This window comes from Primulina eburnea, chromosome 7 (assembly GCF_022965805.1).
Source record: "Primulina eburnea isolate SZY01 chromosome 7, ASM2296580v1, whole genome shotgun sequence".
Lineage (NCBI taxonomy): Eukaryota > Viridiplantae > Streptophyta > Magnoliopsida > Lamiales > Gesneriaceae > Primulina > Primulina eburnea.
Window position 1 is genome coordinate 6,465,418 of NC_133107.1, and position 56,201 is coordinate 6,521,618.

The 56,201-nt window shown below is 36.3% G+C and overlaps 6 protein-coding genes across 9 annotated transcripts; 3 read left to right on the plus strand and 3 right to left on the minus strand.

The window, feature by feature from the left end:
- Positions 1-9,515: 9,515 nt before the first annotated feature.
- On the plus strand, positions 9,516-13,273 carry LOC140836993 (uncharacterized). The gene is made up of 8 exons (XM_073202929.1): positions 9,516-9,573; positions 10,324-10,423; positions 10,521-10,574; positions 11,025-11,170; positions 11,413-11,623; positions 11,785-11,882; positions 12,514-12,793; positions 12,973-13,273. Exons 4-8 carry the CDS (start codon positions 11,025-11,027, stop codon positions 13,069-13,071), a joined length of 834 nt encoding a protein of 277 aa, XP_073059030.1. The 5' UTR covers positions 9,516-9,573; positions 10,324-10,423; positions 10,521-10,574; the 3' UTR covers positions 13,072-13,273.
- A 1,842-nt stretch (positions 13,274-15,115) lies between these two features.
- On the plus strand, positions 15,116-16,964 carry LOC140836992 (riboflavin synthase). Of its 2 annotated transcripts, XM_073202927.1 has the most exons (3): positions 15,116-15,361; positions 15,912-16,669; positions 16,835-16,964. In XM_073202927.1, exons 1-2 carry the CDS (start codon positions 15,269-15,271, stop codon positions 16,659-16,661), a joined length of 843 nt encoding a protein of 280 aa, XP_073059028.1. In that variant the 5' UTR covers positions 15,116-15,268; the 3' UTR covers positions 16,662-16,669; positions 16,835-16,964. The 2 variants fall into 2 exon arrangements, with proteins under 2 accessions (XP_073059028.1, XP_073059027.1); XM_073202926.1 differs by having other exon boundaries at positions 15,117-15,361; positions 15,912-16,964.
- A 2,179-nt stretch (positions 16,965-19,143) lies between these two features.
- On the plus strand, positions 19,144-22,033 carry LOC140836994 (photosynthetic NDH subunit of lumenal location 4, chloroplastic). The gene is made up of 5 exons (XM_073202930.1): positions 19,144-19,591; positions 19,964-20,056; positions 21,005-21,065; positions 21,154-21,222; positions 21,836-22,033. The coding sequence occupies exons 1-5, from the start codon at positions 19,298-19,300 to the stop codon at positions 21,919-21,921; spliced, it is 603 nt and encodes a 200-aa protein (XP_073059031.1). The 5' UTR covers positions 19,144-19,297; the 3' UTR covers positions 21,922-22,033.
- Positions 22,034-24,173: 2,140 nt separating this feature from the next.
- On the minus strand, positions 24,174-25,457 carry LOC140836072 (heavy metal-associated isoprenylated plant protein 23). The gene is made up of 2 exons (XM_073201483.1): positions 24,866-25,457; positions 24,174-24,572 (listed from the first exon to the last, which is right to left on the minus strand). The coding sequence occupies exons 1-2, from the start codon at positions 25,026-25,028 to the stop codon at positions 24,277-24,279; spliced, it is 459 nt and encodes a 152-aa protein (XP_073057584.1). The 5' UTR covers positions 25,029-25,457; the 3' UTR covers positions 24,174-24,276.
- An 882-nt stretch (positions 25,458-26,339) lies between these two features.
- On the minus strand, positions 26,340-33,822 carry LOC140836995 (aspartic proteinase-like protein 1). Of its 2 annotated transcripts, XM_073202931.1 has the most exons (10): positions 33,226-33,822; positions 31,327-31,465; positions 29,502-29,743; positions 29,187-29,414; positions 28,962-29,100; positions 28,786-28,856; positions 28,610-28,709; positions 28,058-28,118; positions 27,832-27,903; positions 26,340-26,788 (listed from the first exon to the last, which is right to left on the minus strand). In XM_073202931.1, the coding sequence occupies exons 1-10, from the start codon at positions 33,546-33,548 to the stop codon at positions 26,592-26,594; spliced, it is 1,572 nt and encodes a 523-aa protein (XP_073059032.1). In that variant the 5' UTR covers positions 33,549-33,822; the 3' UTR covers positions 26,340-26,591. The 2 variants fall into 2 exon arrangements, with proteins under 2 accessions (XP_073059032.1, XP_073059033.1); XM_073202932.1 differs by lacking the exon at positions 26,340-26,788 and having other exon boundaries at positions 27,889-27,903; positions 28,016-28,118.
- Positions 33,823-46,437: 12,615 nt separating this feature from the next.
- On the minus strand, positions 46,438-54,660 carry LOC140836996 (MICOS complex subunit MIC60, mitochondrial). 2 transcript variants are annotated; one of them, XM_073202934.1, is made up of 12 exons: positions 54,539-54,660; positions 54,373-54,436; positions 52,446-53,165; positions 52,226-52,330; positions 51,911-52,063; positions 51,649-51,726; positions 51,273-51,365; positions 51,071-51,190; positions 49,836-49,913; positions 49,213-49,392; positions 46,975-47,076; positions 46,438-46,871 (listed from the first exon to the last, which is right to left on the minus strand). In XM_073202934.1, the coding sequence occupies exons 1-12, from the start codon at positions 54,547-54,549 to the stop codon at positions 46,638-46,640; spliced, it is 1,938 nt and encodes a 645-aa protein (XP_073059035.1). In that variant the 5' UTR covers positions 54,550-54,660; the 3' UTR covers positions 46,438-46,637. The 2 variants fall into 2 exon arrangements, with proteins under 2 accessions (XP_073059035.1, XP_073059034.1); XM_073202933.1 differs by having other exon boundaries at positions 52,437-53,165.
- Between the last annotated feature and the right edge of the window lie 1,541 nt (positions 54,661-56,201).

Sequence of the window (56,201 nt, forward strand, 5' to 3'; positions counted from 1 at the left end):
CGGGAATTGAAGGAAGAAAAATTTTGTTTTCCATCCCTTCAAAGAGAAAGGGATGTCGGTTAAAAACCGATAATGCATCCGGGCCATAAAAGAGAAGACCCCATTATTGAATCGGCAAGAATAGAAATAATGAAAGATGGAGGAGTTAATGGGAATAAGCTTCATACGAAACAAAACGAAAGTAGCTGCTATAATACGAAAGGCATTAGGATGGAGATGATTAAGAGGAAGATTAAAAAATCGAGCAACTCTTTCAAAAAAGTGATGCACCGGAAAACGGAGACCACTCTTAAGTTGCTCAATGAAGAAAGCATGGTATCCAGGGGGAGGGGTGTCGGGGTGGTCATTTGGTCCGGAAATTCTAACGTCATAAGAAGAAGGAATAGCTCCCAAAGACCGGATTTCTCCTAAACTACCCGGACGGAGAGTGGAAGTCACCGTGGAAAACCAAAAGGGCCCTGTTATTTTATCTTTCCCCTTACTCGGGGAGCCCAAGGGTCGGGAGGAAGACGCTTTTGCAACCTTTTGGGGAAGGGGCCGAGAAGAGATAGCAGGAACACCCCTTGAAATTTGAACATATTGCTCGGAAGGGGTAGGGGAGTTGTCCTCCGATTGACCTCTCACATTCTTACCAGAAGTAGAGGAGGTAGAGTTGGACATGATGGAAAAAGGAATAAATAAGATGCGAGGAAAGAAGAACTTACTAGAAAAGAGTGAAAGTAGTGGTTGGTAGCCGGAGAGGTTGCCGGAAAGATCTACGTAACAGAGAGATCGAAAAAAGAAACGAACAGGGCTTCGTTGCAGAATGAATTTACAAGTGATTTTTGGAAAAATCATTGTACTACTATATATAGGAGAAAGATGGAATCTATGCCGTTGATCCGAAATAGATTGGACGGGCCAGATGAGCCTTGGAAATTGAGCGGCATAATTCGGCGGGAAAATTGAAAAGACAGATGCTAAAATCGAGGCGTCATGATAGCTGGGAATGTGTACAGACTCTGACAGCGCGCCAGCAGAAAGTTTTATCATTTGGGACTGCACACTAATTGACTGGAAAAGCGAATAAGAGAATTGGGATAATACAAGATCTCGGCCTTATTTATGTCCCGGGAGAAACAAAGTTGAAGAGTAAATATCCGCTACATTTAAAGACCGGGACTTTCCAATTTATCGTATGATTATTCTTCTACATCCATGCAGGGAAAAATGAAGAGGTAGTATGCACCAATAAAATATCTTTATTATGGTCGAAAATGAAGGCGGCGTACAGTAATGTTATCCATTATTGAAGATACAGAGTCTCGCCACTCGGTTATCCAGTTAGTTAATTCGTGAATTCGAAGATTCACGAAGGGCTCGGAGGTCATAATTTTTTCCAACTGGTGCCATTCCTTCCAAAGCATCATGTGTAGCAGAACTTGATCGGTAGCCAGGTCTGTAACTCGAGCCACTTCAAATTCCCGAATGTACTTCCTCGCTCTTGCTCTTTGTGCTCGAGTAGGAGCAAGACCGTTACGGTAAGTAGTATCCAGGTCGTAAACCTTATCTCGCACAACCATGACCTTCGCCCATATGCGCTGTTCAATTCTTTTCTTCAGCTCCTCCACATGAGGACGCATGTCCAGAGTCACCAGGACGTGTGCTGCTGCAGGCACTAGAAATACTCGAGCTCGACATTTTGAATTAATGACCTACTTCTCTTCTTACCTTCGTATTTATAGGCAAGTGGTGTGTAATGTGGGGCAAGACGGAAGGTCTTGAATCAGTCGAAACGTTCTCTCATCTGTATGGAAGGGCGATTAATCACGACCGTGGATCTGTACACGCGGACGATTGAGATAAACCTCGAAAATAAAACTGAGCCATTGAAAAGAGACACGGATATCCACATGTCATCCTTGTCACATTCTGGGGAAATGTAACGTCGAAAGCGATCTAGATGCCAAGTAGGCATCATAATAGCACCTCGAAATCCGAGAACATTAATTAGCACAAGACTCCAGACCGGGAGATACGAAGTCCCAGCATTCTATGTGATAACCCGGGAATAGGCGATCCCAGCACCCAGTTAAGGAGTCAGGACAACATGAAGGCCTGGCGTTTTATATTGTTCTAAGCCAATCTTTTCAACTTTCCGGCTAACGATTAATTTAGTTTATGTTAAAGACATTTACAGAAAATCAAAAGGACGTGAGAAGCAATAATTGAAAATTTTATTAAGGAAATGGCCGACGTCGTATTACAGATATTTCAGAGGCCACTCGGCCTTTCCATTCATCCATCCAATCGGTGACCTCTTGGATGGGAAGACTGGCAAAGGAGTCGGTATTCGAAATCTTATTTAGATGATGTCATTCCTTCGATAGCATGGCATGCAGCAGGTTCTGGTCAGTCAACAACTCTTCAATGCGAGTTACCCCCAGCTCTCGTCTGTATTTTCTCATTACCAGCCTCTGAGAACGGGTGAGAGCTGTACCGTTCAGGTACAGGAGGCCGATGAACTGAAGTTTATGCCAAGTACATATGACCTTGGCTAAGATGTACTCGTCAACAGTCCTTTTGAAGTTCTCCACATATGGACGTAACTCAGCTGGTGTCTCACTCTGTACGCCAACGGAGGAGATGGCACTACTACAAGTGCTAGAATCGCTTGAACTCGACATTGTCCTGTTAGTATCAATGCATATTGCCCACGTACTTATAGAAGAAAGGAGGGAGGAGGCATTTAATACGAAGGAATTCGAAAGGACTATAGCTAATCAAAAGAATGTTGTCATTTATTTGGAAAGAGAATTTATCAAATCCACTAAAATGCACGCACGCGGGTGATCAATAAATGCCTCAAAAGTCGGATCGGGAAGGTAAAAGGGCGTGTGCCGTTATCAAAGCGTCTCAGAATATGAAAGGTTCCCAACTAAGGTTCGATGACCCTTCATGCACAGTTATGACCGCTTTGATGCGAGAGACTAAAATCCCGGATGACTCATCACCTTCTCGAGAAATATGAACCCGGCGTGGTGTTCTAAACCCGGGATATTAGAATTAGTCATTAATTATTTCGATTATCGATCGGATATCTTATTCGATTTACTGGCAAGCACTCAACGGTAAAAATTAGAACATGACTCAAAGTAAAAAGCAGGGACGAAAAGGAAGGGTGATTTTATTTATTTAAGTGCATTTCTGCGGATTACATTGAAGTATTCTTCCTCATCAAAAAGTGTCCACATGGTCCTCCATTTTCTTAACTCTCTGGTGGACGTCTTGAGAAAGCTATCGGAGCCCGTGATGGTCGATAGGATCTTCCTCTCCTTGAACAGCATCAGTTGGTATACGTAGTCGCCTTCGAAAATGTTCACCTTCTCGGTCACATTCAGGCGATCACGGTACTTCTCCATCTTTACCACCAGTCTCGAAGCAGTAGCTTCCCCGGCTTCGTAAAGAAGTTGTAATTTCTGGAGTTTTTCCCAGTAGCAAATAATCTTCTGGAACGCTTCGTTTTCTATCTCAGCTTTTCTCTTCTCGGAATATTCTTGCAAAACTTCCTCCGTGACAAGAGCCTTCTGGATGCTCGAACTCGCCATATTGATTCTTCGAGTAGTAGGCTAACTGATGCAATTTTAGAGAAAAGGTGATGTTATATATATAGGGGTGGGGGGTTAATCACAGCCGTTGATCTTTTACCACGTGGACGGGTAAGGTAAGCATTGGAAGTTGTGCCCCACAGTGGAAAAGACGTGCACATATATCGAAATATTGCGATAAATCATCCTCGAGAACATGAAACGCTTTGGATAGGGTCATAGTATAGGGCATGTCTCAGCAATGTAGAGGTACCAGTACGGCACAGTCAGTATGATAAAATGACTTTCCTGACCGGGCACATGGGACTAATCGGGACATCGAGTAGACTCTAGCCCGACTATTTAAGGAGGGAGTGGTGATGCCCCGATATGTCCCGGGACGTTGCTAGGGCCCGGGATCTCTCGGGACATGTGGAATGCGCCCGGGTCAGGACAGAATATTGTTAAAGTTAAATGTGGAAGCAAACACTCATATCTCGGGTTGTGGATTTAGGACCTGGCGCCCGAGTTCTGGCACAATTACCCAAGAAGTTTTTCCCCTCTGACATCTCGATGCGAGGGAAGCATTTAATTGCGTTGGCATTAATAGAGTGCACGCGGCCGACCTATTTTCCTTTGGTTAACATTAATGGGTGACAAAACAGATTGGACATGATTAGTACGATTTGACATGTCAGAACAATAGGGTACAATCAGCCACCCTATTATATTTAATGCTCGCACACCCCCAAAAATGAAATCATCATTACCTCCTCCATTATAAATACCAGGTTTTGCATTTATTCATTGATTCAGATATTAATGAACATTTAATACTCTCATTTATTACACACCAATCACCACAACCATCACTTGGTTACATTGGTTTTCTTGCTTGAGTACTCTACTGACTTAAGAATCGGAGTGGCCACGCCGGACACCCCTCCGGCGCCCATTCACGTGGTTGTTTTCCTTGTTCTCAGGTCATTCGCAACATTCGAGGAGTCATAATCCAATTTCCACGCTCAGACTCATACTTCCTTCAACGTTTTCGATAGTCTACCCGGCAGAGTTCCCGACCCGACTCGACCGTTTGACCCAGGTGGCATCAATACTCAATTGTAGAGTAGCGTAGAGTGTTATAGATTTGAGAATGATCTGGAAAGGCTAGAGAACTTGTATATATATAGCTTAGAAACTCATTTGTAAGTAACTAATTCACGAACTCAACCAATATTTCTTTATTCAACTAAGTTTTTAATTTTTCTCTCTATAAATTTTCCAACTTACTTGTATTTGTTTATGTACTTAACCACCAAATATCATTCATTCATTCATTCTTAAGCTACTTTGGTAGTACTCGCAAGGGTGAAGTCGAGAGGCAAAGGAAACACGTGTACTTAGAAAGGCTAAGTTTATGACAATGTGCTCAAGATTTGAAGATATTTGAATTTCATAGATAATTTTTTTATTGAATTTTTTAACAATCTCGGAATTTCATTGGAATATTTACGCAATTATTCCTATTTTATTATTTATTCTTTTTAAAATTAATTAAAATAAGTAAATAACTTGTTTTAGCATATCTTCTGAAATAAATGAATTTGAGTATAAATTTTTAGCATATCTGTTTTGTTCTATATCTATACTTCTATATTATCTTACGATTTTATCATCTTATTTGTTTATGGCTCATGGGGTTGTTTATGTCATTTTCTATGTTAGCTTAGGAGAGTCATCAAGTACACTTGTTTATGACGCATGTTTATGATTTTCTATGTTAACTTAGGAGAGTCATAAGTACACTTGTTTATTGATTTAAACGAAGTATTCGATTACGTCAATACTATTATTTTCACTGTAAAACTATTTTTTTAGTTATATTAGAAAGAAATATTGTGTAATACATGCTTATTTGAGTATAAAGTATTATTTTTTACATCAAAAGTATTTTGTGTAACATATATTGATTCGAGTAAAAAAAACTTATGTCAAAATTATTATTTTCATTGTAAATATAAACTGAATCTATCCCATCTCACGATACAGACACGTGAAGCCATTAAACAACAAACTTACTAATATATACAGCCCAATAGTTGATTTCATAAAAAAAAGAGCAAAATTTGCTACGTATGAAAAGACTTACCATCTCATATCAATTTCATTATAATTTGAGATGACATGTCCAATACATCAGATACTATGTTGCATGTAGGCAGGGCCGATCCTAATAATATTTGGGCCTGAGTCTAACTTTTAAAAAGAGGCCTCCGAATCATAATGTGTGTTCATATTTTTTTTTAGTTCTATAGCAATTTTTCAAATTAAATCAATACGTCACAAACAAGATAAAAAACAAAAGGAATAAAAATATCAAACATGTCCAAAATGATCACTAAAAAACAACCCGCTTAACAGTTTTAGAGCTAAAAATACTAATCAAGTTTGTATAATCAAGTTGTTCAGTAATTTATTTCTCAATCGATAACATAGTCAATCCATTCAATCTTTCTCGTGACATGGTTGATCGGAGAAAAGTTTGGATGAGCTTTATCTTTGAGAAATTTCGTTCTGCACTTGCTACTGTGACCAGGAAAGTCAACAAGATTTTATAAGCAATATGAGCATTTGAAAGTCGGGTAAGCATTACATCCACCAAAATTTCAGTCAAAAAGCGTAGATTATAGATACCACATAAAGCCCCGAAGAAAGTAAAAAACTACAATAAAAATTAGAAGCCCGGACAAAGCAAATACAAGAAAATAGACTTACAGCTCCTCACGGGTCTTTCAATCAAACCTAGAGACGACACAACGACTTGAGTCGATTAAAGCTTGTCTGCAGATGAATATTGGGAGGATTGGGGATTAAATCGATAGCAGGCTAAGCAAGTTTTATTTAATAAATACTTGGTTTTGGGCTATCTAATAACTAGTATTATATCTAATAATTTTTTTAAAAATTTTTGGGCCCCGAAAAATAGATGGACCCGAGTCATTGGACTCATTTGCCTCTTAATAGGCACGGCCTTGCATGTAGGTGCCATTGTTGTTACACCCACCGGGGTATAGTCTATGCAATCCAATATCCAGACAAATTTAATTGCCTCGATATTGAATTTTATCTAAAAAAATTACAAATAAATCATGAGAAATAATTCATACTAGCGAATCGACTAGTATACCATTTTGTTTTATGTGGCAACGATATGGATTGTCTTCTTTTAATATTTATACAAATATTTTAGATTCTCAATTAACTGATAATCAATGTGCCCAAAAGCCCCACGCATCGACCATACATTTGTCAAAAAAATCTGAAATTTGTACAAGAAATCTGTTTGGTGTTTTCACATTTGTCTCACAAACTATAATTTTTCATACACCTATAAGAGTAGGTCTCTTGTGATACGGTCTCACAGATCTTTATCTGTGAGACGGGTCATCCTACCGATATTCACAATAAAAAGTAATATTCTTAGTATAAAAAGTATTACTTTTTCATAAATGACCCAAATAATAGATCTGTCTCACAAAATACAACCCATAAAATCGTCTCACACAAGATTTTATCCACCTATAAATAGGAGTCTCCATGTAAAAAGATAATACACCAAGAGAAGCAACAAAAAAAACACTCTTGCACTGTCCGATCTCAAAAGATTTTCCGACCCTTCTATATATCATGCCAAACAAATGTTACTCTGAAACACAATGGGTCGGAAAATCGATATGAAGAAGATACAAGACGTGACAAAATGTCAAGTAACGTTCTCCAAACGCCGCAGCAGCCTCATCAAAAAAGCTAACGAGATTGCAGTCTGTTGCGACGTGGATGTCGCGTTGGTTGCATTTTCTCCCTCCGGTCGCATTAGCAAGTTTTGCAACCAAAGGAGGTTGTCTTTTCTTGTTTAATAATAAAAATCACTGCAGATCGATGAAAGAAATCTACTAATAAAACATACACACTGATCTAAACATCTTTTAAAATTTCTCACAGGATTGAAGACGTTCTTCGTCGTTACATCGATCTACCGACAGAAAGGAGACTGACGTATTAACATTTCGATCATTTTAAAACTTGTCTGAGATTTTCTATTCATTTTGGTACTGAATGTTACATTTTGTTTTTACATATGATGATTGTCTGATCCTACCTATTTTGATGTGCATGGGTGGTGAGTTCAGTCACATAACTAATGTTCAGGTATTTTTTTCGTATAAATTAACTTTTAAGTAATTTTTTTCCATCAAAATTTAAGGCTTTTACTTCTTTTTCAATGGTATAATTGGATGGATTTAACTTACTTTTTACTTTGCACGAAGAAAAAAATGGAGAAGTTGCGCCAACTTGACCATATCAAGGGTGATTCCAGCAAGTTGCAGTATCTGGAAAAGCAGTAAAGCCTCTCACTCTCTCTTTTTTATGTTTGTGCAAGTATGGATCAAATCATTTTTAGTACATATTTTCAACTTTTATTTAATGTAAAGGGGGAAAAATCTAGAATTCAATCTAACATATGCAAAGAAATCAATAAAGTTTTTGGAATTTTTGTATCTTCACGTTCTTTTGTTTTCTAAGGCTTCGTCTGGTGCAAAAGAAGAGTTTCAACGTCATTGTATCTCTTGGTGGAGCCAGGAATATGACTCTACCTGAACTAAAATTTTAAACTCTAGAATCTTTTTATATTTTAAATTGATATACCCGAACTAATATCATATTAATCCAAAATTATACTAAATTTGCATATAATTTTTTTAAAAAAATTGGGTCAACCGTGGTGTCTATCCATGTGGCTCCGCCACTGATTGTATCGTCTAACGTTTTTGCTCAAAATTGTATAATAATTTGAGTTACGTCGTATAATAAAAAAAATTGTTTATTGTGGAATATATGTGACTAAATTTCTCAATTAATAAAGTATCACTTTTCATGATTTCGCAATATATATTTGTTTATGATTTCAATAAATTTCAGAACATTGATTTGGATTTCGTTATGGACGAGTGGATATCGTTCGTTAATAACGTTTTGTGAATTTAATATACCGTGATATTATTCTGTACGGAGTGATTGTAAATTTATGGCGAAACCAACAAATTCGGATACCTATTTTAAAACGTCATCCGATATAATTAAACTTTCTACTATTTCTGTTTTTTTATCAATTTTTACAATCTTTTTATTTTTTTTATATGAGGAAAATAATGGATTTAAAATTTTAATTAAATTGTCTTCTTTCAGATTTTCATTCTCTAAAACTGCAATTTTTTTCGTTAACGGTTCTCTCTCTTTTTTTTTTTTTTTGGCTGATAATGTTTGCGATGAACATGTCGACAATGTTCAATTTCTAGCACTATATGGGTTTTGGGTTGTTAATGTGACACTGAACGCATCAAGAACGTTCAACTTATGTCACCACATTATCGTTTCGACGAAATATGACTTAAAAAAAATTACACTGAATACAAAATTTTAACTATTTAGATGATCAAAACCCCGAATAGGCCAACGCACAACATGATCGATCAACCTTTTTTATGATTATGAGAATAATTCGAGTATGGCCGTATCTAACTGAATCAATTTTTTGCATGAATCTCAAATTCGTCTACTCCATTTGCCCATCTATCTCCACCTACACGACACACATATCAGGATTGAGGTACGTGTATATATATATTTATATATATCTTTCGTGTGCAAAAATTTGTGTAAGACGGTCTCACGAGTCGTATTTTGTGAGACAGATCTATTATTTGGGTAATCCGTGAAAGATTATTATTTTTTATTGTGAATATCGATAGGGTTGACTCGTCTCACAGATAAAGATTCGTGAGACCGTCTCGACCTATTCTTTTTCATGTTTTATATCCAAAGAAATTAAATAAATGCTTGATTTTAATTTTGCTAAACTAATGAATTATCGTTGGTCTCCACAGAATCTTGAATTGCAAATTACAAAGAGCGGTCTAGAGTTGCAGATTTTGGAAGCCGATCTTCGGTAAAAATTAGAGTTCTTTCCACGATACGTTAAGCTTTAATTTGTGCATACAAATTCAATTTTATAAATCCATTTTCACTCTAGTTAATTTTAGATTGCATTTGGATTAATGGATTGAAATCTATAAATTTCGATTATATTTTTATTGTTAACAATAAAATAATAATGAATAATTAAATGCATACATTACTTATTCGCACATCGTAACTTAAATTAAAATGAATTTCAAAAGCATCGGTAATCATGTGGTTATCTAATTTATATATTTACTCATTCTAATTCTACACATTATATATATAATATTTGGGTTCTTCTGATTATAAATATGTATTTACATAAATATATTGAATAAACTAAAAATATATAAATACTAAATAATAATAAAATTAAGTGATAATTATTAGAGTACAAAATTGTATTACTAAATTATTTGAATGAATAATGTCATATGTACATTCAATTTTTTTATTTACTTTACAATGAATTTATTTTAAAGATCATTATTATAAATGTCATTTATCATGTCTCTTGATATATTAAATTTTTAAGATGATTTTTAAAATTATCTTGTTCATATGATACAAAATGTAACAAAAAAATTTAAAAAATACATTAAATAATATTTACATTTTCAATATCCAGCTCATCTTATTTTAAAATCTTAGATACGCCCTTAGATATATGTTATTATTTATTGTTTTGACTAAATATAACTTTATTTTTGTCAATTAATTAATTAAATATATGCAGGGATTATGAATTGGGTTCAGAACAGGAGCCATCATTGCATCAATTGTGCTGGTCTGAGAGAAACCTTACCCGATCCTTAGAAAGAGTGACAGCTTGGAAAGTAAGCCACGAATTTTTAATTAAACAATATTCATGTTAATAATTTCATGTGTGTTTAGTCACTAATATTAATCCTAGCCACTTTAATTTCTTGTTAGAATGCATTATTGTCTTGTAAGGGATCTACATCTTACAGTCAACCCACTATTCAGGTAAGATTAAGATTTCACACATATATATAAGCAAAAACTTGTGTGAAACAGTCTCACGGGCCGTATTTTGTGAGACATATATCTTATTTGAGTTATCCATGAAAAATATTATTTTTTATGCTAATAGTATTACTTTTTATTGTGAATATTAGTGGGGTTACCTGTCTCACAGATAAAAATTCGTGAGATCGTTTCACAAGAGTCCTACTTTATATATATATATATATATATATATATATATATATATATAAAGAAATAAAATGAAAATTTTTGGCATGATTTCCTTTTAACACTAAAAAACCGAAGATCAGCAAAAACAATAAGTTTTTGGGCTTCTTACATACAAATTGCTCATTGTTTTAATGGGAAAAAATATATTCTATTTTACTTTTGTTAAAGATTATGCCAAGTTAATTAATTGACATACTTGGGGTATGTGTGATTAATTAGATGGGACAACAGGAGGAGATGGGGAGCCAATTTGGAGTCCCGTATTCATATAATTTGAGTGAAAATGAATCGGGTTCAACCAAAGAAAACCCTAATTCTGCCGGACAGATTCTGCTGCATCTTGATCCTTGGATAAGTCCGTATAGGTGAATATAACTAATTTCTCCCTCGATCCATTCTAATTTGTACATGAAGATTACATATATTTGAAGTTTTATATATGAAAATTAAATATAAAGATGTGCACGGTCGGTGGACAAGATATCAAAATTGTATATATATGTGTTATATTAATGATTTGTTAATTTCTCATTAGCTAGCTAGCTATCAGTAGCTAGTGATTTTCATGTTTGGCAGTAATCAATTTCTTCATGTTAATTTCCCACAGTGCAAGAGTTCGGGAGAGCATTTTTAAAGACCTATTACATGATCAACCAAACCCCACACCAAATCATATTTTCAATGATCAACAAGGGTCTTCGAATACTATTGTATCGACGCTTCCAATCCAGGATTCACTGTCCATCTTTGAATCCAATTCCGGGATTTTTTCGACCTCCTTCCATGCTCCAATCCCATTATCCGTGATTCCACATCAGGTGTGTACGTATGTGTGTGTGTGTGTGTGTGTGTGTATACCAAATAGATTATCCTTTGTTTAGAAACCTATATGTATATATATAATGCATATGTATGAATTTATTTATAGATTATAAAAAACATTTACATATATTAAAGATTGAATGAAATCATATTGCAGCAATCACTGGCGATGGATCAAACGCTACTCAACTTTCATAATCAAATAAACTATGTTAATTCAGATGCATTTGGGAACACACAGCAACCAGTTCCAAGGTAAATTGTTTATTATTTGGGTATCATTATTGTTAAGATGTCTCACATCGGTTGGATAGAGTTCCTAGGAGTTGTATATATAGACTTAGACAATCTTTCTCCCTTGAGCTAGTTTTGGGGTTGAGTTAGGTCCAAATCTCGATCTAAACATGGTATCAGAGCACATGTTCACCTTAATTGATGTATTGGACTGCGCATAGTTAGATCATCCATTAATGTGTAAAAGTTTCAGTTATTCATTCCTAAGTGTGAATGTATGAGATGTCTCACATCAGTTGAATATAGTTCTTTTCTAGGAGTTGCATATATGAACTTGGACAATCCTCCCTCTTTGAGCTAATATTTTCAATCACTAAATTGATTAATATATCTGAGATTCATGGAGATGGTGCAGATCAAGAAAATTTCATCTTTTAAACTTGATAGGGATTGCATAAAATATAATTTTGATACACTAAATACATAACCTCCTAGAGTCGAGATTTTTTGCATTGAGATGCCGCATGCGGGGGCGAAAATATAGCCCTAAAATTTAAAATTTTAGAGGGGACAAATCATATTCTGATAATATTTCCTAATGAAATAACCAATTCTTGTTTTTTTAACTTGAATTCAATCTTCTTCTCAATAGATTTACGTCTATCACGACTGTGCCCACCAACGGTAGCATTGTGGAAACCCCACAAATTCTATGTGATGGAATGGATCAAAATCGTGACTTGCAATATGAAAATCTCAAGTGGAGCGAATTGGCTAACATGCAAGGAGAAGACAACACAAGCCATTTCTCGAACAACAATATCAGTGTGAGTAGTGGTGGTGATGCAAACTACTCCAACAGTTTTAACTGTTATGGCATAGCCAAAGGCACTGATCAATCCATGGCCCCATTCCAAGTTCATCCAACTGAGGTAAAACAATGCTCATAATCTGATGATATATCCTTGTAGTGTTCTCTTTTGTTTCGTCGCAAGAACGTTCACAATAGCCAGCCATTTTAGATATTGATGTTCAATCCTATCAGTATTTGTTGCTCTTTCCCGAAGTGGCTACTTCCAATCCAAATAACGTTTCATATTCGTTCTTACAGGATAATTTAGGGGAGGGTTCATTGGGGACATCGAAAAACTTGAAGAGTGGACAATGGGAGTGGGAGGACTTCCTGCTGGACGACAACATTAACTTCTGAGATTTTACTAAGTAACGAGGCCGCAATTGATCGGATATTATTCTTACTTCTTCTAGCTTGATAAACTACAAATTAAATTAGTACTAATATCTAATAACATTTTATATAATTATTAAATCGAATCATCATAGTCGTCGAGAATATTGCTACAGACTCTTTCTTTTATCCATGAGACTTACATTTACAAAGGCCTTTATTATATATTCATGTTTTTTAAGGGAATTATTATTATATATATTGCATTTTATGTTAATGTCGTTTTAGTGTTGTACATAGTTTTCATTATAGTTATAAAGACCTAGTTATTATGACAATATGGTCCATAGCTCGGCCCCCAGCTCGTGTCGGTACTTCAAGATCTCGTGCTTACACCTCAATCATCTCCACACATCATGTTGGATCCAATAATATAGTTGTCTCTAATGGGCAGAAAAATCGAAACAGTTTAAAAGATTTACAACCTTGAGTAGTCTACAGAACTCCCACTCCACATTTTTTGTGGGGTTTTGAAGTTTATGGCTGAGGATGGGCACCTATTAATAAGGAGGCAACATGATGTTTTGGTTGCCTCTGCCAGGAAAACTGAAGGTAGAGATGCCTTTGACAACATGCATCTCACTCTTTAGAGGATGGGTGTTCCAGCCACGTACCGTTAAGTGTCTTGCAATGCCCTCATCTTTGAAATATATATTTATTGAACTGCTTTGAACAAAATTCGAGCCCATTATCAGTGCGAAGTTTCTTTACTTTATTTCCTATTTGGATTTCAACCAATACTTTTCAGTCCTTAAAAGCTTGAAAAACTTGATCCTTGCTCTTCAGTGGCATGATCCAAAAGTCTCTGGACTGATCATCAATCATTGACATGAAGCATCTTGAACCACCTCTGGATTGTACCCTAGAGGGTCCCCACAGATCTGAGTATTTTATTATCAGTCAATGAGAATTCAAATCTCTTGACAGAAACAATGACTTCCAGATTCTTTATTCGTGAGAACAAATTGCTGTCTCGGTAAAAAAAGAAAAATACAATATACAAGTTGATATTTCCTTGTATAATGGCCCTACAGCTAAAACTACAACTGTCAATAAGTACCACCTAAAAGCATCACCAACTCCTGCGAGTGTGACTCTCCTCCGAATGAATAAATCATCAATCTTTATGGTGCTCTTGCATCAGTTTCGTTGCATTGTATGCGTGATCACGATAGACAGATTTTGCGAGTATAGGGATCAACCTAGATTTATGATATGATTGTGAAGGGGTATGTTTTCTTGGCATCGTATTCCATTGATTGCGTATTTGCTAGGCCTTGCATCATCTGTGCGGGAGTATATTAGCTAGGCATTGCTTCTGAAGTCCCTCAGTGTCCCCGATTCTTAAGCATGAGCCTTTCGTATGAATGATTTTGGCCTGTTTATGTATTTTTCCATTTGAATATAGAAAATCATATTGAGCTCTTTTGGGATTCGTCCCTCCTCTGGGAGTCGAGGCCATGGATTGGTTAGCCGCTTGAATATAGAAAATCATATTGAGTTCTTTTGGGACTCATCCCTCCTCTGTCTCTGTCTCCCCATGTAAGAACGCAGGTTTCGAGTAGAAGGTGAGTTCATCCGATTCATAAATATCATGAAAATTAATATTTTTAATGTAAAAAATAATATTTTCATGAGTTATGTCATATCAGAGATATATCTCACAAAATTGATTTTTAATATCGTTTCATATAAGTTTTATGTTCGAATACAAAGAAGTTAAAATGGTTATTGTGTCCAATGATAATTATAATATTAAAAAAAAATTGAATTGAGAATCTGAAATTGTTATCTTTTCATGTATATAAAGTAAATCTCGAAGTATAGACATCATAAATTTATATTCGTGATTTACAATAAAAAAAAATAATTTCGAACATAAAAATAATAATTTTTTTTAATGAAATCAGATGATCATAGATTTTTCAAAAATTGACTCGACATGTTCTCTCAGTTTGTCTGAGATAAAGGCAATGGACTGGTCATTAGTTCATTAGTTGTATATTTGACCCACGCACACTTCCTGATTCATTTTCAGCTCACTAACTTCCCTAAATTCTGCCGCCGTCATAAATCTTCGCTCAAATTATTCCTCATTTTTATTTTTCACTTTTGATTTTCGCTTTTATCGATCAATTTCAGCAGGGAAGCAAACGAAGTTATGATGAAATCAGGCATTTACGCAGCCTCTGTCGTTGCTGCTTCTTCAACCGCCATCTCCACTTCTTCCTGCAAAATTCACTTTCCTCGTGAGGTAGCTGGTTTTTTAGTTGTATTTTCGCACGAATTTTCAGGATGCACATATTTATTTCGAAAGAAAACATGGGTTCTGTCCGGTGATCCCGCAGTTCATTTACATTGGACGAATAAATTGGTTTCCGAAGTGTTTTTTTTAATTAGTATCTAATGGGTTTCGTCGATCTTGGTTAATGTCTTGTTAATTGCCAAGTAGTTTCGAGCTATACTGAGATTTGGATTTAAATGGGCTTGATAACTTTTATTAATTCTTAGGATCGTTTTCCAAAAAAATGAGAAGTAACTAGAATTCAGCAACGCTGGGCGGACGCCCAGATTTGATGAGGGTGGAGAATCGTGATTCATGGAGACTCTGGTTGCTGCTCACAGAAGTGTTATTTCTTAAATGGGAGTAGAAAACGTAAAACTTTATCGAATTTATTGTGGGACTCGTCGGCAGAAAACAAATTGTGATGATATTGACAAATTATTAAGTATTATGTAACTGTTTTTATCAAAAATGTATAAATTTCTGTGTATGCTTATGACTAATCTTTTCTCCTCTGCAGCTCCAACGCAAGCTCTCCTTTCATTCTTCTCTGAGGCTTTCCCCTCCCCCACTTTCATCTATATTTATGAAACCCTTAAAACCCCAGCAGCCCAATTTTCGCTCCAACCAGATTCAATCCCTTTTCACAGGAATAGTTGAAGAAATTGGAAAAGTTGGGCAACTGGGTTTTGACCACAACAACAGCTTTACGATGAAGATCCTGGCAAAAACCATTCTTGAGGATGTCCACTTGGGAGACAGCATCTCAGTCAATGGCACTTGCTTGACTGTTACAGAATTCGACACCGTGTCATCTGAATTCTCGGTCGGATTGTCCCCGGAAACATTAAGAAAGACTTCTTTGGGTGAATTGGAAAGTGGGTCTTTGGTAAATCTTGAGAGGGCTCTGAGTCCTAGTAGCAGAATGGGGGGTCATTTTGTGCAGGGACACGTAGATGGTACCGGGGAAATCGTGGAAAAGGTGGCGGAAGGGGACTCTTTGTGGGTGAAAGTGAAGGTTACAAATGAGTTGTTGAAGTACATTGTGCCTAAGGGATTCATTGCTGTAGATGGGACTAGCTTGACTGTGGTTGATGTGTTCGATGATGAAGGTTGCTTCAATTTCATGCTTGTGGCATACACTCAACAGAAAGTTGTGATCCCTTTGAAGGAAGTTGGTCAGAAGGTGAATTTGGAGGTGGATATATTGGGGAAATATGTTGAGAGGCTACTCAGTAGCGGGTTTGTTGATTCTATTAAATCTTCATAAGTTACAAGGTAAACGCATTTTGGGCCATCCATGTTTCATTTGTTGATGAGATGATGTGATATCCGTGGGTTTTGATAATATTTGTTTTTCATTTATCATTAATCTTGTTGGCATGTTTGTGGGGTTATGACGCTTTGAAAATATTCGATGTATATTATTGAACTTTGATTTAGATTCGAGAACATATGGTGTTCACTTGAGATTGAAGTTTCAAAAGTCATCTGGATACAAGTGCTGGGAAAATCGTGGAAATTGTAGTGGAATGGGACTCTTCTGGTTGAAACTAAAGGTTACAACTTACAACTGATTTGTTGAAATACATTGTGCTTATTGATTAATAGTGTATGCTATATCTATGCATATACCGTGCTTAGCTCAAGGGCAGATGAAAACACTGAAACTATACTGCTTTTCTCGAGCGCACTAACAGGGATAAAATGTTGCAACTGCAATCCCCTTCCCTCTTGGACAGTCTGTAGGACAAGGAGTTTTAACCATTTTTATGCACACTTGCCAAAGTTTGCTAGCCTAACAGCTACAAATCTATGCCTCAAATTTTGGTATGATCACAATCAGTAAAGGAGAGTTTTAGAATTTTGGAAAGCTGATGTGTTAAAATCATGTTTGTAAATGTTTGGAAGGAAGCCTTTGATGTTATTCCATTTTATAAAAGAAATAAATAAAACATTTAAAATGAAGCCCTTGAAGGGGTAGTGTGGTAGAATTTAAATTATGAAGAAAAAAACGTTGGTATATAGCCAACCATATATGGAACAAACTATTGAACAACCATATTAGTATATAAGTATATTAGGTGAAAATAATGACTCTCATCTTGTAATTATGCTTGAATTCACTGTCCCTATATTTAAGACGTGTTTAAAAAGAGTTTTGAGCCTTTAAAGAGCACCAAAGTGAGGGCTTCAATTGCCATGTTCATCAAAGGGGGTCAGCCTTGGCTTATATTGGGATATGTAGGCTGAGTCTGGTTGCGACTTGTACTAACTACGCGCCTTGTTGGCTTTCGATAATGATGATCAAAACCATACATAAGATGTGGATTTGAAGTTTCATAGAAAATCGAATGGTTAGTGGGTAGCAACATCGAATTTTCTTAAATGAACTGTGGCCTGAATCTTGATAGGTAGCCATATGTAATTTAGGTTTGGTGTGTTTTATTTTTATTATAAACAAAGGGTGTTCTAAAGTATGAGTTCTTGCAATGCAGAGGTAGCACTAATTTATTACCAATGATGTCGGTTCTTTTAATAACTTATTGTAATGTTTGCATAGTTAAAAAAACAATTATGGATTTTTTTAAATAAAATTTTGTAAGTTTTATAAAAAGAAAAGTTCATAGTCATTTTTTTAAACATTAGCGCATTGTTTGTGGTTTCCATTTTTACCTCTTTCTTGTTGGTATCTCCTCGATTTTATGAGAATTCGCAGTCAACGAATCCTCGACTTTTTGGACAAGTTTGCAAATTCTCAAAGAACACTTACAAAAATATAGAGAGAAGGAAAAAAAAACATTTAATAGTATTACAAAGGATATTAATTTATTAGTATATGTTAAAGCATTAATTATTATTAAATTTTATACTTCAATTTCATGATATATGTAATTATTTTTCCTTGATATTTAATATATTTATAATTATTTGAATTAATATTTTACTTTACCAAAAAAATTGAATGCTCAAAATTGTATACATTTTAAAGTTCTAATAAACGTTAATCATTACAATGGCCCACTGTTACTATTTAATTAAAATTATAAATCGACCGAATAAAGATTAGCAGCGAATGTGAGGAAAAAATCGAAATGATCGTATTCGTAGTAGATAATGAATAAATAAGCCTTATTCTCAACCTCAATAAATTGAGAATTTATGATGGTGTGTCATAGAGATCATCAATAATGTAATTAATAATATAAAGACAAAAATTTGTGTGAGACGGTCTCACGGGTCGTATTTTGTGAGACAGATCTCTTATTTGGGTCATCTATGAAAAATATTACTTTTTATGCTAAGAGTATTACTTTTTATTGTGAATATCGGTAGGATTGATCCATATCACCGATAAAGATTCATGAGACTGTCTCACAAGTTTCTATGTATTTCTATCTTAGTGATGAGTTTTTAACGATTGTAAAATATTTAATTAGTTGTAGGTCTTCATTGAGACGTGTTCACTTTATTTATATTTATTGTGAAACAAATGTTTTTAATATAAAAAATAATATATTTTCGATCATAAAATATGTCTCACATAATTAATCATGAGATGATATCATGAATTTTGTGTGAATATGATATTAATCAATTTGATTTATACATGTAATAAAAATAATATTTTTTCGAGACGATAAATTATTACATAGAGTTGACTAACAAGATATCTCATAGGAATTTATGTTAATATTCCTATTTAAGCTTTGTGAACACAATAAACATGTGCGATATTCCCCTTATCCCTCTACTTATTTGAGTCGCTATAAGAAACGATCGTATGCAAGAACGTAGAGCTTTCGAAAAAGATACATTATCCATTGAATTCCATACAGCCCACAAGTTCCAGATAACAAGGAAAGTTCTCCCGATTTCCAGTTCCTGCTCCACAGTAGTGTAGGCATGGCGGTAGCCGCCTCCCAGTTAACAATCTTGGCTCCAAAACTTCGGCCCTTCCGAGCTTTAAAATCCACCGCTTCAGCCTCTACCGTAACTAACTTGAAGAAGCAAGTAATGGGATTCGCCGCCGGGCTGTTGGCTGCTACCACCCCTTTGGAGGCTGATGCCACCAGGATTCAGTACTTCGCCACTGTTTCTGAGCCTTCTTGTGAGCTCAATTTCGTGCGTTCCGGGCTCGGTTACTGCGATGTGGCTGTTGGGTCCGGAGAGGAGGTTCCTTTTGCGGAGCTTATCAATGTGAGTTAATTTTCATCATCTCGTTCTCTGCATTGTACATACTGACACAGAGGAAAGTCCTAATGAGTTCCATGATTGGATTATAATGAACAATTAAGCAGAGCATTTTAGTTAATGGTGATTGTTTGATGATTAATTTTTACATGCCTCTTTCGAGTGTCGTTTTCAACATATCTTCCCCAGATAAAAAAAAAAACCAGTCAGAGACTGGAACTGGATTAACAAGTAAGGCAAAACTGGATGTGGTGGACAGAAGAATGGAAAAATGCTTATTATGTTATATGTACCTTACCTGGTTAGAATGTTACTTGAAAAATTTGCCATTAAGTTGCTAACTTGTTTTTATCTTCTTTTTTTTTTTGGCTTATGCAGATACACTACACTGCAAGATTTGCAGATGATATAGTATTTGACAGTTCTTATAAACGTGGCAGACCCCTTACTATGCGTCTTGGCATGGGCAAGGTGATTTTTGCTTTCTCACTATTGTTTTATTTGCAATTCATGTACCGACTTGTATGAATCGTTATGCGAAGAACAATATGGAGTAGGTGAGAAGAGCAGATCAGATGTAGAAATGTTATTCAAGAGATTTGATCCACTGTTATCTTCATACATTTTAAATTCTTTGAGTGATTCACGAGTACAAGAGAGGAAGATGATCTAGAGCACAAGTCCGAGGTCATGAAACTTCAAAACGATATAGAAGTTATATTTTGGGTCGAGTTATATCGACAACCCTACGGACTATGTCATGTTTCCAAGTCTCGACAGTTGTTTTGGTGCATAACAAGTGTTGAACTGAGCTTGGGTCTAACTTTTTCTGATCTATTAAATGTGCTCATCATTACTGATATGATACCCCTTAATGAAATAATTTCACTATGTCAAATCCAATTTCAAATCAGGATAGAGGATGGTATGAGTCCGTACAGTAGAAAGTAATTAGAGGCTAGGTTAACTCTTGTGACCAAGTTTTACAGAACTTTAGAGGTGATTCAAGTTTGCGTATAGGGGTGAAATATTGGATGATACAATAGGCTAGTTAATTCATATCTCAAAGTTTGAATGAAAAAAAATATATTATTTGCTGATTAAGATTAGATGTGTCATTCACAAAATGAGCAATGTTGGATGCTTAAGGATGTGATAACCACCAATAGTTCTTGTATCCTTGGAAATGTGCAGAGCTATTATCTTTCTCAAAATGGATGTTGATCCTCAACAGAGATTTGTCAGTTTTTATCAGATTCATAATGGTACAGTTGCAGCTCAAAGAGAGAAAAAATAATGATGGAGACCATGATTGACTAGCTCCAATTGAGATTGTAATATGCCTGCATAATGCAAAGTACTACTGCATATTGATCTGATCCATGTCTTCATCAGTGTGTCGTTGTTTTCTCCGTCCAGGTCATTAAAGGATTGGATCAGGGCATCTTGGGAGGTGGAGGTGTGCCGCCAATGCATGTTGGTAAGATGCAGATAGATTATAAGCCAATCTACCAACTTCTTCAACAGGGTGTTCTATTGGATTTTCCTTTTTTGAAATTTTCACTCAGGTGGAAAGCGGAAACTTTACATCCCTCCTCATCTAGCATATGGACCTGAACCAGCGGGCTGCTTTTCAGGTGCGAATAAATAGTTGTTTGTCTACTGGAAGCATTATTTGTGATACTGAAATGCATTTGAAGTTGGACATTAGGATAACTACTTGTTCCAAATGTTTGGATGAATAGTAATTAGCTCTCCTTGACCATAAGTCATAACTGTTTCCTTTTCAAATCACCTTAAAGACATGACTGAAGGACTTCTCTGAAATAACGTTGGCATGTGAATATTTCAAAATCCTCTCGGCACCATTTAGTGAGAAGGATAAGACTTAGCGTCTTTGTTTCATCCCTCGTTCGACTCAAATTTTTACAATAATATGGAGTTCATAATAATTTTATTATCTATATTTTCAGTTTATTTATCCCCACATCATAGATCCTTATAATCTCATCCCATGATTCAAAACGGTGGTGCCTTTTAGGGAAACATGTTTTCGTTAGATCGATATCAGAATCCTACTATCAGTTTCAATGGTCCTGGACATATTAATTGGACATGAGCATCTTGCTACACTTTGAGGTTTACATATGCTCTTTCATGCATGGTAACTCAGACATAAAAAGGCACGGGTCCGCTTGTTTTTCGTTGCGGTTATCTATAATTTCTTGAGGTGTTTTGTTCATGATGCAGGGGACTGCAACATACCTGGAAATGCTACACTTGTATACGACGTCAATTTTGTCGAAGTTTACAAGGGAAACCGGAAAATGAGCTGAAAATTTAATGTACATTCTAGTAAAAATCAAACAATTATAATCCATTTTTCTGGAAGTCATTTTGTAGCAAAAAAAATACATTTAAGTGAAGTGTATATTTTTTTTCTTTTTACTACGCTATCAGATTTTTACTTTCAAGTTTAACACAAAAAAAAAAAAAAAAAAATTCAACATGTTAAAAAATTCTTTCAAATCACATTATCCATTCACATGTATTTGACAAAAAGTGAAGCCATGCATCATAAATAATGTCAATTTACGTCAATTTCTATTTTATGAGCATAATACTCAGTAAACAATTTAAACTAATAAAAGATTATTTTACTAAATTTACTAATTAAAGAAATAATACCGATTGGGTTTTAATTACTTGCTAAACTATCATTAGCTGTAGCAACTAAAACTAAAGTTTAGTTATGCTTATATTTTAGTCGCTTAGATAATTTATAATCATATATTTGAACTAACGTGAGAAATTTAAAAAGGGACTCAAATTATTAATTTTGAGCAACTCCAAAATTAAATATAAGTAATGAAAAATTCATAATTAATTATATTTATAATGGTATACGTTGCTTTTAGTTTATTACTTTATTATCTTTACCAACAATTTTGAATAATTAAAATTGTATAAAATTAAAGTTAAAGAAGTAAATATATTCTAATAAACGTTATATTATAATCGCCAACTACTACTATTTAATATTATAAATCCATCAAACAAGGATAAAGATTAGTAAATGTTCAAGAGAAAATTTGGAAGTTATGATAGTATAATATCACACTATTAACATGGCTCTTTCATGTATCATTCCTTGTTTGATTGGGGCATCAGGAGGATTCTAAATTCATATATCATCAATTATATTTTGGAGATGGTTGTATTTGGATTGATGAATTTCAAACATATATAAATTTATTTTGCAATTTCAGATGAGTAAGACCATAAACTTCAAATCCACTCTTGTAAGTTTATATATGTTTTATGTTAATTAGGATGATCAAGTTCACCTAATAATAGAGACATTCAAAATTCATTCTATTTTAATGTAACTAATGTGAAAATAAGTAAAGTTTGAATTTAAGATTTCATGAATTGTTTCATTGTTAACAATAAAACTATGATAAGTGTGAGACGGTCTCACGGGTCGTATTTTGTGAGAAGGGTCTCTTATTTGGATCATCCATGAAAAAGTATTACTTTTTATGCTAAGGCTGCGTTTGGTTTGGAGGATAAAATAAACTAATGATTAGTAACTAAATGATAAAGAAAATGATTGTTGTAGGAATGTATTATAAGGTGTTATGTTTGGTATGATTTTTAAGTGTGGGATAATTTTGATTTTTTTGATGAAAGGACAAAATTGCCCATTCTTTTTTTTTTCTTCCACTCCGGCGACGGCGGCGGCGGGCTGGCGGCGGCGACGGCGGCAGTTCGGCGGCGGCGACGCCGGCGGTGGGTGGTCTGGCGGCGACGGCCGGCGACGCCGCCGGTGGGTGGTCTGGCGGCCGTCGACGTCGGCAGTGGGTGGCGGTGGCGACGGCCGACGACGCCGGCGGTGGGTGGTCTTCCGGCGACGGCCGGCGGTGGTCTGGCGGCGGCGGGGCGGTGGCCGGTGGCGGCGGTCATGGCGGGAAGTGGTGGTGAGTTTGGATATAGGAGAAGGGTAAAATTGGAAAATAGGAAGGATTAAGATTTGGATAAATAATCCTAGGGGGTAAGGATGTATTATTTTAACCCACCTAATATAACCTAATCATTCATAGGAGGTATTGACTTGGTTAAATAATCACGCGAGCCAAACGACTGACTAGGTAGGATAAAATAATCAATCCCTCCTAATCACCCGAACCAAACACTACCTAAGAGTATTATTTTTTATTGTGAATATCGGTGGGTTGACTCGTCTCGAAGATAAAGATTCGTGAGACCGTTTCACAAGAGACCTACTCTAAAACTATAATCGAAATCCGTGAATTTCAGTTTTCTTATGAGGTTTATGATTTGCAGACTTTTGAACTCCCTTGTGGGAGTCTACACGTTCTTTAATTTGTTTTACGTTATGTACTTTATTTTGATGTTGAGCAAAAGGGGTATGCTTTACTTGCATTTGCTTTTTTAGCTTTTTCGAGCACTGAGGATTCAACTTCAATACATTGGCATAACCATTAACTTCACAATTATAATTTGTTAGTTTGTGGCTCGAAGTTTTAAACTGAGATATCTCTTTCTAAAATCTCAACTAGAAATCATATAATGGTTAACTGAATTATTCTACATACTGTGCATGAAACACTTGATAACCATTGAATCATAAGAACAAAGGCAACCTATACATAGTTTCAAAATCCTGATTACATGATAGAGCAGGCATTTGGATTGTCGTCACTAAAAATAGCGATGTAAGGATCCTCAAGTACCGCGGTGGCAGTACTTGTGGTGGTGTCTTGTTTCCTGACAAATCCAGGGGGTGCCTTCTTGTCATAAGCCTGGAGAGAATAGGGCTGAGCCACGAGATTGTAAGGCACATATGGCCATATTTCAGCCTTCTTTCCTGTTGATTTTGCCTTCTTCAACACTTTGTTTTGCTCTACATACCCTGTTACTGTCACCTTTTGTTGTTTCCTGTCAATCTCCACCGATTTCACTCCTACATGCGCAAACGTAATTAAGTGTAAATGGGACACGAGATGGGTTTATGGAGAGTAATTCAGGCTACAATTGTCAGTTGGAACAAAATCAGTTGAGGTGTATATGCAAAGATGTATAAAACATATTAAGGCAACATAAATTTCTGACAGATTATGTATGTAAAAACTGTTTTCAGTTGAGGTGTCCACAATCTGAACATTGGGATGATGAATAGTAATTCAAATAAACGTGAAATTTGAAGGTCCTTTTGATGGCGGAGGGAATATATGTGATATGGAAAAAGTGTATTACCACTTAAGGAAACCAAAGCTTTGTGGACTTTAAGCTCACAGCCATCACAGTCCATTCTGATTTTGAGATCAACTGTTTGGAACTGTTTCTTCTTACTTTTCTTGTGTTTGCTTCCATTGCTCATCAGGTCACAGACGTACTCCAGAGCCTCTGCAACACCCATTTCCTCCTCCTTTTTTCCTTTGCAAAATGGCTTCGACAAGTTTTTCAAACTTAGAAGCTTCTTTTGAAGATGGGAGAAGGGTTATGTAATAATAATTTTGTAAGAAAGTCCCTCAAAAGGATGGTTTCCTTTCCTGTATATAAACGAAGAAATATATATATTTTGAGCTTTCCGGACGTTTCGAGCGAATCGACTCGATTGGTTTAAGGTGATAGACCATGGTTCGAACCCGATGACAACCCCCCATCCCTTGTGGTAAAAAGAAAAGGGTCTTTTACTCACAGTTAGTTGGAAATGTGGATTTTGAATCTTATGCATGTTGACAGATGCGTGTTTTTTTATAACTTAATGTGGGAGAAATGACAGAAAGTTGAAGAAAAAGTAAATAAAGTGAGATTTTAAAGCGTCACACCTGGTAACTTTCGAACCAAAACACCTTTAATAATATTTTTAAAAACAAATTCAAAATCGATCTAAATACACCAATAATATTATTTTTTTCTTAATCTAGAAATAAAAATCAATATCCAGAATCTAATGGAAAGAAAATGGATGTCCACTGCATAAGTAATTAATTATCTTCATCACCAATAATAGAGGGAGTTTAGCTATAATAGAGGGAGTTTAGTTATATACCATTCATCGCAGATCATAACAAATACACCATCAAGCAAACAAACAAGAATATCAAAACAAAAACACGACTTAGTGAACAAACAACAATTTCCGAGTAACGATATACCAACAGCAAACCAGTCTTGCATCCAGTTTATTTAAAATATCAAAAGCTGTTTTAGTAAACTAACTTTCCCACATGCTCTTGAAAGTGAGTTTTTGTACAGTTTCTTCTTTATTAAACAAGTTCCACTGTGCCACATCAAGGTTTCATGGGTACCTAACAAATACATCTACTTCTAGCTACAATCTGATGTTCCAAAATTTTACCTTGCTTTTTTTCGGTTACAAAATTATTACCAAGTTCTGACTTCTGATATAAACAATTCATGAAAAGACAAAATCAGGAGGCGGATTATGTTAATGAAATTAGTACACTACCAAATAATAGATTTAGGAAAAGCGACCAACTTACTGAACAACGAGAGGTCAAAACACGTCAGCATTTGAAGAAATGTTGAATATCAAATGCAAGACCATTAAAAATTCTAGAAATTTAAACTATAAACAATAATGTTGATAATACATCCAATCCAACACCTAGCACCAAATAGGCCTGGAAGAAAAAGGTGGTCAATGATAAGGGTGCATAAAACATCACCATATTGAAAAGGCCAAAAAATAGGAAAGTAGATCGATAGTAAGGAGGACTAAAAGAAATATAGCGAGCAGAATTTACATGTGAAACCAACAAAAAGGGTTTTATCATTTATGGTTACTTCTATGCTGCATTGGTGATGTGGTGGGATTAGTTCCACATATATTAACATAGAATCAGGAGTGTCACGATCCAATGCAATTTACTGCACTTTGTAAAATCGCCGAGTGTAGTGGAGAGAGAACCAGCATGTACAAGGCTTTACCAGGCTCGAGTAAGGGAGAACATGCTTATGAGACATGCATCATTAGCAGTAACATCATGAACAACTTTGCCATATGTGAGCACGAGGCTGAGGATTTAGGTGTCCTTCCAGCAAATGCCGGAGCAACAGCTTGGCCCTTTGGCACGCTCTGCTGCTCCGTTGTTGGTAAGGTATTAGGAGAGTTGCCAACTGGCCCTCCATCACCATTTTTATGATCCAGACCTGGAATACATTTAGATTGATCGTTCACAGGAGAGATCAATGCTGTTGATTTGAAGGGGGAAATATTATGGATAGTCGTAAAACAATCTTGATCGGAGACAAAATTGAGTACACTCCATTGAATCATAAAGCCATTTCTAAATCTTTGCATGACACAAAATATAAGCGCTTAAGCACGGAGACATAGTAAAGTGATTATACTACATCAGTTCAGTTGTTTCACTTTTCAGTTTCCTTCAGCAAATAAAAAATAGAATCTAAATGTAATAGAGGGCATGCGGAGACTTCACGTAGTATAGGAAGATCAGCATAGATACTTCTTAGAGGATGTCCATGCCATATTGTCCATCAAAAAATGAAAAAACAATATTATATACAAACTTCTAAATTGACAACAATTTTGATGAATATTGAAATTATTTCATGAAAACATGTATATTTAATCACGGCAAGAGTTGCGCTTGTGATGTGTTTTCATGAAATAATTCCAATATCTTCTTTAAAAATGCTAATTCATATTTCTATAATTGACGAGTCAAGGAGTACACAGAATAAAGGAGAAATGATGCATGTTTTAAGAGGACTCTCAAACTTAAACCTTAAGATGCATCTTACTAGCATAAAATGAGATAAAGCAAAGCTTGATTAAGATTTTGGGTGAATCTCAGTGGTCGATTTGATTGTTTAGGTTATGATAGTTCTTAATGTAAAGTTGCCTTGGTGGTCCCACTTACATGGTACATCATCTCGGTTTGATAGCTAGAGCACCAACTCTTAAAGCTGTTATTTTCTTTCAAATTCTTTCAAATCTATTAAAGTTGACAACTGGATCATCAACTCTTACAGCAAAGATTTCTTTCACATTCTTTCAACTCTATATTACAATAAATAAGGTCAGATATGCACATACAAACAGCTTCATGCACTACACAGATAAAAAGTATCAGTAAAATGCACCAAAGACCCCATTAAACTGCATAATGTCATGCATATAAGGAACAAAATTCAAACCAAAATGGGATATAAAGAACTAAAATACTCACACTTTGAATGTGACCAACCCAACATGTCCTTTTCCCTATCAAATACAATCTGATATCCTGTCATGAAGTTCTCTGCAAGAGCAAAGATGAAAATCACTTGAGAAAGATAATGAAGCCAAAGCACTGATCAATTATCAGTGTACAAATATATTCCCATATTCTTGGAAGAGAGCAGAAATTTCACTGTTGACTACAATATGTCATTGGAATGCGAGTCTGTGCTTACGCCCAAATATTCCCAAATTTCCATCTGTGGGCTGTACCGCTAAACAAAACCCAACTGCACCCTGCAGAGCGTAGAAAATAGTCAGATTTGCATCCATCATAAGTATCATCATTGAGGTATACACAAGCAAAAACATCCATCAGAGCAAACAGACACACTATTGGCTCAGTCCAATTTGTAGGCATCATCAGTCACCACATTGAGTGAAGAATTAGTAACCACACTTTCCATAATTGTCCTTTGTTATCCAAGTTTATCTTATTGTTGTGTCCTGCCTTGTACAATTAGGTTCGTAACCATAAATTTAGTGTGTTGTTCGACATCAATAAAAGAAATTTTAACAAAAATCTCTCTCTTATTTGCAGTTCAAGAACTTATTCATAACTCTGAACTATGAGATAAACAATCCAGATACAAATTATAGCTTCCCCAATTTTTAAGCCAGACAAGCTCATATAATCCAAAAATTATTTTGAGACTGTCCAAGTTTACCACAACTATGTATCAAAAAGAATTCTGCTATGCAAAACAATTAACATTACAAGCAACAACCTGGGTACCATAGATCACAAAAACAGGACTGCTGACCACAAAACTGCTGTTTGACGAGAACTTCAGAACCAGGGACGGAATCTTGGGCACCCCATGAGAACTGTTAAAAATGAAATACTCAAATTAGTTAAAAATAAGGAGATGATAGAGAGGCTCCTGTGCAAGCACATACGTACCTGGATTTATAGCAGTATTGCCATGGATATCCTTCAAAGCTAGACCTTGAAGCATTTATTTGCCTGTCGAACTATGATCACAACAAATAACAATATTCCAGATCAAACTGATCTACGTTCACAAAATGTAGTATAGTGTAAAGAACCTTGAAAATAAGCAACAGAAGAAAATATACCTCGTCAACAACTCTTTTATAGACTTGCATGGGAAAAAATGAGAATGAGGTTCCACTATCAACAAGCATTTCAAAGCCTGTATGCTCCAGACATGAATTCCCAATGCAACAAGCATCCACTCCAACAACATACGTTAAGCTGAACCATGAAATAACCGGACATAAGTCCAATGTATAGGTAACACATAAGAAATCTTGAAACTATGATTATATTACAATGTTTACTTTTTTCCATCCAAAGATAGAAAAGGAGTAGTTTGTTGGCCAGCAATTCCCCTGTCCCCAAAGAATAGCCTCCCAGAATCATCTTCATTAAAACATAGAGAAAAGGAGTCTGAAACATATCCAGCTTTTGCGAGAAAACTTGGAACAGAAATTTCTCCAAGTCCCAAACCCAAAAGACCATCAGGAGCAACTCCATTCAGGTAACCACCAGTTTGTTTACTACCACATCTAAAATAAAAATAATAACATAAGCACCAAGAACATAGAACACTTCCATGAGGATATTTCTCAACAGCAGCCACAGAGAAAACGCACCCAATAATGACTGTTGCTTTTACAGATTTGCTGGATGCATTGTTATGGTCTGGCACAAGATGTAATACATCTTCCACCAGAAATCCGGAGGTTGAGGTATCATCTGAATAGTAGTTGATAGTATAAGGACATTGCTGCTTGAGATTTGGACAATTCGGTCCCAGTTCACATAACTGATGACTGCAAGAGAGGGGCTTGCTTGTGCTAGAATCAGATGGATTGTACTCATTAAGATCCTTATCCTGCACAATAGATGCCCCAAAAACCAGGGAGCACCTGCCAATCAATCATTTGGTAATAAGTAATAAACATGCTACTAATTCAACAGCAACGAGCTATTTAAGAAATGCCTGCAGTGTTAAGCTTTTATCCATTCCAAGAGGTAATGTAAACTTCCTATAGGTTCATTGACAACTTGGGACCAAATAAAACGGGTCCGTTCCACCAAACAGAAAGTCTGGTAAGTCTTTCTACGAGAAAAAGCTGTCGATAGGAATCAATATTCCAGAGTTCACAGAATCATCATCAGATTGAACTTCAGTATGTAAAACCAAAGAGAAAGGAAAATCTTGGTGAACACAGCTGACAAGCTTTAATATTTGCACCCAGCTGCCAAAATAATTAGCGTGATAAACAGAAAAAAGGTAAATCTCAGTGAAGAGGATTCCCAAGTTTTATATTTCCACCCAGCTGCCAAAATGATTCAGTTGATGAACACAAAAAAAAATAAGAATTCAAATTCTACCCTTATACTCTTCTGATATACAAATTAATGAAGTCTAACATAAAAGGACAATTCTTAAAATTGTACCACCATTTCCTAGGGCATAAAAACTAAATCCAACTGGTTTTTCTGTGTGAGACATGAGTTCTTTTTAGAATTTCAAATCATAAGAACCCATTTAAAAAAAATATAAGAAATGGGCCTCAATAGTATGCAAAACAGTCAGTGTCATAAATGTGATTATATCGCACCTGTTTAGCCATATATCTTGTTCCATATGGCTGTTAACTGTTTCAAACAAATAAAGGGGAAACTCCTCCATACCAAATGTTGATTGGACCAAATCTAATTTTGAAAAAAACTCGCTCACCAACCCTACCTCAGAAATATAATATCACGACGAGCAAATAAAGTGGTAAATAAAAGGAAAAAAGATTAAATTCAATCTAAAAAATGAGAATAAATTAATGACTAACATAATTGGAAGAAAAATCAAGTTCTTCGCCTCTTTCAGTGTTATTCACTTGCAATTTTTTATGGTCACAGTATTTAACTTTCAATATGCTATTAGTATTAGGAGAATTGAATATATTTATATTAAATCTTTTAAATAATAATAAAGAATCAGGGTACAAATAATATCCTATTGACTGGGTATTTAACAGATATTGGCTTAATGTAAGCTTTCATAATCTACAAATATCAGAAGAGGTGGTCTTTATTGTGATTTTGAAGAAGGGACATGTAATCGAACCAAACCTCAGGGAGAGTTTATAAAGTCATCCTCATTAGCATTATATGTTTGTCCAGATTATACATGGAAAATACAATGTTCAAGAGCCACAGAACTGAACATTCGAGCATTTGGCAAATGCTTGTATATTTCTTTACGTGCTAAAACAGAATCGCAAATGCTTGTATATTTCTTTACGTGCTAAAACAGAACCATAAACAAGGAATGCAGATGTTCATTCATGGGAAAAACACATCTTCCAAATCATCACAACATTGACATAAAGACGGTTTGTAGATATTCGTTAATGGAAAAATATCATCTAAATCACAGCAACAATGACCAGAAGATAAGAACAGGTTTCCTACCAGACTGCTGTAGTAACTGGCAGCTAAAGGCGCGCATTCAACACAATCACAGGGAACCCAAAATAGATCACTTCCAGCATCCAACGCCACAAGAAAAGAAACACTTGGTGTGCCTATGTCGATCCACATGTAGTGTAACCTGTTCAAGAAAATGAGGTAAATAAATGGGGTTGAAAAATTAAAATTCCAAAATAATTGGTGCTATTTAATTGCTAACTCTGGATCATATTCCAATAAAAAAATATGCAGAGATAGTGTGATACTATGCATAGCTTTTGTGTGGTTGGATAAAATAATTATTGCATGGATTTCTGCCACCGTTGATGGGCTAGGAGAATGTTGACATATAGAAACATTAAACCGTGTGTTACTGCTACATGCTTTATCTCAGTGTGTAAAGACAGAACGAATTTAAAACCGAAATCACATATTTGTCTGATTTAAAAGACCATATGACACGGTACATAGCACCATATAACTTTCTCCAAAGGTCGAACAAAAAAAATTTAAAGGCAACCAAATCTCACACCATTCAAATCATTAACAAAATTACCATTCATTATGTCAATCTAAGTTATTCCCCAAGTGCACACGTGGGACAGTGGAACCCAGGGGATAATGGATGCTACTCACAGAAAGCCTCGCTGATTTAATATATGTCCAATGCACAATCAGATTTTCTTTTTTTGTCAAAGAAGCAGCATTCAGCCATATTTAAATGCACACTTTAGGGAAGTTATAGGGTTTCATAAATTACAGGAATAATTGCTTTGGTAAGTTTTTTGCAAGATTATGATTCCAATGATAATTAGTTAAACGAGTTTGATAGATTCACAGGGAACCTAAATTTAGGATTTGTTCATGCTATCATAAGCAAAGTTATGTTTTAATCCAATGGCTAAAAGGGGCCACATTTTTTCTTGTAATGCAATGTGTGGACCCATGTAAAAAAATATAAGTAAACTCTTGCAGTTAATGGATTAGCACTCCGGGTACTAACTATGTGGTAGCATCGAACTACCACCCAACTTTAATGAGATTAAATTTGAGAGTTTACAAGATATGCATGAGAGTTTTTTCCTAAAGCGTGCAGGATGCTTTTAAGGCAATTAAATTAGCTAAAATATGATCTACTATTGGACTTAGACACTTAGTCTTGAACATTAGTCAAGATGATACCTATATTATCTAAACTACCATACTACCCAGCTAACATTGGAATGCCACAAATAATTATTAAATTCTTCCCACACACACTTTTGAAGGAGAAAATTCCTTAGCTCTCTCCTGGCAGACTATGAGATAGGAAAATAAAATATTCTCAAGAAAAACATGAGAAAGAAGAAAGAGTATTCTCTCTTCCTAATACTCCATTTGGCCAAAAGCTAAAGAAATGAGGCAAGTTTTCTGCTTCTCATATCTCTCTTTGCCGTGTGCTTCAGTTGACAGAAAAAAATGGTTTCCTCACATTTCTTCCTTAACACCTTTAGCTATATAACTCTATACACATCTTGATTCAGGAAACATCCCAAAAATAGATCCAAGTCTCTTCGGGTAAACTAGGACCTGTCCTCCACCCCTCGACCAGCCACTGATCAGTTATTTCGGTGCCTAGACCCTAAAAAATCATATTAGAATTGGTGTTTCGCACCAATTATAACAGCTTATCTCACAGGTCCCATATTAACGTGCTAACCACTGGTTTGTTTAAAGCAACAGTCTCGCGTTTGTGGGATTAAAAATTTTAATTTCCAAATGCTGAGAACAAAACAGATCCGATAGAGTGGTAAAGGAAATATACCAGAAATTTGCGGCACATTAAGTTTCTAGTTGCAAATAAAACATTACCAAAAGAAAGGCATCCAACTTATCCGCAGTAAAAACAGAGAAAACACGAACCATCCAAAGTCGTTTCCGAGGGGCAACGTGGCGCTGCCTTTAGTGGGGTAAAGATATTGAAACTGAGGGTTAAGCTTAAGCGTCTGCCGCTGCACATCGCTGCTCAACAACCGCCGATAATACTCTGAGCTCAGCTTCCGCGGCCAAGCGCGGCCAGCTCCACCGCCATTGACCACATCAGCTCCATTTCTGGAAATCCAAACTTCCCTTGCTTCATCGGAAAACCTATGCACCAACCTCGCTGGAAATATAAACGGCTCCGACAACCCACAATGAAGACACCAAATTAGCGATAAACCAAGCCAAATAAAACGAATGTCCATTCCAAAAGGAGATCGAAAAATGACCAGAAACTCTACAAGACCGAGGAAATCACGAATGTACGTATCATATGAGAGTATTTGTGACAGTGCAGTGGAAGAGCCCCACTACTTCGGAGGAGGTAATGGCAAACATAAGCTCGGAAAGGAGGTGGGTAGCGCCGGGGTGGGGGCGGTAGAATTGGAAAGTTGGGTGAGTTCCGGCGACGAGTGGAGTGAGGAAGAAGATACAGAACCAAAAAGGTGACTAGCCCTCGCCGGCTCGCCCTGCTTGTTTACGTGGTTAGTAAGTCCGAATTAGGGACAGTTAGTCAAATTATTTTATTCAAATAATTTTAAAAAAAATAATATTTGTTTGAAAATACTCAAATATATTATTTTTAAAAAAAAATTAAAAATAAAAATTGTCCAAAATTATTTTCTCTAATATCCCATTGAATTAAGATCCCAATTGTCACATTTTTTAAATAATAATAATAATTATTATTATTATTAAAAAATTTAGAGTTGTGAAAGTGTCTTCTTCTTTTCTTGTATTATATTCTTTCTATTCTTTTGTGACTAAAGTTTTGAGTCCGTGTCATATTGTGTTAGGCAAAAACTTGTGTGAGACAGTTTCATAAGTCGTATTTTGTAAAATAGATATCTTATTTTGGTCATCCATGAAAAGTATTACTTTTTATCGTGAATATTGGTATGGTTGACACGTCTCATAGATAAATACTCATAAAACCGTCTTACAAGAGATCTACTCATTAGTTAAGAAAACATATAGCTAATATTTGTAGTTTTTTTGAGGTTTTCTTTTAAAAAAAATTTGTGGATAAATCTTTGAATCTCGTCAAGAACTTTGAAGATACTAGATTGAACAATGTTTTGTCATATTATTATATTTTGAAGGTCCAATGATATATTAACTAGGAGGACAAAATCAGTAGGGTTTGGAAAAAGAATATAAATTATAGTAATTGAATCTCGTGTGACCTTTTCGAAAGTACAAATTTTGAAGGTACAAATAAGTTGTACTTGGGCACAATATTAGAGAAATCGAGCATTACAAACACAATTTGTGAATATGAAGATGAGAGTGAGCTCATTGTTATCTCCACAAAACCAAGCACAGTTCGGGATAATTAAGGTACAAATATAGCAATAATCAGCATCAAGTTGATTAAATTTTGTATTAAAGAAACATTATTAGGTACCAATGGCGAGTGTTTGAGGTTTAACCAATCATCATTCTAATCAATATCATTACTTGTGATGGTATTTTCATTTGGGAATTGAAAATGTGGTTTTTGAACCAAAAAAAAAACATCAAAGTTGATGATCTAAGACAAGATATATTGACAAATACTTCTATGTGTGTCAAAGTTCGTCAACAGTTTGGAAATTAAGCACTTTGCTCACAACGCTTTACTTTGATAATTTCAAGTCTCAAGTGCTCAAAGACATGAGCTATGTTGCCAAACACTTCCAGATGTTAAACACTGATCAGAAAAGAAAGAAGAATCAAGACGCACAAATGAGTTTCGAGCTTTCGATGCCGATTACAAAATCAAGACTCGTATGGATGTGCGGCTTGATTCGCTACAGACTACTCTTGGTAGGTATATGCAAGAAATTATAAAGTATATGTAGTGCGGTAATACCAAAAAGAGGTAAGCTTGCGAAAGGCTGGAAGAGCATGAGAGAACGACTGAAAAAACCAAATACGAAGAAGGAAAGAAAGCTGAAGAAAGAAGAAGACTATATGAGGAAGCTAGTAGAGAGGCAATGGTAGTGGAAGCAATAGAAGATAATTTTTTTTCTTTTCTGTAATAAAATTTACATATTTTTTTTGCCCTTGTTATAACAATGTCTTTTCATTCAATCAATGATACATTATTTTCTCAATTGTGTTTGATTTTGTACTTAGATGTACCATATGTACTTAGTCTAGCAGCTTAGTTTTGTCATCACCAAAAAAATGAAGAAATTGTTATTGTGAAATTATCGTCACCAAAAAATGAGGGAATTGTCATCATATGTACTTAGTCTAGCAGCTTAGTTTTTTTAGATTGTTTTGTTTAAACTGCACTCTGACCGAACCGCATCAAAAGACTTAAGCCATAGACTAATCCTAGTTGGCCAAATCTATAAGCTAAATTTTCATTGTAAGATATCCAACAACAACCAATTGATAACAATGTCTCCTAAAGTCAAAGACGAAACAACTTTTCAGAATCCAAAGACGTCTATCACTAGGGGCATTAGAAGTGATGTGCTATAAAGGGAAATTTGACAAAGCCCTCTTGTCGGATGTCAGTAAATATGATCGTTGGAAAATTTCTAATCAGTGGAGACTTCCAATATAAATAAGTAGATTCAATATTAAAGAAACACCCACAAACAATCATAGACTAAACTTACCGAAGTTAATCTGTTATCTACAAGATCTAAAACAATCTTATTATTTTAAATAACAAGATGTTCACATTTGCACACACTTATAGTCAATATTTGATCACCGAGGATCTATCGGTGCTATCTTATCAATTTTAGCCGTTCAAATTTGTAAGGCTCGAGAATTATCAACTGGCATTGATGCTAGACTCATAGAAGTAAGAATGCATGACGTTTAAATGAGATTTTGAGTAGCATGGCCGAAGCCACACCGCCCCCGCAGTGCTAAAACTACCGCCCCCGCGGTGTAGGTGATAGAAAATTGGGAGATTTTTCGAAGTAACACCGCACCCGCGGTGCGCGCAAGACCGCACCCGCGGTGCTGAGACCGCACCCGCGGCGGTGCAAGCGCCGCACCCGCGGTGCGTGAATTTCCGAAAATGATAGGGCTGCCGAGAGCTTAGCGCACCCGCACCCTTACACTGCCGCACCCGCGGTAATGCGTGTCATGTGACAAACATGAACACTCGTCCCTTTGCATGCAATATAGATTATGTGTCTTCATTTCCTTGCATTGCATCTTCTGAGAGCCGAGGGAATTCAAGGAGGAAGCTTTCACTTCTTTTGATTTTCAACTTGAGAGTTTGCATGATTTAGCCATCCGAATTTTGTTCCGAGTTAAGATTTGCGATCCTTACAGCGTTGGCTACGAAAGGATGTAAGTATTGTTCATTTCCAGCATGTCTCGATATGTATGTGCTGGGGGAATTCAGATTTGAGTTAGAATATGTGTTCTTGATATATAGAGCATAGTATATTCGTTGTCGGATCGATTTTCAGACACCGTATGTTATTGGCTCGATTTTCAGCATGTATTGTGTTGAGAATATGCAGATTTCAGCATGTGTATTGATAGTATGAGTTGCTTGTGATTGAGTATGATGGAGTAGACTATTAGTGAGTTATCGGTATCGAAGAAGTACACTGTTATGCCGTCAAATTATATCAAAACCGAGTATTGAATTGTATATGTGCTGAATTGAATTGAAAACTGATATTGCATGTTTACATTGCCTTTCAGAGTTGTTATTGTCAGACTCGACATTCCGATTTCAAGATCTCGACAGATATTGTGCGATCAGAAAGGTATAATTCATGTGGTCACGGGATTGCACAACTCGATTCAGATTTGATACGAGTTTCCCTAAATCACATACTAGATTGTTATTACATTGATTATGTAATGCCTTGTTTATTGATTTATATTCGAGTTCTGAGATAGGAGAGATTGGCAGACTTGCCAAAAACTAGACGTTTCGGTGTATCGTCGCATAGGAGCAGATTTGCTATATGTGTAGACCCTCGATACAGAGTTGACCGAAGTCTAGGAATAAGACGTACCGTTGCCCCGAGTGGTTGGGTAGGTGACAGACCGTCTTATTCACACCGGGATCCCTAGATTAGAAAAGAGTCGAGTCAAGATTTGAATTGTCGAATACAGATTTGTATTCTACTACATGTTTAGATTTATATTCATGTTACTTGACATATGCTATGCTTTTGTACATGATTATGACATTGCATGCATCCATGTTTTATACTGGGATATGTTCTCACCGGAGTTATCCGGCTGTTGTCGTGTCTGTATGTGTGCATGGCAACAGGTGGGGCAGGATCGGGGTCACGAGCTAGATGAGAGATGATGATAGCATGGAGATCTCGGGCATTGCAGATTACTAGTGGTTTCTTATGGCACTTGTACTACTTATGTTTGTAGTTGTCATGTGAACACTAGTGTATGTTGTACGAACAGACTTGTATGTACATTACGTTGTTTAATTTCTATCGAGATATGTTATGCTTTAGTTAGTACATTTGAATTAAAATTAAAAGCAAAATTTTGACCCACATTTTCGAACAAAGATCCAATTAAATCCCAAAAGAATAGAGTTAGAGCCCGGGTCCCCACAACAGGTGGTATCAGAGCAGTAGGTTCTGTAGACTGAGATAGAATAGAATGAGCGGGGTAGATCGAGTCATCCTCCTTGCTTTTGAGATGCTAGCATGACTTATTGATTTCCCTATTATATGTTGTATTGTTATCTGAATTGATTTACAGCATTTTAAGCCTGAATCAGAACCGATTCTCGATCAGAGGTATATGATCAGAGAAGGGCTGAGACAGATGACATTGGGTGTGTACTAATCAGTTTTATGATCAGATTTATGCCGCCTAGACGAGTGCCACAGCCAGAGCAGGGTAGCACATCGGGTGCACAGATGGACGTCACCGCTACACCGATGGAGACCTTATTGAAGAGATTTCAGTCTTTCCATCCGCCTACCCTGAAGGGTACAGAGAGTGCAGTAGAGTGCGAGAGCTGGCTGGATGATATCGAGATGCTGTTTGAGTCTTTGGCTTACACTGACGAACGACGTGTGAAGCTGATAGGGCATCAGATGCAAGAGGTTGCCAAGAGCTGGTGGTTGACGACGAAGAGAGCCTTGGAGCACCGAAGCATTGATATCACGTGGAAAGTCTTTAAAGATGAGTTCTATCAGCGCTTCTTTCCCGTCTCCTACCGGAAAGATAAGGGAGCTGAATTTGCGAATCTGAAGCAGGGACAGTGGAACATCGAGGAGTATGTTGCTAAATTTTCTGCATTGCTACGATTTGCACCGCATGTGGCCGGAAACGACGAGGCAGTGGCCGATCAGTTCATCAACGGGCTGAATCCCGATGTCTTTACTTTGGTGAACACGGGCCGGCCTAGTACTTTTTCGGAGGCACTTAATCGAGCAAAGGGAGCAGAGGCTGGCTTGATCAGGCAGCGAGGGGCTTCCTACGGTGTTCAGGGGCAGAGACCGCCACAGCCTACTACCGTACAGTTTCCACCACCTCCTCCTCGTTTCGATAGCGGATCTAGTGGTAGTGGCAAGAAAGAATTTCTAAAGGCTAAAGGCAAGCAGTTTAAGAAATCTGGGAGTAGTTCATCGAGTTCGAGTGGATCTCGACAGAGAGGTCAGGGGTCAGATTATAGTGGCGCATATTGTGGTTCGTGCGGAGGGCGACATGCGACGGAGCAGTGTCAAGGAGTTATGGGACGCTGCAACATCTGTAGGCAACAGGGACACTTCGCCAGAGTTTGTCCCCAGAGGGGTGCACAACGATTCCAGAGCACCGGATCATCAGCACCAGCGCCACAGATGGAGAGACATGCATCTTCTGTACACTCCTTTCAGCCACCCTCTACACAGACCCAGCAGAGGCCAGGAGGTAGTCAGACGGTGAGTCAGCCTCCCCGACAGCAGGCACGTGTTTTTGCCCTGACAGAGGAGCAGGCGCAGGAGGCGCCAGATGACGTCATTGCAGGTAACTGTTTTCTTTGCGGTTATCCTGCATATGTGTTGATAGACACAGGGGCATCGCATACATTCATATCTGAACATTTTGCATTGAGACATGCATTGCCTGTGGAGTCGATGTCGACAGTAGTGTCTATAGCTTCTCCGTTGGGAAGTGGCTTGATATCTGTGACTACTGTTAGACATTGTATGCTCCAGTTTGAGGGACATGAGATTGATCTTGATTGTGTAGTACTTGGTTTAGCTGATTTTGATTGTATAGTTGGCATAGACATGTTGACCAAGTACAGGGCCACGGTAGATTGTTTCCACAAGATTGTCAGATTCAGACCTGAACTGACAGATGAGTGGAAATTTTACGGCAAGGGTTCCAGATCTCGGATTCCCTTAGTATCTGCTCTGACTATGAGTAGATTGCTTCAGAGAGGAGCAGAGGGCTTTCTTGTATATTCAGTAGATCTACTGAAGACGAGCCCAGCATTGGCAGATTTGCCAGTGGTTTGCGAGTTTGCAGATGTTTTTCCTGATGAGATTCCAGGATTACCTCCGATTCGAGAGGTTGATTTCAGCATAGATCTTATGCCCGGTTCTGTTCCTATTTCGAGAGCTCCATATAGGATGGCACCGATAGAGCTGAAAGAGTTGAAAGCACAGTTGGAGGATCTTCTGTCCAAGGGATATATCAGACCCAGTGTATCACCTTGGGGTGCTCCGGTGCTTTTCGTTAGAAAGAAAGATGGTTCGATGCGACTGTGTATTGATTATAGACAGTTGAACAAGGCAACAGTGAAGAACAAATATCCTTTGCCTCGCATCGACGATCTGTTTGATCAGTTACATGGATCTTCGGTATATTCGAAGATTGATTTGAGATCAGGGTATCATCAACTTAGAGTTAGAGACGTTGATATTCCGAAGACTGCATTCCGAACCAGGTATGGACACTACGAGTTTGTTGTTATGCCTTTCGGTTTGACGAATGCACCTGCGGTGTTTATGAGTCTGATGAACCGCATTTTTCAGAGATATTTAGATGATTTTGTGATTGTGTTTATTGACGACATTTTGGTGTATTCGAAGAATTTGACTGAGCATGCAGATCATCTGAGAATTGTGCTGAAGACTTTGCGACAGGAGCAGTTGTATGCTAAACTGTCCAAGTGTGAATTCTGGTTGCGACAGGTTGTCTTCTTGGGGCATATTATATCTGGAGAGGGTATTGCGGTAGATCCGAGTAAAGTTGAGGCTGTGATCAGTTGGCCGAGACCGACTTCTGTGCCAGAGATACGCAGTTTCATGGGTCTAGCCGGGTATTATCGACGTTTTATTCGAGACTTCTCCAGTATAGCGAAGCCGATTACCCAGTTGACACAGAAGAACATGCCATTTGTGTGGTCAGAAGAGTGTGAGAGCAGTTTTGTTGAGCTGAAGAAGAGGCTGACTAGTGCGCCTGTCTTGACGATTCCATCAGGTACAGGTGAGTTCGTTGTATATTGTGATGCATCTCACAGAGGGCTTGGATGTGTTCTTATGCAGCGAGGGCACGTGATAGCGTACGCCTCTAGACAGCTGAAGCCGCACGAGACTCGTTACCCGATTCATGATCTTGAATTGGCGGCGATTGTCTTTGCTTTGAAGATCTGGCGTCATTATCTGTATGGCGATAAATTTGAGATCTATTCCGATCACAAGAGCCTGAAGTATCTCTTTTCTCAGTCAGAGTTGAATATGATGCAGCGACGATGGCTTGATCTGCTGAAAGATTTTGATTGCGAGATCAAGTACCATCCAGGAAAGTCGAATGCAGCGGCAGACGCCTTGAGTCGAAAGGTATGTGCTCTTTCCTTGTCGACTGTAGGTGTATCGAGTTTAGTAGAAGATTGTTGCTTGTCTGGATTAACATTTAATACAGAGAGTAGACCGTTGCGACTTACTGCGATTCGGATTGAGCCAGACTTGATTTCGAGGATCAAAGAAACACAAAGAACTGATCCAAGCGTGCAGAGATCGATTGATATGGTCAGAGCTGGTCATATATCAGAATATCAGGTCAGAGATTCTGTTCTGTATGTGAATAACCGCTTAGTGGTGTCAGAGATTTCAGATTTGAGACGACAGATCATGTCGGAAGCACACTGTAGTCGGTTCAGCATTCATCCTGGTGGCAGGAAGATGTATAACGACTTGAAGACACAATTCTGGTGGAAGCAGATGAAGACAGACATTGCAGAATTCGTGTCTAGATGCCTGAATTGCCAGCAGGTGAAGGCAGAAAGAAAGAAGCCCTGAGGGTTACTTCAGAGTTTGTCTGTTCCTGAATGGAAATGGGACCACATTTCCATGGATTTCGTGACGAAGTTACCTCGATCTTCGCGGGGCTGTGACGCGATTTGGGTTGTGATAGACAGACTGACCAAATCAGCGTGTTTTATTCCGTACCGGATGACCTATCGACATGATCAGATGGCCGAGTTGTATGTCAGAGAGGTCGTCAGATTGCATGGTGTGCCGAAGTCGATCGTATCAGATCGTGATCCACGATTCACTTCTCCCTTTTGGCACAGCTTGCAGCAGGCTTTGGGTACGACTTTACACCTGAGCACTGCTTATCATCCCCAGACGGACGGACAGTCAGAGCGGACTATCCAGACTTTAGAGGATATGCTGAGAGCTGTAGTACTAGATTTTGGTACTAGTTGGCAAGATTCATTGCCGTTGTGTGAATTTTCATACAACAACAGCTATCAGACGAGCATAGAGATGGCACCGTTCGAAGCTTTATACGGAAAGAAGTGCAGATCTCCGTTGTACTGGGATGATATTTCTGAGGTACCAGAGTTAGGGCCTGATATGATTCGTGAGATGACAGAAAAAGTGAAGATCATTCAGAAACGAATGAAGACGGCACAGGATAGGCAAGCGAAGTACGCCAATATTAGACGTAGACCGTTAGTATTCGAACAGGGAGACAGAGTATTTTTGAAGATTTCACCTTTCAGAGGCGTTGTCAGATTTGGCAAGCGTGGAAAGTTGTCTCCTAGATACATTGGTCCGTATGAGATTCTTGAAAAGATTGGCGATCGAGCTTATAGACTTGCTCTTCCTCCTTCACTATCCGGTATACATGATGTTTTTCACGTGTCGATGTTACGCAAATATATGCCAGATGATTCTCATATCATTCAACCTGACGAAGCCGAGCTGGATCAGACCTTGAGCTACGTTGAAAGACCGATGCAGATTCTTGATCGGAAAGAAAAGAAGCTTAGAACCAAAACCATTCCGCTTGTGAAGATTCAGTGGAGTCGTCATGGCATCGAGGAAGCAACTTGGGAGACGGAGTCTGAGATGAGACAGAGGCATCCCGAGCTATTCCTATGATGTGAGTCTTTCTTCCCGTTTTGATTTTACTGTTTTGGGTATACTAGTGTGATTACTGGTTTATAAGTTCGAGGACGAACTATTGTCTAAGAGGGGGAGAAATGTAAGGCTCGAGAATTATCAACTGGCATTGATGCTAGACTCATAGAAGTAAGAATGCATGACGTTTAAATGAGATTTTGAGTAGCATGGCCGAAGCCACACCGCCCCCGCAGTGCTAAAACTACCGCCCCCGCGGTGTAGGTGATAGAAAATTGGGAGATTTTTCGAAGTAACACCGCACCCGCGGTGCGCGCAAGACCGCACCCGCGGTGGTGCAAGCGCCGCACCCGCGGTGCGTGAATTTCCGAAAATGATAGGGTTGCCGAGAGCTTAGCGCACCCGCACCCTTACACTGCCGCACCCGCGGTAATGCGTGTCATGTGACAAACATGAACACTCGTCCCTTTGCATGCAATATAGATTATGTGTCTTCATTTCCTTGCATTGCATCTTCTGAGAGCCGAGGGAATTCAAGGAGGAAGCTTTCACTTCTTTTGATTTTCAACTTGAGAGTTTGCATGATTTAGCCATCCGAATTTTGTTCCGAGTTAAGATTTGCGATCCTTACAGCGTTGGCTACGAAAGGATGTAAGTATTGTTCATTTCCAGCATGTCTCGATATGTATGTGCTGGGGGAATTCAGATTTGAGTTAGAATATGTGTTCTTGATATATAGAGCATAGTATATTCGTTGTCGGATCGATTTTCAGACACCGTATGTTATTGGCTCGATTTTCAGCATGTATTGTGTTGAGAATATGCAGATTTCAGCATGTGTATTGATAGTATGAGTTGCTTGTGATTGAGTATGATGGAGTAGACTATTAGTGAGTTATCGGTATCGAAGAAGTACGCTGTTATGCCGTCAAATTATATCAAAACCGAGTATTGAATTGTATATGTGCTGAATTGAATTGAAAACTGATATTGCATGTTTACATTGCCTTTCAGAGTTGTTATTGTCAGACTCGACATTCCGATTTCAAGATCTCGACAGACATTGTGCGATCAGAAAGGTATAATTCATGTGGTCACGAGATTGCACAACTCGATTCAGATTTGATACGAGTTTCCCTAAATCACATACTAGATTGTTATTACATTGATTATGTAATGCCTTGTTTATTGATTTATATTCGAGTTCTGAGATAGGAGAGATTGGCAGACTTGCCAAAAACTAGACGTTTCGGTGTATCGTCGCATAGGAGCAGATTTGCTATATGTGTAGACCCTCGATACAGAGTTGACCGAAGTCTAGGAATAAGACGTACCGTTGCCCCGAGTGGTTGGGTAGGTGACAGACCGTCTTATTCACACCGGGATCCCTAGATTAGAAAAGAGTCGAGTCAAGATTTGAATTGTCGAATACAGATTTGTATTCTACTACATGTTTAGATTTATATTCATGTTACTTGACATATGCTATGCTTTTGTACATGATTATGACATTGCATGCATCCATGTTTTATACTGGGATATGTTCTCACCGGAGTTATCCGGCTGTTGTCGTGTCTGTATGTGTGCATGGCAACAGGTGGGGCAGGATCGGGGTCACGAGCTAGATGAGAGATGATGATAGCGTGGAGATCTCGGGCATTGCAGATTACTAGTGGTTTCTTATGGCACTTGTACTACTTATGTTTGTAGTTGTCATGTGAACACTAGTGTATGTTGTACGAACAGACTTGTATGTACATTACGTTGTTTAATTTCTATCGAGATATGTTATGCTTTAGTTAGTACATTTGAATTAAAATTAAAAGCAAAATTTTGACCCACATTTTCGAACAAAGATCCAATTAAATCCCAAAAGAATAGAGTTAGAGCCCGGGTCCCCACAAAATTTGTGTTGTATCAATTAGAATTGAGGGTTCCAAAAGACAGGAAAACATGTACCTTGTTGTTGTTGTGATACTAAAAGCTTCGTTCTAGGTCATGATAATCATGTGTTCTTTACTTTGAGTTTTATCTTCATGTCTGCTTTGATTTAGAACTATCTACTGTTTAAGAGATTGCTTGCGTTGAATATATCTTATTAGTAATATAATCAGACCATTTCTACACTTGTAAAACATTTTTAAATTGTCCGGTTACTTTTAATCGTTCAAGAAAAGATTTTAAAAGCTAATTTGTGTTAAGTCCACTCTAATTTCAAAAAAAAAAATTAAAAAATATTTATTCATCTATTCTAAAACACCCATGTGATCCCAACAATGGATTATTTCACACTGCCCGGATCACTCCACATGAGTGATCCGGGCCCACCACCATGTATAAAAAAAAAAAAAAAATTGGCTCAGATTTTTTCGAGCCGTTAGATCTACCCTGCGGACAGTGCCCGCAGGGGTAGGGTCTACTTTACCCCCAACAATATAGTACTATTGGCTCAAATTTAATAATTGAATTAAATATTTGAACGAGGCGGATTTGGTACGAGAAGAAAATAGATTTCTTTGATTGATGTCCTTATGATGTTTGATAATTAATAGTTATTTTTAACGAGATTGACATAATAATATGTACATTTATTATCTAATTATTACAAATAGAAACTTGAATTAGGATTACTCAATCATTGTCTAATAATATAAATTATAGCATATATTGGTGCTCAATTTATGAACAATAATACCCATTAATGGTCAGAATGACCAAATTATTATAACTTAAAATTTGGTATGTGAATGACTTATATTGCTTTGAATTGATCCTATTAAGTGAATCATTTATATAAATAAACTTAAATTCAAAAATTACAATATTTTGCCTGTGGATTGTACTATTTTAGAGAGTTATTACTCAAAGCTATTTGTCAATCGCCTTAATTATCCAAAAGTACGGTCAAATTAATAGGATAAAGATTGTCAACACGTTGAAACAATAAGCCAAAATATTATTTTGTTGTCAAAAAATGGGTGGGAAAGAATATATGTCGAAAAAAGTACAAATTTTATTCAATGATAAAAAGAAGAGGTTTCAATTTGAGGAAGATAACATTTAAGAAACATATATTATAAATTATAAGATTAATAAATAAAATAATAATAAAAATAATAGTGGCATCAAATAAATTATTCTAATTGTTAATAGTTTATTGCCCATTTTTTTCATTATTAAAAGTAATAATGAGAAGAAATAGTTAATAAAAATGACAAGGAATACTAAATTGATATATTTTTTATCTTAAGAATTCAATAAAATAAATAAATAATTAAATTATTTAATATTATTCAGTATAATTTTAAAAATTAAATATTTTTAATTAAAAATATGTACCAAACGAGTTATTATAACTCGTTAACCTCGAACCCGCTTTAAGACTTGTTGACCGAGTCTGCACCCATCTGCATCCTTTTGTGCTTTTGGTTGGATTTGAGGACAAATATTTTTAAAAAGTTTTTAATGTTTTATAAATGTAAAAAATTAAAATTATTTTTTAATATCTTTGAAAATATTATTCAAGTACTATTTTTAAGAACGCTTGAGATATATTCTTTGTTAATTTTAAAATTGAAAGCAATGAAAAAAATCAAAACATATTATTTTTTAAACATAAAAACATTTCTATAGAATAATTGTCATATTTGTTTTTAAAACAACTTTCAAACATTTTATAAAAATTTCTTAAAAAAACATTTTTTAAATACTTGACCAAACGAAACTCTTTTTATCTCAATGGAATTTGTCACATCCTCTTTACCGGTAAAATAAGGGATGGTGGAAAAAGGGAACAATCACGAAACTTCATGGTATTTCATTACATTGCATGAAAACATACAACATGACAGCAACGACGCAGGATCCATTTGATTTTAGAGACCTTGTCGGATTATTTAGGCCACGGAAATGTTCCCACGATACACCAGAGCAACAGAGGGTAATCTGCGGTAGTGAAATGAAACCGGATGGCTTGAATGTTCATGTTAGGCTGATAGAAGTGGCGTAGGATTGCAGAACAGTCAAAGCTTGCTCTGTTGTAGCTCTGTTTCTAGCTCGTCTGACCCAATCGCCCACAATCTCACCTGCCTTGCTGTCCTTAACCCCGTTCTCAAGAGTATCCGCTGCTTCACATACTTTGCCCTGAGCTAACAGACTCTCGACTCTATTAATGAGCGATTCTATTCCGTCGCCTGATTGGTCTACCTCCTTGACCTGAACTCAGTGGTGACAAACAAGATTAAAGTTGAATAAATTACTAGATTATCCCCTCAAACTTTCATCAAAATGTACAGGGCAGCAAGGAGAGAAAATGCACCTTCAACCAAGAAGCAATAAGAGCCAATGAATGTGACAATATCCCACCACCGCCTGGTGGGATTAAGCTGAAGTGCCTTAATGTCCCCTTCAAAGAATCAAACTGCAAATATGCAACACTATTCAATTATTTTGGACAGGTAGGGATCTTGACAACAAAAAATAAGCGTTGTACATGACATGAAAAATAACACACACACAAAAGAAGAAAATAATAGAAAGCATATGCACCAGTCAGCATGACAAATAATTGGAATACAGTACGTAATTATGCAATTGGATAAGAAGAAGAATAAACGGTCAAATTAACTAATGTTGAAGCTATAATATGTAATTTAATGTGATGTAATTCTAAATAAAGAAAAATTAAAAATTAGACATTCACATGAAAGCATTTTCCAGATTATTAAAAAGACATTGACTATGGCAACATTCAGCATTCTAAACGGCCATTCAGCGTTATAGATGGCGGCCGCCTAGCGTTGCGGCGGTTGAACACCCACCGCCTTTGCCTTAGGCGGTATAAGATGAGCAGCGGCAGGCGCGCAGGCTGGCGAGGAGGACAAAGTCAACAAAATTTAAAAAAATCCTAATTATTAATACACTCGTTATACACTCTTCACAAACATAATAGGTCCATCAGCCCAGTCACCCATCACCCCTCCTCCTTCGCCTCGAACCGCTGACCACTGTAGCCATGAACCTCCCGCCGCCACCACCAACCCACTAGGTTAGCTCTTTTATAAGGTTTGGGTGTAATCTTTATTAAATATCTTGTTAGTTACATTTATATATTTATTTGCACATTTTATAAATCGTATTGTGTGAAGCTTATTTTTGCATAAACATCATTTAATTACATATGTTACATAAATACTGATAACCATTTATAATTGCATTGCATGATTATACATAATTATGTATAAAAATAGCAAAAAAAATTCAACCGCAGGCGGCCGAGGGGGTTGGAGGTCACTGACCATCCTGCCATCGCCATTTACAACTCTGACATTTTTATATCGAATTAATGGCAGGAAAAGTGTGACTATGCTACAAAATGTTCGCTTGTGATAAGCCAAAAGATGAGCCTGCCACCATAATCTCACCAAGAGTCTAGATAGATCAAATACCTCTAGCCAGTCAGATGTACCCAGTTCACGAATTACTACTACACCTAACTTTTCGCATGTCCTTGCGGAGACTGATTTGTTTCAGCTAGCCACCAAGCCACCAAGTACAAGTGAAAAAGAAATTTTAAATCATCTGTATTTGGACAAGAAGATCGGACACTGGGGCATCCTTAGTCAAGAATGTAAAACTTCAGTAAGATGACAGAAGTAGCACGTGAAACAAACCTATGTCATCAAAAATCTCCAAAATATAACTCAAATCCATCTCGCCGGCGTTCATTGCCTCGATAATTAGTCGAACATTTGCTGGCTACCTCAAAAGAAATTCGGAAGAGATATGTCTAACGTTAGATTTGAAAGTTAGGAATGTTGAACCGCTGTTCTAACTTTTGTTGTTTGTACCATAACATTGTTGTCTGTTCTTCTATATTTCATGTTAAGCCATTTTGGTTCCACAACAAAGGGATCTAAAAGCTTGAAACAACTCAAAACGCATAATCACTAGCACCTGAGCAGTATTGGAAAATTAAACACAAAGAAATCGTAAATCTTTTTTATAAGCGTCATAACTTGATATCTTTTTAGAAAAACTATATGACCATAATTTTGTAGTCCTAACTCTGTTAAAACAGAAATATAAGAAAATAAATATATGGATGCAGGTACATATGAAGAAACAGAATTTTTAATCAGAACACAACCCATAATCCAGAGGAGTTGAATCAACCATTTTTTAGAGATCAATAAGGCACATCTAGCAACTATCGTCAGCACAAACAGTTGAAGCACACTCAAGCAACTGTTGTCTAACAGAGAGCCAACCGTTTGTTAAAAGGGAGCAAAACTGGAATTTGTTTATGAAAATAAGTTCCCAGTTTCAAATTGATAAATAAATCTTAGCATCATTCTGAGCAATTCCACTTTTAACTTCATTCTTGATCCAACAGTGGTATATACTTGGCAAAGACGAGGAACTTTGACAGCAAAAGAAAGAGAATGGTGAAATAGGTTTTCCAAGAATAATTTTGAAGAACACAACTAATTGATGGAATTTGAAATATGATGTGAACATATTAGGTTATCTGCCACAAAGAACTAAGATAACTTGCCTTGCGATTCAATTGGGGTAAAGTATCTGTGCCGTATTTTTTCGTTTCTTCAGGAAGGGAAGATAGAACTAAAGCTATTAGTGAGTCTTTGTCAACGCCTTCAAAATGAGGGTGGAGGGCTTCTATTTCCTTTTGAATTGGCAGCCCTTTGGACAATGCATCTTCAAGAGCTAATGCTCCCTGCAGCCATTAGAATATTAAATCTCATGTTAATCAAGTGAAACAGACTATTTACGGAACGAAGAATAACTTTTATATTGTCTTTCCATTTTTTTGCAGCTTCTAATGGATTAAAAACAATGGGAATCATCAAATAACAGTTTTTAACCATATGGATATCACCAAGTAAAACTCCTTAATCATGCCACATTGTCAACACCAAATTGACGAACAAATTTCATCAAAATTCATAAGAATTTATGAGGAAAATGTAAAAGAAAAAAATATCAATTACAATCCCAACTTGATTGATTGATGTCTAGGCCATGCAAAAGCTGAATTCTTATGACATTAATGTTAAAATCAATAAATTAAGAAATGAAGGACTAAACCAAAATGAAGCCCAATTATAGGCCATGTCTAGAAGAATGAACTTGTCTCTATACTGTAAATGAGGAGATTACCAGGGCAAGCTTCAGAACAGAATGACTCAGGCGAGCTTCTTCTGATTGAGCATAAAATGCCATGCACAAGGCATTTATCTGCCAAGAAAAAGAAAAGAATAAACACATGAAAAACTAAAATCATCGATCACTTTTCCATTGAGGTGGAAGGGGCTTTTTATATCCAAAAGCCTTGTCTTTTTTTTTTTTTTCATTTGTGAGCAAATCCAAGTACAGCAATGAACAAAAGAGATATAAGGAGGTAAATGCATCCACCCATAATACGGATATTATTACAAAAGAACGACAAGTTTATCCCTCCGTTTAATGTGACAGTGTCACACTGATGTTGGTCCAACTTTCCAGTATGTAACATCAAGAAGAAACTCGGATGCCTAGAATATGAGAAGTCTCCAACCCCCTCCCCCCCTTCTCTATCTCTCACACACACATACAGAGAAGAATCAGTCACTTATATCATACACATGACAAATCCAACATGATTTTTCATTAGAGGTCCCCTGACTGCAAACAAATTAAGCAAATAGGCCTATGATGTAATTCTTTGAATGGAAAGGAGCAGATAAATTACACAGCCACTGAACAACAAATGTGTTGCCCAAATTGATGTTTGCAGATAAATTTTCACGAACCTATTAGTTATGCAACACGAAAACTTCAATATTTAAAACAAACTAAAATGTGGTTTTTGAACTTCTGCTTTTGATTGCATACTCACGGGTAAAATCTCACACACAAAAACTGAGACGAATTTAATTTTCACAATGTTTTTTATTGGGCAGAACCAACCATCAGAATATAGAACACGATATTTGTTTGACAAGATGGAATGATGTCAAAAACATACCAACTTTTTCAATATTATCTCATCATCATTTTTTATGCTCAACTATATGTGAAATACTTATAATTCTTCGTAACAGATAACTGAGAATATCTCGAATCTCTAAACTTCTACCTCTACCTTATACAATGACAGAAAATATTTACTACCATTATCCTCACCGAACATCAGATCCACAGTTTGCCTTAGTATAGCACAACACCAGCATCTCAGTGGTTAAAATATTACTCAACACCGTTTAATTTGCATCATTCATCATCAGCGAGAGCTTAAGCAGTAACACAATTTTTAATAAATGTTACGAAAATAAATTTCTTTCTTGTTTTCCTCTCATTAAGTTGCTGCATGGAAGTAAACATATCCTTGTACGAGAAGTCAACAAGTAATATACATGAAAATTTGCTTCAGCCATTTTTTCAATCTGGGAAGCCTTTTCACTCGCAATTGCTGCAGCTAGGTCAGCTTTCGCTAAATCATGCATTTTCTTCAGTTTTAGTTCTGCTTCTGCTTCCTGCAAATGGCTGCAGTAATAAGCCCACGAGGCAAAATATCTATCATACCGAAAACTATGTCTAAAAACAATACAACGTTACTTTTTCCTCGAGCTCTCCTTTGAGTTTTTCTTCGAATTTTTCTTGAAGTGATTTTAGAGAAGCAGCTGCTTTTGCTCTTTCCCTGACTAATTCCTGAAAATTTCCAAACAGAAACTTTTGCAGTGACAAAATAAATATAATATTATACAAAAAAAAAACAATAAGAGAACACAAAAAAGAAATATAATTATCACTAAACACATGGATTTGTCCAAAATAGATAGGAAAGGTGGAGAAAAAACAAAATCCAGCATATGATGTAAATAAGCAAGGCTTTTACAACAGTTGCCATCACGATTTTTTGCAATACAGAGCAATTATATCGTCCCATTAGCGTTCTGCCAGATGCCATACAAAAGAAAGAATTTTCTAAAACCTTGTCAAGGATGGCTTCTTTCTCAGCATACATGAGTTCCCTGGCCCTTGCATCCTTGAGCTCCTTTTCATACTTGTCCTGGATGATTCAAACCACATATTAGCTGAATGATGTGCAGCTCAACTTCAAGCTACTCAGTAAGAAATTCTTCTGGAAATCATCTGGCATAATCAAAACTTAGAATTTCCATCTGGAAACGACCGAGTCACCGGTAATGTTTTGCCAATATGATGAACAAAATAATCACAACTTTTTCCCTAACCTTCATCGCCTTCTTATCCAGCGCAAAAGCATGGGCATCTAACTCTGCTTGCCTTTTCTCAGCAGCATGTATAGCTTGCAAAAAGTCAAGAACCAGTTTCCCATCCTTAGATATGTAGCCATCATATGCATCCTCTATTGCGGAAATAACATCCTTTAATTCCAAAATAAATGTTAAAACATATGAGGCATGAGCACATTCCAATTTTTTAAGGGAAAAATGAAGTGAGAAAGAGATTGTCATGCAAAATAAACAAGAAACAGTGTGAAATTTGCTCTTGTTAAGGGGGAAAACTTTGTTTATCACAACACCTACACTTTCTCTTTTGGAGGTAGCTGTAGTAGGTTCTTCAATATTATCTCTTAAGTAGTAATCATCAAGAAGGGAGCCAGATTTTTTAGTTCCATCACCCCGAACAACCTAGCAAAAGTTACTTCACAAAAAATTGCGAGCAGTGCGCACAAAAAAGTACAGCTGAAAATGGTGCTGGGGACATTTATGATCACCAATCAAAACAATAGTTTACCTCTTGTACATCCTGAGTGGTGATTTTCTCCTTAAATATAGGCGTGATCCCAATTTCTGCAGGATTTTCATCAGCTGATATGAATTTTGGGGTGATGTCAATAACCTTGTACTGCTCTTCATCAGGTTCTATCTCTGGCACCTTCAGGTCAAAGCTTTCCTCAGATGGTTTACTAGTTGCATCATCTGAGAAAAGGTCGCCACCAGGAACATTTGGCAAATCGACATCTTTAACAAGATCAATATTTTCTTGTGATGGTGGTTCAATATCTTTTACTTGGATATTTATATCTCCATCAGCACGTAATAAATCTTCTGGCAGATTTGACTCTGAACGTGTTTCAGTATCTTTCTCGGTGTGGTCTGCATTCTCGGTGTGGTCCGCATTAGAATTTTTTACATCTGTATCCTGTAGGCTGTTCTTAGAAATTGGCTCACTTAATTCACCAGCTTGAGGATGTGTGATTTCTTCTGCCACTTCCTGGGTGTTTTTATCATTAATCTGAACCTTCACATGCTCACCAGTGCTTTGCTGCTCCTTACCAATGTATGTATCAAGATACCCATAATAATAGGCTGCAAGGACAGCAGAACCCAATGCGAGACCTCCGGTAATAATTTTCGGTCCATGACTTTGAGATTCAGGGACATTGCTGCCTGAACCAGGGTTGTATGTTTCATTTTTCTGAGAAGTGGACAACGTCCTTCTGGAAGAAAGATATGAAGGAAGCTGCAAATTATACCAGTGTTTCAGCAGATTTAAAGGCAAACCTTTCGATCAATCAGCTCAATGCTAAGACATCTATTGCCATAGTTGTGGCACGCTACATCAAGCATTCCTTTTTATCCGTCTGTCGTGTTAACATAATATTAAATTATCATTCGCATTCATCATCAACACACTGTGATATTTTATAGTGTCCCATGCATTAACTAAAAACCCAGTCAAATAGAATAATAAAGTGAGGAGGAAAATTATTCTCATTAATTGATTGAATGAATTACATCATTGATACTGTACAATATATAGATTGAATATTCTCATTAATTGGTTGAATGAATTACATCATTGATACTGTACAATATATAGATTGAATATTCTCATTAATTGGTTGAATGAATTACATCATTGATACTGTACAATATATGGATTGAATAATCTATTCGAGAAGTTGCCAATGATATCAGCAAATAACAAACAAGTAACAATAAATTCTACAGTGAGCTATTTACATATCCATAAAATTAGTATTATTTTAATATTTTTTATCGCAGTCAGGCAATATGATCCTTCTCTGTGCTTCATGCATTGACATTATTACAACGAGTACTACTACTAGTACGACCTACATGTCCCTAGCAGCAGAGGGCAGTAAACTCATTGAGTAGTAAATTCTTCTCTTCTACCTCTCATTCCTGATTGAACCTCGTGACCACAACCAAGGAAGAGATTCAAACTAAACCCAAGTACCTGACAGCTGAAATGCACCAACAAGCAACTATAAAATGCTTCAGTTAATCCTGAATACAAGATGGACAGCTCCCAATTGTTTCTTAGCACACATTTGATACTTCTAAGGTTTGACAGTAACTTGTTACTTTCAGTTAAAGCTTTTCAACAACCTTTAAACGGTTAATGATAGTGTACACCGACCAACTCATCAGGAAAATTTTCACCATATTTGTATTTCTTTTCTAAAATTAATTTTCAAACACGATTCCCTAAAACTATCATGATATAGAATTCAAACAAAGAGTTATCAAACACGAGATACATAGCATCCAATTATATCAAGAAACCCAAAGAATCATTTATCATGATCTCATCTTGATAAAGAAAAAGGTGATAAATAAACTTAAAAGGAAAGAGTTGTCTTCCAATTTCCACAGCAATACTTCACAGAAGACATGACGAATTTGAAAATTGAATAACGTGCCTGAGATTTAGTTCGCAATGGAACACCTTTAACCGAAATACGTGACGCCAGTTGCAAAACTGACCTACAAAAGTTAAAACCGATATGATTACGATAACAGTAAAGCCCAAAATCCAACAAAAAAAATTTCAGGATTAAAAATCTAAAACGTTATATATTCGCTCACTTTCGAAACATTTTGGATTCACCGAGCTCTGTAGATCAAGAGCGACAGGGCGGAAATTGGGAGGTTTTGTATGTAGTCTGTTTATTGCAGAGGCAGCAAACACAGAGAAAACAAGATTCCTTCGTTGTAAGTTGTAAAGGAGAAAAATACAATTTAATCCTCGTACTTTCTTAATATTATTTTTAGTTCTTGAGCATTTTAAATTTACATTTTTTATCGTTACTTTAAAAACAAAATACAATTAGTCGTCACCATTAATTTTACAAGTAAATATTATTATAAAGACTAATTTATGATATTTATTAAATATTAGTTACATGATTTAAAAATATTCTAACATCCATCATTTCTTAATTTTAATAAGTTTGAAAATTTTAGTGCTCTTACATTAATATTTAACAAAAATTAAATTTATATTTATAACAAATAGATAAAATGTAGTTGTCAGCTAACAAAATTTGTATTTGTGAAATATTTTTTAAAGTAGATAGTTCATTATTTTATAATTTCTATATTTTAAAATTATTTATTATATAAATTTCTTACTAAAATTTTTAATCAACTTTGGTCTTTTTTATCTTAATTCTTTTTATATATAATTTATATACAGATTATTATAAACTTTTGTTTATATATAATAATTTATATTTTTTATATTGTGTTCTTTATCTTTATCGTAATTTTAGTTTCAAAATATTTTAGTAAGAAAATATGAACACTAAAATTATTTTTTTTCGATGTGATGATTACATCGTTGTTCACTTAATCAATTAATTTTTTTAATATGAAATAAAATTTTATTTATTGAAAAATAATATAATTTTGATTATTTTATTCACTGGTACCATCTACATGTTGTTGGATTGTCGTAAAATCGTATGATTCAATGGTCCAAGTCGTTTGTGTGGTTGACAACTGTATGCAGGGCCGATCCTAACAATATTTGGGCCCGAGTCTAACTTTTAAAAAGAGGCCTCTGAATCATAATGTGTGTTCATATTTTTTTAGTTCCATAGCATTTCAAATTAAATCAATACGTTAAAGACAATATAAAAATCTAAATGAATAAAAATATCAAACATGTGCAAAATGATCACTAAAAAAACCCCGCCTAACAGTTTTAGAGCTAAAAATATTAATCAAGTATGTATAATCAAGTTGTTCAGCAATTTCTTTCTCAATCGATAACATAGTTAATCCATTCAATCTTTCTTGTGACATTGTTGATCGGAGAAAAGTTTTGATGAGCTTTAACTTTGAGAAACTTCGCTCTGCACTTGCTACTGTGACCGGGACAGTCAACAAGATTTTATAAGCAATATGAGCATTTGGGAAACATCCATCCATTTTCTTCAAGTAATTCACTACATCAATGGCCGATTTTGCTTCTCTTGGTAATGAGCACCGCAAGAATGTCAACTCCGAAAATAGATCATCCCCATTAATATCACAACAACCCTTATGAGTCAAAGAATTTTCAAGATTTTTGCAAGACCCCAACAAAGTTTCATCGTCTGCACGTTGTAACCTCTCTAGATTGAACAAAAAACCAAATGTTTCTTCATATTTTTGAAACTGTTCAAATCGAGCTTTCATAGAAGAACGAGCTTGATCGATTATAAAGAGAAAGTAGTTAATTCGAAAAGATTCTGCAACTGACTGT

What these genes read in the sequence shown, in the direction of transcription:
- LOC140836994 (XM_073202930.1), top strand. Translation starts at nt 19,298, where the DNA reads ATGGCGGTAGCCGCCTCCCAGTTAACAATCTTGGCTCCAAAACTTCGG. An exon ending in CTTTTGCGGAGCTTATCAAT is followed by an intron (nt 19,592 to 19,963) that starts GTGAGTTAATTT and finishes TGGCTTATGCAG; the next exon opens with ATACACTACACTGCAAGATT. An exon ending in TGCGTCTTGGCATGGGCAAG is followed by an intron (nt 20,057 to 21,004) that starts GTGATTTTTGCT and finishes TTCTCCGTCCAG; the next exon opens with GTCATTAAAGGATTGGATCA.
- LOC140836995 (XM_073202931.1), bottom strand. Translation starts at nt 33,548, where the DNA reads ATGGACATTCGTTTTATTTGGCTTGGTTTATCGCTAATTTGGTGTCTT. An exon ending in CAATACTGCTATAAATCCAG is followed by an intron (nt 28,710 to 28,785) that starts GTACGTATGTGC and finishes CATTTTTAACAG; the next exon opens with TTCTCATGGGGTGCCCAAGA. An exon ending in GGGTTGGTCACATTCAAAGT is followed by an intron (nt 26,789 to 27,831) that starts GTGAGTATTTTA and finishes AATGTATTCCAG; the next exon opens with GTCTGGATCATAAAAATGGT.
- LOC140836996 (XM_073202933.1), bottom strand. An exon ending in CATTGCGAACTAAATCTCAG is followed by an intron (nt 53,166 to 54,372) that starts GCACGTTATTCA and finishes TATAATTTGCAG; the next exon opens with CTTCCTTCATATCTTTCTTC. An exon ending in CTGTTCTGAAGCTTGCCCTG is followed by an intron (nt 49,393 to 49,835) that starts GTAATCTCCTCA and finishes TAATGGCTGCAG; the next exon opens with GGAGCATTAGCTCTTGAAGA.
- LOC140836993 (XM_073202929.1), top strand. Translation starts at nt 11,025, where the DNA reads ATGGGACAACAGGAGGAGATGGGGAGCCAATTTGGAGTCCCGTATTCA. An exon ending in ACACAGCAACCAGTTCCAAG is followed by an intron (nt 11,883 to 12,513) that starts GTAAATTGTTTA and finishes TCTTCTCAATAG; the next exon opens with ATTTACGTCTATCACGACTG. An exon ending in TCCAAGTTCATCCAACTGAG is followed by an intron (nt 12,794 to 12,972) that starts GTAAAACAATGC and finishes TCGTTCTTACAG; the next exon opens with GATAATTTAGGGGAGGGTTC.
- LOC140836992 (XM_073202927.1), top strand. Translation starts at nt 15,269, where the DNA reads ATGATGAAATCAGGCATTTACGCAGCCTCTGTCGTTGCTGCTTCTTCA. An exon ending in AAATTCACTTTCCTCGTGAG is followed by an intron (nt 15,362 to 15,911) that starts GTAGCTGGTTTT and finishes TCTCCTCTGCAG; the next exon opens with CTCCAACGCAAGCTCTCCTT.
- LOC140836072 (XM_073201483.1), bottom strand. Translation starts at nt 25,028, where the DNA reads ATGGGTGTTGCAGAGGCTCTGGAGTACGTCTGTGACCTGATGAGCAAT. An exon ending in AGCTTTGGTTTCCTTAAGTG is followed by an intron (nt 24,573 to 24,865) that starts GTAATACACTTT and finishes TTGCGCATGTAG; the next exon opens with GAGTGAAATCGGTGGAGATT.